A 72089-nucleotide genomic window follows, 5' to 3' on the forward strand; every position below is an offset into this window, starting at 1 on the left:
CAGGGTGGCTCAGTTCATTGAGTGACTGCCTTTGGCTTGGGTCATGATCTCAGAGTCCTGGGATGTAACTCCCCAGCAGGCTTTCTAGGCAGTGGGGTGTTTTCTTCTTCCTCTGCGCACCCTCCCAATTCTCTCTCTCTCTGTCTCAAATAAGAAAATAAACCAGTAATAAAATAATAATTGATGGTTGATGGTGATAAGTGATACAAAGAAATACAAGAAAGGTAAAAGCCATTGGGGAATGCTGGGATGAAAGTTAATTTTATTTTGTGTTGGGTGGTTATATCTCATTTATGAGATGTTATTTGCACAAAGACCCAGGAAGTGAAGGAGAGTGTTATACAAATATTAAAGGAAAAGATTGCTCTAGGCAGAGCAAGTAAGTATATAGACTTTGTGTGAACAACTTGTCTGTTACTTTTGAGGAAAAGCAAGGAGGCCAATGAGGAGTTCATAGTGGTGGAGAGAGGAAGAACGTATTGATGTATGACCTTCTAGTACATTGAAACGCCTTCAGTTTTTATTTAATATGAAAGGGGAAGATACCAAAAGTCTTTCAACAGCAGAATAATATCATATGACTTGATTTTTAGGTTAAATTGCTGTACCAAAATAAATTTGCAGGGAGAAAGGAGTGCAGTATGTGTGGAAGTGGGGTTATCAATCAAGTCAATAATTCAGGAACATATGATGGTGTTTTTAGCATGCTGGGTGGTAATAGAAGTGGTGAGGTATGGTTTTCATTGTGTATATATTTTGATGGTGAATATTCTGGTGAACAGGATGGGGTATGTGCAGGACAGACATCAACATTTATTTTACCTGCACAAACAGAAGGGTGGAGTCTTCATTCCCTGATATGGAGAGAACTCTGAGTTCAAATGTTCTTTCTCATTAAATGGCATAGTGATGATGAGGATTTAGTCAGACAGTGAAAGAGAGCAGTAAGCATAGTGTTAAGCGGTAAGACATTATAATACATTTGAACATCAAAAAACGTTGTGTTGGATCATCTGTTTATGTGAGTAAATAAATAAATAAAGCTTCCTTGGGTTCTGATAGAGGTAAAGAAGACTGTATATGATCCAAAGGGGCACGTGCCCCAAATGTTTATAGCAGTAATATCCACAATAGCCAAACTATGGAAAGAACCAGGATGTCCATCAACAAATGAATGATATTTGTATATATATATGTATATATATACATACATATATATATACAATGGAATACTATTCAGCCATCAAAAGAAATGAAATCTTGCCATTTGCGTTGACATGGATGGAACTGGAGGGTATTATGCTTAGCAAAATAAGTCAACCAGAGAAAGGCACTATCATATGATCTCCCTGATATGAGGAAATGGAGGTGCAATGTGGGGGGTTTGGGGAACAGGAAAAGAGTAAATGAAACAAGATGGGATCGGGAGGGAGACAAACCATAAGAGACTCTTAATCTCACAAAACAAACTGAGAGTTGCCGGGAGGGTGGGGAGGTTAGGGAGAGGGTGGTGGGGTTATGAACATTGGGGAGGGTATGTGCTGTGGTGAGTGCTGTGAAGTGTGTAAACCTGGTGATTCACAGACCTGTCCCCCTGGGGCTAATAATACATTATATGTTAATTAAGAAGAAGAAGAAGAAGAAGAAGAAGAAGAAGAAGAAGAAGAAGAAGAAGGAGACTACTATAAATCAAATGCTATGGTTTTCAGCATAGAGTGTGTAATCAGGCATATTTTATTAAAGTAACCAAGTAAAATGATGGTCGAAAATTGGAATAACAGAAAACATAAAAATCAGAGATTTTAAAAAGAGATATGGGACAGTGTAGAGAATATAGTCAATGATATTATAATAGTGTTATATGGTGACAGATGGTGGCTATATTTGTAGTGATCATAGAATAATGTATGGAGATATTGAAAACCTGAAACCAATGTAACACTGACTATCAACTACACTCAAATAAAAAAATAGTAAAAAGAAAACATTTTAATTTAAAAAGATAAAAAGAGGGACAAGAATTTGAAAAGTGAATTTCAAAAAGAGTAAAGATGAGGCTAAGACATACTCTGAACCTTGAGGAAAACACCATTTTGAAAATTCTTCCCATTTTGAGAAAACTCAAATGAATCAATACCATAAAAGAACCCATTTTAACTGAGAAATGTAATGAATGCTCAAGAAATAATTTTATGACAGGATAATTCTTCCCTATGAAACAGCATACAGAAACCCGGGGAAACACCTGGAAGCCAAATAAACTATACTGAAAATAAGAATTAGGAAAAAGATAAATGATGAAAGATAAGAAAGTTAGACCTGCGACAGAGACCTAGTGAAGAGAATTTTTAGCTTGTGGTTTAATGTTTTTGAGGATAATCTAGAGTTCATAACTGCCTTGAGGCAGGCTGGTTGTAGGCAGTTTAGGCAGACCCCTAAGAGAGGCCTACTTTGGGCAGGTGGTGTTGGAGGAGGCCATTGGGCTGGACAAAGACAAATCCAACCATTTGACTAAAGTGTCTGTGAAGATGTTGAAGTCAGATGCAGCAGAGAAAGACCTGTCAAACCTAATCTCAGAAATGGAGATGATGAAGATGATTGGACAGCACAAGGACACCATCAACCTGCTGGGTCCTGCACACAGGATGGTCCTTCGTACACTATCATGGAATATGCCTCCAAAGACAACATACAGGAGTACCTGCAGGCCCAGAGGCCTCCTGACCTGGAGTACTGTTACAATATCAGCCACAATGCAGCAGAGCAACTCTCCTCCAAGCACCCGGTATCCTGTGCCTACCAGGTAGCCTGAGGCATGGAGTACCTTGCCTCCAAGAAGTGCACACACCAAGACCTGGCCACCAGGGAAGTGCTGGTGACAAAGGACAACATGATGAAGATCTCAGACTTCAGCCTTGCCAGAGATATCACCACATCAGTTACTATAAAATGAGAACCAATAGTGGACTGCCTGTGAAGTGGATGGTCTCTAAGGCCATGTTTGACCATATCTACATCCACCAGAGTGACTTCTGGTCTTTTGGGGTGATCCTGTGCAAAATTTTCACTCTGGAAGCCTCCCATATCCTGGAGTGCCTGTGGAGGTGGTTTTTAAGCTGCTGAAGGAGTCATTTGATGGATAAGCCAATAAGTGCACCAGAGAGTTAGACACAATAATGAGGGGTGGCTGGCATGTGGTACCTTCAAGCTGCTGGTAGAAGACCTGGATCATACTGTGGCCTTGACCTCCAACTAGGAGTACCCGGACCTGTCCTTGGCCCTGGAACAATACTGTCTACGCTTTCCCAACACCCAAAGCTCCACCTGCTCCTCAGAGAAGAATTCCACCTTCTCTCATGTGCCGTTGCCCAGGAAGGCCTATCTGCCCTGACACCCAGCCCAGCTTGCCAATGGTGGACTCAAATGACTAGTATCCCTATTACTCCTGTCCAGATTCCATCATAAGCTGTAACCCTTACCCCCCACCCTCCCTGCAAGACTCACTGCCTTCTCCTTTGTCCCTTTCCTACTGGCAGGAGCCAGCTGCCTACCTGAGGCCTTCACTCCTTGAAGTTCACCTCTCTTCCCCTTCCTCTTCCTCCTCTTTACAACCTGCTCATGTAAGAAAGGAGCAGAGAGGCAGGTACTTGCTCGTGGCTACTTCCTTCCCTCCCATATGTTGGACCAAGACCCCTCCCTGTCATCTGGTACTGCCTGGACGTCGAGGGAGTTGGAGATGAGGCATGCCAGTGAAAGCTGTCGGAGCTTTCCTGTTTTGGTTTTGTCTGCTTAGCATAACATGTAAGACTGAGTTCTGGTGGCAGGGACCTAGTCCTTGGGGCTATAGCACTAGCGAGGGGAGGTCAACTGCTCTGGGCCTTGGCTAAGAGCAAGCCCTGCTCCAGAGATATGGTGCCAAGGGCTTATTAATTTTGATACTAATTTGCTTTGCTGACCAAATACCTGGTATCAAAAGATGGGAAGGCAAAGACTGGAAGCAGTGTTGTGACCATGGGGTCCAGCCCCAAACTATGAAGAAAACACAAAGTGTATAAATCTGAGTAAGTATATATTTACACACCTTTTTAAATAGGTTGTTATCAAAGATTTAATCAATGGGTAATATGCTCCTCGTGGCTGGGAAGCATCTGTTGCCATATATTAAAAACAAAGAAAAGAGGTGTCTGGGTGGCTTCCTCCAAGAAGTGTCCCTTCTTTTCAGGTCATGATCCCAGGGTCCTGGGATGGAGCCCCACATCAGGCTCTCTGCTCAGTGGGAAACCTGCTTCTCCTTTTCCCTCTGCCCTGCTTATAGTTCCTCTTCCTGTCTCTCTGTCTGTCAAATAAATAAAATATTTTAAAAAAAAAACAAGAAAGAAACAAAATGTTTTTAAAAGGTCTTTTTTTTTTTTTAATTTTCTAGGGGTGCCTGTATGACTTAGTTGTTTAAGCAGATGTTTGCCTTTGGCTGAGGTCATGATTCCAGTGTACAGGGATCCAGCCCTGCATGGGACTACTTGCACCCCAAGGAGCATGCTTCTTCCTCTCCCTTTGCACATGATTCCCCCTGTTTGTGTGCTTCTTCTCTCTCTCTCTCTCTCTCTCTTGCTGTCAATAAATAAAATAAAATCTTTTACTAAATAAATAAAAAAAATAAATAAATTTCTAAACCTACTTTCAGTTTGGTCCCTTAACAAAAATTGCTACTGCTTCATTAAAAAAAAAAAAAGATAATTTAGAAAAAAGCTTCCAGAGTTAAAAAGCTGTTTTGTTTCTTTGTCAGGATTCAATATAGAAGTGCTTTAAAAAGTAAAAGAAAAAATATGCTATATTAACTCTAATCACACTATAACTTTGGTGGTTATATCAAGATAATGAAAAGTGATTTTAAAGCAAATTTCATTATCTAACATAAAGATCAAGTCAAAATTACAGAAGAGTAAAAGGATGAATTCATCAGGGAGTATAATAATTCTTTTTTTTAAAGATTTTATTTATTTATTTGACAGAGAGAGATCACAAGTAGGCAGAGAGGCAGGCAGAGAGAGAGAGAGGAGGAAGCAGGCTCCAGCTGAGCAGAGAGCATGATGCGGGACTCGATCCCAGGACCCTGAGATTATGACCTGAGCCAAAGGCAGCGGCCTAACCCACTGAGCCACCCAGGTGCCCCGGGAGTATAATAATTCTTGACTTTTAATACGTAACAACAGATTTGGGGATATATAGGGAAAAACTAAGAACAAAAATCATAACTTCTACCTTGGACGACAAATGGAAAATAATTTCAACACCCTTATTTTAAGATTACATAGACAAATGGTCATCACATTGGTAAGATATGTAAGACTTGAACAAAATGATCAACTAACTAGATATGCTTGATATTACATTACAGTAACTGAACTAACTGAGGTCAGTCTTTGGTGAATCACAGAAACAGGTGGAGTTGTCAAACAAAGGAATCTTTGTTTACAACATACAAGGAGTTCACAGGGAATAAGTTCCAAAGCCTTGACTGTTTGAACAGGAGAGAGATTTTTATTTAGTATTTAAGATGAATACTCAGAAGGGAGAGTTTTATTATCCCGTGTATGGTTGGTCATAAGGTTGTGGATGCATGCACATCCACATATGTATTTGTGCAATATGTATTGCATGTTCACCTGAATGAAGCTTGTATTCCACCGAGGGCAGAAACGTCAACGTTAGAATAAAGCAGAGGTAACTGTTAGACAAGGGAAAGGAACTCTGCAGTCTTCAAGAGCAGATATAAACTAGATGGGGTCTTGGGCTCATTTTCTGGGACAAGGAATGCAAGGCCTTGATTACTTTTGAAATAGCACTAGGAGTTTTACCACTGATTTATTGTCTCAATAGCTTAGGCTATTTCCTGGTCTTGTGGTGACTGTTAGTTTTCCCATTGCCTTGTTCCCTCAAAATCCTTAAGGAGTGAGGTTTTTGCATTTCTTTTTAAGAACCTCCCAGGAAGTTTTGGAAGAAGTGTGCTTGGGCAAGTACACAGGTGGGGTATAGATCATTGAAAATAGCTGGGGACAAAAAATGACTTTTCTTATGTCAGGAAAACTATATCTCTTCTTTAATTTTCTAGGAACCTCTAACTCTTTCTGCTGATGTTACCAGCAGGCATCTGAGATATTACTGATTGTTCTCTTGAACCTAAGGTAAAGGAAATGTAGAAAGCAAAAGACAAAACTTTAAAATCTATCTTCCAACTCATCAATTCACTGCAGCCACCTCTCTGTCTTTCCCTTTCTCTTTTTCTTTATCTTTCTCTCTCACTTTCTCTCTCACATACGCACAACACACGAAAATCAACTTAAAACAATTTTTAATTTTCCCTATTCCATTTTAATATACTTGAGGCATGATCATTTTCTTACTAAATACAAGGAAAAAAATCTAGGGTTCCATCATTCTGTGTGATTAAAGTATTGAGGAATTTACTTCCAATAGCACTTATAAAAACATATTTTATTTAAGGAATATTATATAATCAGGTGCCTACATTTTTCTTATTCTCCAAATAGTGTTATTTGGCAATTAATATTTTGTCAATCAATATTCCCCTATACCTGAATGTGTGGGCAGTGAGAGATGAGTTAGAGGCAAGGATGGTGAACACTCCCAACAACTGCAGACTACATATATCTTAAGCCATGATTTTCTTTGCAAAGGTCAACATTGATAATGTTCTAGTCATACCTCCGTGTACCAGGAAAGAAGTAGCATATTTCTTGAAAGACACAGCTATCAAAGCTCCATTGAGAAACCGTAAAGATGGAGAAGGGATTTGCAAATTAAATATCTGAGAATGGACATCTACTCTGATTATTTAAAAATGAATAAAAATAAAAAACCTTACTAATAACCAAACAGAGTATCCAATTTTACATGTGAAGGAAATAATGGAAGAGACATGTCACCAAAAGTATATGGATGGCTTATAAGCACATGGCCAATTTCTCAACATTTAAACATTAAAGAAATAAAAAATAAATCATAATGAGCCATGCTTACATATCTATTAGAATGGCTAAAATTATAAAGGCTAATTGTACTTGGTCTGAGCTAGATTGAGAAGCAACAAAAAATCTAAACTGTTGTTGGCATATATCATGATACAACCACTTTGGAAAATAGTTTGAAAATTTTTTTAAATGCAAAATATGTTGCAGTTACACAAATAGCCATTTTATTCTAGGCATTTAACCAAGAAAAACAAACCCTATGTTCATACAAGGACTTGTATATGAATTTCATAGCAGCTTTATTTTTAAGAATTGAAAACAGTGGAAATGTTCATCAATGTCCATCAATAGAGCAAAGACAATTGGAGATTCTCAAAGTAATGATGCTGAGAAAAGAAAAGCCAGGCAATGAATTGTATATACTGTGTGATTCCATGACTACAAAAAATCTAGAAAATACAAATTTATATATAGTCACAGTCATCAAATATATGGTGTGATTTTAGTGCCTTCTTCTGTGCTCCCATAGCTTCCTACACTTGGATCTCCGAGCATTTCTTACACCATGTGAAAATATGAACTCTTTCTCTTTATTCTGTCTTACTAGAATAAGAATCCTTGAAATTTTATGGACATTTGAACTCTCAGTTATTAGCAGAAATTCTATCACACAGTAAGTTTCCAAATATAAAAGCCAGAGTTTTACAATGACTTCTAAGCTTTTACATGATCTAGCCACTCATTTAACCTCTGTGACCTCTTTTCCTGCTACTCTTCAGTCACTCACAGTGGCCTCCTTGCTATTCCTCAGATATGCCAGGCATGATCCAACCTTATGGCCTTCAAGATAGCCAATTCCTTTGTCTGGAGTGACCTTATTGCTGATAGTTCTGCGCAAATTCATCACCTTTCCATACCTTTGTTCAATTGTCAGCTTCATTGTAACTACCCTGATCTTTCTATTAAAAATTTTAACTCCCCATCCCCTGCCTAGCAACCTTGATTTTTCTCACCCTGATCGAATTTTTCTTTTTCCCCATTGTACTCTTCCTTTTTGAATGCACTATGACATTTTTATTAAGGTTTATAGCTTTGAATTGTCTCACCCATTAAAATAAAAGTTCTACAAAGCCAAGTATTTCATTTATCAGTGTAGTCTGATGTAATATCTGCCATATAAAAGTTCAGTACACAACTGGTAAATTTCAAAATAAATTAATGTTGAGAGTATACTGAATTTCATAAGTCATTTCAATATTTTTTTCCATAAAATAAACTACGTAAAACATACCTTAAATTTACTTTCAAAATATTTTATAGCATATAATGGACAATATACGTAAGCCTTAAAGAAACAATCGTATAATTAACCATTTCATACCTACTTAAAAACTGCATAATACCACACTCTTAGATCCTCTTTGAATGCTCTAAAATAACCCTTCAAAGGAAATACATTTTTAAAAATCACAGATTTTTTGGCAAATAATTTAATAAAATAAAAGTTTCATTCATCTATGTAGATCAAAATAAATGTTTTTAATAAGCATGAAATTATAACTCTGAAGTGTGCTAAAATGAAACCACCTGCTAAGGGTGAGAGAACAAAAATAAACATCCTTTTTCCAAATAAGAGGAATTTATTACCTTTGAATCAAAGCATGTGGATTTGTTTAACTGGCAATAAAGCAATATGGAGACACAAATCATAGAAAGTCATATTTTAGATTTCCAAAAGACTTCGAAGTGAAGAGTATACATTTTTAAATTGCTACATAATGCTACATAATGACAAGATGACAGGTTGTGACAAATAGCATTTTAAAAGCTCTACTCATAATGGAACGGAAGATGTCATTTCCCTATAATTTTATATATGTCTTTAATTTACTATATCTGGATACAACATATTACCAAACAGATGTTCATCAAAGACTAAATCATTTTTAATGGAACATAATAATTTGAACCTACATCTATTAATCATTTTTTTCGATCTAACATTTATAGTCTCGCTAAACATTTTATCAGTTGTTGACAAAATTCAAAATAAATAGGATAAAAAGTCGTGTTTGGGGGCGCCTGGGTGGCTCAGTGGGTTAAGCCGCTGCCTTCGACTCAGGTCATGATTTCAGGATCCTGGGATCGAGTCCCGCATCGGGCTCTCTGCTCAGCAGGGAGCCTGCTTCCTCCTCTCTCTCTGCCTGCCTCTGTGCCTACTTGTGATCTCTCTCTGTCAAATAAATAAATAAAATCTTTAAAAAAAAAGTCGTGTTTAGAAAAGTAGATTTCTTTTCAAAATTGCTATTAAATGAAAATATTTGCTGATATTTTTAAAACTTTAAATGTAATTTTATATATATCTGACCTATCAGATGATATAAAATTTTTGGAGAAAATATGACATATTTTATGATCTTGGTTGAAGGTATTAATAAAGAGCAACTGTTTGTATTATTTGTATTGTGATATCTTAGTAAATAAACATGAATAACTGGTATAAAATATGTTTTTTTAAAAATTTTATTTATTTACTTGACAGAGATCATAGGAAAGCAGAGAGGCAGCCAGAGAGAGAGGAATGGAAGCATGCTCCCAGCTGAGAAGAGAGCCCACTGTGGGACTCAATCCCAGGAACCTGGAATCATGACCTGAGCCGAAGGCAGAGATTTTAACCCACTGAGCCACCCAGGCGCCCTAAAATATGTTTTTTTTTTTTAATATAGAAGTATAGTTCTTGCCAAAATGTGGAACTAGCTGGAACTGAATGCCTCCTTCAAAGTCAGCTCTGGAGAAATTATGCCAGTGTAATATGGAACTATTTCAGATATTAACCAAAAAGAAAGAAATGATGATAAATTCCTTAAAAGACTCAAAGTTGCCCTTGACTGGTATGTTTCAAGCTCTATTCCTGGTTTGAAGACAGGTTTTAACAGGCCTGTCACTGTAGAAATCCGCTGGATGTTTAGAGGCTATCAGAACTGTACAAAAACCTTGAAGGGGTAAAGACTTGAAAATTCTTTAGAGAGATTAGATCCCTAAGGCATTATTCCTCCACACATTTTCCTCCAATCAATTAAGACTGATGGATGAGGGACACCTGAGTGGCTCTCTCATCACGTGGGTGGTGGGTTAAGCCTCTGCCTTCATCTCAAGTCATGGTCTCTGGGTCCTGGGATCCAGCCCCACATCGGGCTCTGCTCAAAAGGAAGCCTGCTTCCCTCCCTGCTTGCCTGCCTCTCTGCTTACTTGTGATCTCTCTCTCTCTCTCTCTCTTTCTCTCTCTCTGTGTCCAATAAATAAATAAAATCTTTAAAAAAAGGCTGATGGATGATAAATTACGAAAACTGCTCCCTCCAAATGATGCTTCTTCATAACGATTTAAGAATTTAAAATTGTAAGAATTTAAAATTGAAACTTGATCATAGGATTTATCTTATAGAATAACATCAAGTGAAGGCAGTTATTATTAGTTCTGAAGTATTTGTGATTCTGAATTCTTGGCCTCATTAGTAAATTTATTTTTAAATTCTCCCATGGAGTGGTGATTGGCCTTCAGTCTTTCATTGATATACATCATTGGGTCAAATGAGATGTGTGTGCCCAGAACTATATATAATCTTTTTTGTATTTCACTGGAGATGGCATTTCTGAGTTTTGTTCAATTGAATTTGAACAGATGTTTTAATAGTCACTTCTAGAGTTGGCCCTGGAGAATATCTTCCTTTTTTTCTTTTCCCGATTCACTGAAAAACCCTGACTAATTCACATTATCACAGTGATATCATAATTCAAGTTTTTCCAAACACTATAGCTGCAAAATAGAAGGAAGCTACTCAGAATGGAATACTATTGTGAATGATTGAGAAAGAAAACATTATTATAATTAAGCTACCAGGTTTCAATGTATTTTATTGTTGCTTAGAAAATCCTAGCATACCCAGACTTTACAGAGATTTGATGATCCTAAGAAGAGCTGAACTCATGGACCAAAATAACTATGCACATAAAAAGTACATTACTTACCTAAAAAATATGATGTGGTTAACTTTATATGGCAATCCAAGTGTTATTGGACTAGGAATTAAAAAAATAGCTTAGGGGCGCCTAGGTGGCGCAGTGGATTAAGCCACTGCCTTCAGCTCAGGTCATAATCTCAGGGTCCTGGGATCAAGTCCTGCATCAGGCTCTCTGCTCAGCAGGGAGTCTGCTTCCCTCTCTCTCTCTCTGCCTGCCCTCCGTCTACTTGTGATCTCTCTCTGTCAAATAAATAAATAAAGAAAATCTTAAAAAAAAAAAAGAATGACTGTACTTTTAAAAAATAGCTTAAAAGGAGCGCCTGGGTGGTTCAGTGGGTTAAGCCACTGCCTTCCGTTCAGGTCATGATCTCAGGGTCCTGGGATCAAGCCCCACATCGGGCTTTCTGCTCAGCAGGTAGCCTGCTTCCCTTCCTCTCTCTCTGTCCACCTCTCTGCCTACTTGTGATCTCTCACTGTCAAATAAATAAATAAAATATTTTTAACAATAGCTTAAAAGTATATGATAAAATAATGATATACATATACAAGGAAAAGAAAGATACTATACTGTGAATATAAATTAAGTGAAAATTGTTGAAATAAAGAATACAATAAATGGGGACTAAGATGAATATAGCTGTAAAATAAATAAATGAGTTGGGAAAAACAAACAAACAAATTAATGACTTCTGCCCAAATACAGCAGAAGAGAAAAAAAAATAAAGAAAATATTTAAATAAGTACTGAGATAAATTTTGGAGAATTAAAGAAAGATAAAAGATACCAGACTTAAAATGATGCCAAACATGAGATATCAGAAACAAAACAAAACAAAAACTACACACACTAAAAACCACTCGTATACATTATGGTGAGTTTTAAGAATATCAAAAACAGAGAAGAGCATAAATGATGCCCAAGTGAAGAACAGATCACCTAAAATGTACAAGAATAATACTGACAGCACAATTCTCAATAGTAATAGCATATAAAGAGACAGCTGGGAGTTTTTATAGATGGAAAAGATATTTGAAACTAGGTATTATACATCAATCCAAATTATTGATTAAATTTGAGAGCACAGTAAAAATACAATGAGGCATGTTAGGTCTTAGAACATTTATCACACAGAGACACACATTTTGGAAAACTTCCTTGGAAGACAGCTCAATTTAGATCGAGAAAACAGAATTATGTACTCAAAGGCACATTTTGAAGGAAGGATTGAATATAGTCTGCACTGCAAATATTCTTTAATCGTATGTTCTGAATTTCCTAAATTTAAGAAGTATTTGTTCAAATATTTACCTTTAAATAAATCCTAGGAGACTTTTTCTTGGATTCTGGAAAATCAGTCCATTTGGATACAAATCTTTTTGTCACTGATGGAAATTTTGATAGCCCTTAACTGTGGAATGCCTAATGTATTGTTACAGCAATTGTGATTTGCCAATACATGGGTGATGTGTGTGTGTTGTGTGTGTTTATTTTTATTTTTGATGGTTTAACTCTTCTATGAGATTTTTAAGTAGACATGAGTTTAATAAATTATGATTTGTTGAAATTTATCTGAGATTATATATAATAAAATGAAATTTGTGTGAACTAAAGAAGTGCATCTCCATTTTTTTTATTTTATTTTAATTTAATTTTTTATTTTTTATAAACATATATATTTATCCCCAGGGGTACAGGTCTGTGAATCACCAGGTTTACACACTTCACAGCACTCACCAAAGCACATACCCTCCCCAATGTCCATAATCCCACCCCCTTCTCCCAAACCCCCTCCCCCCAGCAACCCTCAGTTTGTTTTGTGAGATTAAGAGTCACTTATGGTTTGTCTCCCTCCCAATCCCATCTTGCTTCATTTATTCTTCTCCTACCCACTTAAGCCTCCATGTTGCATCACCACTTCCTCATATCAGGGAGATCATATGATAGTTGTCTTTCTCTGCTTGACTTATTTCGCTAAGCATGATACGCTCTAGTTCCATCCATGTTGTTGCAAATGGCAAGATTTCATTTCTTTTGATGGCTGCATAGTATTCCATTGTGTATATATACCACATCTTCTTGATCCATTCATCTGTTGATGGACATCTAGGTTCTTTCCATACTTTGGCTATTGTGGACATCGCTGCTATAAACATTCGGGTGCATGTGCCCCTTTGGATCACTACATTTGTATCTTTAGGGTAAATACCCAATAGTGCAATTGCTGGGTCATAGGGCAGTTCTATTTTCAACATTTTGAGGAACCTCCATGCTGTTTTCCAGAGTGGCTGTTGGTGGGAATCCATTTTTTTTGTTTTAAGAGTAGACTGGTCTTTAAAAATTGTCCAAAGAAGTACACTATATTCATTATTAAATTTGATAATATACAATAAAGTATTTATGGTCATATTGGACCATATCAAATTCTACTATTAATTCATATTAATAATTACCATAAGAGGAAAAAGGGATATTTTTCAAAATAAAAATTAGCGTATTTTTCAGAATATGATATAGTGTTATTCACTGAACTGAGGGAACAAATGTCAAAGACTAACACAGTTTACAGAATGTTTTAACATAAATTGAAATTTAAATCTGACCAAATTTCACAGTTTTAAGTAAAATGATAGCACTTTATATCCTTGAAAAGTGGTAAGTGACCCAAAACATGGCTTAGAAAAACAAATTTAACACTACACTAGTCTGAGATGGTTAAGTTATGGTACAACTTGCCATTGTGTATCATCAAATGGTATATTTTTTTATTTGGGGCTTGTCATTATATTTTATTTTAGCCATTCTGGTAAGTGTGTAGTGATATCTCAGTGTCATTTTAATTGCATTTCCTTGATGTCTAATTATGTCAAAATATATTACTTTGATGTTTAATGCTCTGAGCTTTCTCAGTTCAAGACCATGAAGCCACTTAGGAAAAATACAGTTGCAGAGGCACTCATAGACCAACTCTTATTTCGAAATAAGAAGAAACATTACTACCCATTCCAACAAAAAATAGATTTGTTATGGAGCAGGGATTTTATAAATTACCTGACACAACTTATATAGTCAGATGAAATGGGACAGGCGGCTTCTTGCAGCTATATACAACATCATTTTAATTTCAATTTTCAGTATAATTTTTCCAAGTTATACACAGAATATATATTTAATGTAAATTGTGAACATTTTAAACTCTGTATATGGAAATTAGTCAATTTTAAGTTTATAACAATCAAAATTAACGGAAGTTTATTTTAAATTAGTTAGCTTTCTCTGCATTGCAAGACAGAATAATCATGAATTGGTAAGAAAAAAGTAATCTCTGTAAAATTACCGGGGGTGCATTATAAAGTGTTCGGTAACTGATCAAACTCACAATTTGGATTGAATGGCAAGTGATTTTTAAAATCTGGAACTCATTGTCAATTTTTTTTTCTTCATTGTGTCTTAATAAATTACTGTGTTCATTTGCATGGAAATGAAGAAAAATGCATGACATTTTATCTCAACACTAACACCTTTAACTGGCAACTCTGAATGTACTTTACAGCAGTGTAACAAAGTAAAGATCAATGATGTTTCATGAAATATCTGTTATAATTCTCAAGGAGATAGGGAGTTTGTGCAAAAATGCAAATCACTTTGCGACTAAACACATTGTTTATTTCAGCTAATTTTAAGAAAATATGCTGAGAATCTCTCAAAAAAGGAAGCAATGACTTAGGTTTGCCTTCAAAATCCTTATCTAATCCTGAACCAACAGCACATAGTTCAAAGAGCAACTAATTTGAGTAGCTCCAATTTACACATTTCCTAACAATGCTTAATTTAGTGGAATTTCTGTCCAATTATGTTAATTTGATGTAATGAAAGACAAAAGTTCAAAAAGATCATCCTTAATTTATATAGATGCCAAACTCTGCATTTTCTGAATGACGCCCAGGAACGTATTTTCAAAAACAAACAAACAATGCCAGAACCACTATTAGGTCATCTCTAGGCAGAAAGTGACTCAGAGCTTACATTACTCTCTCCCTGAAAGTATACTGTAGGCACTGAAACTACTACCCTGAGTCTGTGCTACCAAATTCCTTAAGTTAGAAAGTTTTAAAACCTGTCTGTGTGGGAGTATTTCATTTACAGATAGAGATTTGGTTGCTTATACATTTTCATACTTGATTTTTAGGGTGAAATAACTATGTTTTAAAATTCATGGTGGTTTTGAATACTGTTGGATACTTGAGCTAAAATGGTATATCCATTCCTCCTAGGAAACAGAAATTATAGAAAGGTAGTGCTTTTCAAATCTGACATCTTTGAGTCATTGCAGTTTCATATAAATGCAATAGGAAAAGTGTCATTCATGTTTATGATATTTTCTATAAATAAATTAGAATGTACTGGAGGCCTGATATAAAGTGGGATGCCTAAACTTCAGTAAGATCTTGTTTTCAATTCAAAATAAATTTTATTTTTTATTTTTTTATAATGTCCCTCAATTTCAGATAAGCATCCCCATAAGGTCCACTCCGTTTTTTTTTAAGATTTTATTTATTTTATTTGACAGATAGAGATCACAAATAGGCAGAGAGGCAGGCAGAGAGAGAGGGAAGAGGAAGCAGGCTCCCTGCTAGGCAGAGAGCTCGATGCGGGGCTCGATCCCAGGACCCTGGGATCATGACCTGAGCCAAAGGCAGAGGCTTTAACCCACTGAGCCACCCAGGCGCCCCCAAAATAAATTTTAAATTGAATTATGCACCTCTAAGTTCAGAGACAATAAACATCAACCAACACAATTAATAAGTTCTATTTCTTGAAATTTCGGGAACATTGATAGTCTCATCTCCTGGAAGAACAACAGCTAAAATTTTTGTCATGGATTCCTGCTAAAATATCACTTTCTCAAAGAAAATTAATGTTATGAATTTTCATTGATTGTTATTGATCATGAAGAATATAACAACCATGATAAAAAGAGTAGGAAAAACATGATATCTCATCTGTAAGAGCATGTGGAAAGTAGGAAATGCTAATAAAAATAACTACCATTATTTCCTAAGTTAACATAATATAACAGAACAAAAATATTTCAAAACAATGTTTTCTTTTTTTTTAAGATTTTATTTATTTATTTGACAGAGAGAGAGATCACAAGTAGGCAGAGAGGCAGGCAGAGAGAGAGGAAGAAGCAGGCACCCTGCTGAGCAGAGAACCCAATGTGGGACTCGATCCCAGGACTCTGAGATTATGACCTGAGCCGAAGGCAGCGGCTTAACCCACTGAGCCACCCAGGCGCCCCCATAACAATATTTTCTAGGCTCATTCTGATAACTCTTTTCTAAATTCAAATTTAAAGGTTGAGGCATGTGATATATATTACACAAAAAACATCCCAAGGCATTCGTTAAAAAAAAAAAACTCTTAATAAAGAACAAATCCAAAGGAATTTCTTTTCTAATTTAATTAACAAATTATGAATCGACTTACCTATTTCATCACAGCGTATCAGGCACCAATAATATTTTTTAAGCGTCACACCTGATGCAATAGTTACCATCTTTCAGACATACTGATCATGAACAAGTAAATAAACAAGAGCACCGTAGCTTAAGATCTACCTGCATAAATATAGGCTACTTCAGACAATCTCTTCACCACAACATAGCAATGAATAGAAATCATAAATGCTCTGTATGGACATACAGATGAGATAGAAGGGGATGGATGTTAATATATGCAGATCTTTATTAATTACATTGTAAACCATAATATGGAAAAACAGAATACAATTTTAGAAATACCCAGGTCACCATCATTGTTTTATTTTTATATGTGTAGATAAGGAGTTTAATAAACAATCCATGACTATTCAACTCCTTATATTTTGAAAATTTTAGCAAAATAACAAACCTAGCATCTAGAAAATTGTACCTATCTACAACATACAGCTTTGCCAGCATGGTAGAGGAAAACAAAACAAAATAAGTAAGAAAAGTTTAACATTTCACAAGAGATTTGCTTTTATTTTTTTATTTTTTAATTTTTATTTTTCATTTATTATTTACTTCTATTTTCTACTTTATTTTAATGAAAATGTCATGACCATAACATAAGAGCAGAATTAAACCAACATGAGAAATTATTTTTTCATAAGTTAAAATAAACTAGCTTGGTGATTAATTCAAAATTATATTACAAACTTCAGTGTTCTTGTAGTAAGTATCACTGCATAAGCAAATGAGTCAGGAGTCATAAACTAATGATGATTCTAAATGTTATTTAGAGAGACATTCTGTTCTTAATATATTTCAAATATTCTACACAAGGCAAAGTGGATCCAAGTAATCTGTAGGCAAAATAAGATTTTAGAGAAGTATATATTTCCAACAGTATTTATAAAATATTACCTTTATGTAAGGCATCATCCTGGACTTTGTGGAAAACACACAAAGGAGTAAGAAGTGGCCCTTCAAGAAACATATACAATATCAAGGTTTAACATGAAGCAGCATGTCCTCTCTAAGTAAAAAAAACATTGTACCAACTGACTTTACTGAAACTTTATATTTATTGCTCTCATTTTAGGTCATAGTGTCCTTCTGCATGCAGGCTGCTATAACGGACATGATATAGACTTAATAGCTTATAAAGAACAGGAATTTATTTCTCACAGTTCTAGAACGGAGAAGTTCAAGATTAAGGAATGGGCAGATCCAGGGAGAGCCCACTTCCTCATAGATGGCTATCTTCTCACTGTAAACGTACATGATGAATGAAGCAAGAGAACTCTCTGGGGTCTCCTTTAAAAGGACTGTAATCCCACTTATGACCTAATCACTTCCCAAAGGCCCCTATGTTTTAATACTAGCACTTACAGAGTTAGATTTCATAATATGATTTTGGAAGACATAAACATTCACACCATAGTATATATAAACAAAAAAAGACACAAAAACAACAAACAAAAAATTATTTTAACTACCTATTATTTTAAACTACATAAACTTTTAATTTGTTTCTATATAATATTAAATAACACATTTGAGTGATTCACTTATATCCAATGCATCTGAGTGCAATTAAATTTGCTTACCCAGCATATCCAGAAGCATATTTCTTCAGACTATCCCATTCCCCACCTTACAGGATTTACCACAATTAGAAGACAGGGGATAGAGGATAGATAGATAGATGTATACATAAACACACTTGTACATACACATATGCATATTTTTTCCTGTGAATGATACTCATGCAAATAAAATTTAAGCTCAAGGAAACCTGTCTTGTGTGTTACTTAATATCCAGTTTTTAGTCAACATCCAAAAACAAATAATCCAATAAAAACATGGATAGAAGACATGAACAAGTGTTTCCCCAAAGAACACATTCAAATGTTCAGTAGATACATGAAAAGATGGCCATCATCATGTATCATCAGGAAATTGCAAAGCAAACCTAGAAAGAGATACCACCTCACACCTGTCAGAATGGCTAAAATCAACACTACAAGAAACAAAAGGTGTTGGAGAGGATGTGAAAAAGTAACACTTGTGGGGGCTGCCTGGGTGGCTCAGTGGGTTAAGCCTCTGCCTTCAGCTCAGGTCATGATCTCAGGGTCCTGGGATCAAGTCCCACATCGGGCTCTCTGCCAGGCATGGAGCCTGCTCCCTCCTCTCTCTCTCTCTACTTGTGATCTCTCTCTGTCAAATGAATAAATTCTTAAAAAAAAAAAAAGAAAAACTAACAATTGTGAACTGTTGGTGGTGATGCAAACTGATACAGCCATATTTGAAAACAGTATGGAATTTTCATAAAATTTAAAAATAGAAGTCCTTTGTGATCCAACAAACCTGTTGGTGTGTATTTACCCAATGAATATAAGAAAACTTATTCATAGGGATGCTAGCACCCCTATGTTTATAGCAGCATTATTTATAAAGCTAAGATATGGAAAGCGCCCAAGTATCCATCAATTGATGAATAAAGAATAAGTGGTATCTATATACAATGGAATATTATTCTGCCATAAAAAAGACTGAAATCTTGCCATTTGCAATAACATGGTTGGAACTAGACAGTATAATGCTAAAAGTGAAATAAGTCAGTCAGAGAAAGACAAATACCTTTACTCATATATGGAATAAAAGAAACAAAACAAACAAGCAAAGGGGAAATAATAAGACATAGAAAGAGAAACAAAGCAAGAAACAGACATTTCATTACAGAGAACAAACTGATGGTTACTTGACGGTATCTGAAAGGAGTGATGGATTAAATAAGTGATGGGGGTTAATTAGAGCACTTGTCATGATGAGCACTGAGTGCTATATGTTATATTGTACACATGAAACTAATACAACCATATATGTTAACTAACTGGATTTCAAATGAAAATTTTTTAAAATCCCAGTTTTTAGCTCACATTCTGGCTTACAAAAGGGATTTAGTCAGGAATTTGGAGATTAGTTAATGAACAAATAAGGGGTGAACAGGCAGTTGTTAGATAAAATTACTATCCTTTCTGGCATGATCTTATACCTTTTATCTAGAATTATTTTCAGCACTTTAGACTCTTCCTATTTTATTTTGAGTCATTAAACAAAAATTTCCTCAAAGGACCTTAGACTCCATCAAATTTGAGCAACAGTGTGAGAGAGGAAATGGTGTCCAGGAGGAAAAAAAAAGATGAAACTACTTTTGCTTACTAGTGAATGCATAGTTCTTCCACAGAAGAAGCTCTAAATGGTCATGGCTCCAGCTTTATATGTGTTCAGTCATATGTTCAGAAGTAGGTAACACTATCAAAAAATATAAAACATCTGAGATTATTTTCCCTTATTTAAAAGCTGGTGTATGAGTCTGCCGTAGTTTATTGGGTGTTGATAGAAGACGCAGACTCATGGTTCAGAAGTAATATAGTTTATTATTCACAGCAATAGAGGTAGCCAGAATATTAACAGTATTTGTGTGTGTGTGTGTGTGTGTGTAGGGATGGGAGTTATATATCAGTTCTGAGCCTCAGTTCCCACAAGAAGAATCAAAACAGAGGCAGAAAATATTTGCAAACACAACAGGTTAAGTTAAAAAAAAAAAAAGATTCTATTTCTGTCTTCCAAGTCTATTCAATACAACCATCTTCAAAGGATGGCCTAGAACAAATAATAAATGCAGAAATGTAAGCAACCAATTGAAAAGTGTCTCCCAAGAAACACACTTTGAGAGTCTTCATTTGACAAAAATACTATAGGATATTAAATGGATCAGGTGCATTGAATACTGGAAGGTTAAAATTACAAGGGACCAAATATTTTTAAACAGTTATGGCATCCCGTAGAGTTCAAATAGGTTTTATAAGATTGAGGAAAGAAGCCATCAAAACCTGGGCCCAGGGGCACCTGGGTAGCTCAGTGGGTTAAGCCTCTGCCTTCGGCTCAGGCCATGATCTCAGAGCCCTGGGATCGAGCTCTGCATCAGGCTCTCTGTTCAGCAGGGAGCCTGCTTCCCACCCCCCCCCCGCTATTTGCCTACTTGTGGTCTCTGTCTGTCAAATAAATAAATAAAATCTTAAAACAAAACAAAACAAAACAAATACCCTGGGCCCAATTTTCCCAAAAGTATGATGCTGATTCTAGTCTCTATGATGTTATCCCTTGAAGACAATGTCTCTAATTGAGTTGAATTAGTTTACTAAAGAGCATACCCCCATTTGTTGTAGGAGATGAACAATATGCAAGAGGCAAAATGCCACATGGAAGCCACCTGGTCTTCAGTGGAACATAGAATCAGTTCCTTTGGGATGAATTTGTTCCACATTTGACTTCCCACTTAAGGGAAAATAAGAGTGCCTTCTAATAGATTTTAAATAGGAAATGACAACGGAAGCTTATACAAGATTATAAAATGGGAAATTTCATTTAGATAAGCAATCATTTCAAAGTCATCTTCTTAATATTACAGACTCTTCACATAATCATAATTTTATTTTGGTATTATATGGTAATTTCAAATATAGTAAATATAAAGAATTTACCTCTGTAATTATAGCGAGTCTGGTCGTAGTTTAATGGCAACAAAACTTCAATTTAGAAGTATGGTCTACCAATTATTAATACATTTGGAAATGGTGTGTCATCTTCACTCCACTTGTCTCACTAAAACAGTGAGCCAAAAAAAAGTAGGTCCAAGCTATTTACTATGGTCAAAATGGGTTGCTTTTGCACTTGGTAAAGAAGCAGTCATATTTTGGAAGAAGAAACTGAGGCTATTAATATTTTCAACTTATTTTCAGAAAAGGAAAGAGGGCGCCTGGGTGGCTCAGTGGGTTAAGCCGCTGCCTTCGGCTCAGGTCATGATCTCAGGATCCTGGGATCGAGTCCCATATCGGGCTCTCTGCTCAGGAGGGGGCCTGCTTCCCTTCCTCTCTATCTGCCTGCCTCTGTCTACTTGTGTTCTCTGTCTGTCAAATAAATATATAAGATTTAAAAAAAAAAAAAGAAAAGGAAAGAAAGGATAATCTAACCTAAAGCCTAAATTTTACACAAGGTGGCAGGAGAATGATCTTTTCCCAGATAAAGGGTTTTTCAACTTAGCCATGTTAGGAGGAAGAAGAGATGAGACATTGTGGACTTGACTAACGTTTGTACACTGTTCAAAAAGTTTTCAAAATAATGTGTATTATTTTTCTTCTTTTAGTTGAGACAAAAAAAAAAACAAACAAACCAAAAAAAAAAACACTAAATGAGCTTACTCTTAAAAGGAGGTAAACAAGAAACTAGCAAATATTGAGTGTTAGGTATTGTCCCCCTCCTTTTTTTTTTATGGTATGTTAGTTACCATACAATACATCATTAGTTTTTGAAGTAGTGTTCCATGATTCATTGTTTGTGTAAAACACCCAGTGCCCCATGCAATATGTGCCCTCCTTAATACCCATCACCAGGCTCACCCATCCCCACATCCTTCTCATCTTTAAAACCCTCAGTTTGTTTCTTGGAGTCCATAGTTTTTCATGTTTCATTTCCCCCACCAATCCCCCCACTTTATTTTTCCTTTCCTTCTCCTAATGTCCTCCATGCTATTCCTTAGGTTCCACAAATAAGTGAAACCATATGATGATTGACTTTCTCTGCTTGACTTATTTCACTTAACATAATCTCTTCCAGTCCCATCCATGTTGATGCAAAAGTTGGGTATTCATCCTTTCTGATGGCTGAGTGATATTCCATTGTATCCTTGGATCACATCTTCTTTATCCGTTTGTCTGTTGTAGGGGATCTTGGCTCTTTCAACAGAATGGCTATAGTGGACATTGCTGCTATGAACACTGGGGTGCATATGGCCCTTCTTTCCAGTAAAATAGAGCTAGCCTATGACCCAGCGATTGCACTACTGAGTATTGACCTCAAAGATACAGATGTAGTGAAAAGAATTAGATATTGTTAAAGCACAAATGCAGGGGATAGAAGTTATGGTACAGAAGAGGGAAGGGCAACCATATGGCAGAGTAGAATAAAGTAGCTCAGGAAGAAATTAGTCATATCCAGATATTGTAAGGCATGTGGGGTTGGCAGGGAGAGCATGAGAAATCATGAGAGAAGAGAGAGAAAATGGACCAGGCAGGAGAGGTTTATAACATTTTAACATCTAAGGTAAGCATATGCAAAGCAGAATAGGGAAAGAAATAAAAGTTTTTATAAGACTCAATACATGAGGAATAACGTGGAGGACACTGGGAGATGGAGAGAAGTGTGCTGGGGGAAATCGGAGGGAGAGACAAACCATGAGAGACTGTGGACTCTGAGAAACAAACTGAGGGTTTTGAAGAGGAGGGTGGCAGGTGGTTGGGTGAGCCCAGTGGTGGGTATTAAGGAGGGAATTTATTACATGAAGCACTGGGTGTGGTGCATAAACAATGAATTTTGGATCCCTGAAAATAAACTAAAAGAAAAAAAAGACTGACTACAGACATGGACCTCAGTGTAACACAGATATGGAACTCACTGTAATACCAGCCACTTCCCACCGACACACACAGACTATGATAATAATAAATAATAATGCAATTAAGAAAATTTCCTGCCAAATAATTTTTCCTCTTTTTTATTTTTATGATTATTATTTTTATTTTATTTTTAAAGTTTTTATTTAAATTGTAGTTAGTTAAAATAAGGTTAATATTAGTTTCAGGTGTACAATATAGTGATCAACACTGCCATACAATGGCTTAAATAAAAAAATGAAAAAAAATTTTTTTAAAGATTTTATTTTTAAATGAAACCTCTACACCCAAGGTGGATTTCAAACGTACAACCCCAAGATAAAGATTTACATTTACTGACTGTTCCAGCCAGGCACCCCAACAAATAAAAATTTTATAAAATTGTTTAGTTTGTGGGAGTCTCATCTGCTTAGTCAGTTAAGTGTCTGCCTTTGGCTCAGATCAGGATCTCTAGAGTCCTGGGATCGAGCCCCATATTGCTCATGCTCTCTCTCTCTTTCTCTGGCTTTTGCTTTTAAATAAATAAATAAAATATTTTTTAAAAAATTGTTGAGTTTGTTTAACTAGTTTTAATCTAGTAGACAGAGATGAAGATAAAGTATGATGTCATGGCACGGAAAAATACAACTTACACGTTTTTAAAAAAAATGTGCAATGCAAGTTACCTCACTTCTTTTATCACCACACTGGGACTTTCCCTACTGAGTTGTTGTAATGTAAGGACCTATTTTATATTTTTATATTTTAGCAAGAGGCTTTCATTGAGGTTAACCCTTAAACTGTCCTTGTTCCCCTTCCCCCAGGGGATTCACTTAAAAACAAGTCCTGGAAATCAGCTCCAGGTAACAAAGCCCATATACAAGGGTGGGTCAGGCCAGGTGGAGACATCAATCAGCGGGAGGGGGGCGGTGTTTGCATATTGTCTCCCTAGATACTAAGGAGTATGCCCCACTCCTCCGCCCTTTGGGAAACTTTTTTGCACCAATCCTAATCAAGGTGTAATAGGCTGGGTCAAATGTCTATACTAGGGTAAATTGAACCGCAATTGGTCATCTAGCCTCACTGTGGAGTTTCCTGTGTGTGTTAAAATCTCATTGGTCACCTGTGCGTGCCCAGGCCTGACTGCATGGCCTTTGCCCTTAAAAGCTAGACTGTGAAACAGCAAAGGGTTGCCTTCTCTCATAAGAGGTGTGGCCCCGAACGTTCGGTTAGATTCTTGATGCTTGGCATGAAATAAAGCTTTGCTTGACCTTTGCTTTACATCAGTCTCGCTCCTTTAATCATAGACCCATTATTGGCGCATAACAGTATTAATCTTAAAGTTATAAGTCCACAATGCATCCATCACCCATTCTACCCCTTAACATTCCCCTTTGGACAGACCCATGATCTAGAACAAGCCTTATTTTATAGTGCCTTGTAGGAGATTTTTGCTGCTGCCTAAATTGCCTACTTTCCTCTCACCATTACCACGGAAATTGGGTCCACTGAAACAAAGGGGTAGTGTAAGAAATTAAGACTTCCATAAATCTCTTTAAATAATAAAGTATAAGATAGTGATACATTTTTTTCTGCCACATAACCAATTCTTGCAAGAATAAGGTCATATAAAAGAATTTACAACACATGCTAGCTTTATCCTACTGGACCCAGACCATTTGTATGTTTCTCTGTCTCTCAGAAATGTAGTTATTTACATGACTGAAACCTAAAAATTGTTTGATATGACTACTAATATCACCTACATTATTTTAAAGCCTGTTTAAGGCTTCTGTAATACATAGGCTTTGTAAACACTTATTAAGCATCTTGTATATATCAAACACTTTAAAATCTCTGCTTTAAAAAAAAAAAAACAAACTCTACCTCAATGGAACTTTGAGTCTGAAAAAGATACAGGCAATATACAAGGCAACAGATAGAATGATTACATATTTGATTATATACTCTGAGGATGTCACCTTAAATTGATATGAAAATGATCAGAAGGATCTGGATTTCTTGTCAAAATTTTTTGCCTTAAAAAGAAATTGATATTTAGGGAAAGTTGTTTCTGAAAGAGGTCCTGTGTCAACCAAAAATGTTAAACCATGATCTCGCTAAATTTTCCAGTTGTGATCATTGCTTTGTTTAGCTGTCTTCTATTAAGACTGAATTTAGTAATTCAGTCTCAGATTTCAGTAAGTCTTTTTTTTAAAGATTTTATTTATTTATTAGAGAGAGAGAGAGGGAGGGGCAGAGGGAGAGGAAGAACCAGACTCCTTGCTGAGCAGGCAGCTGATGCAGGACTGGATCCTAGTACCCTGGCATCATGACCTAAGCTGAAGGAAGACACTTAACCAACTGAGCCACCCAGGCACTCTAGACTGTAAACTTCTTAAAGGTAAAAAAGTTTATTCTTCTAGTAGTTCCACAGACATTTCTAACATCCATAAGAAAGCATGTACTGATGTAAAATGCCAGCAAATCAAATTATTTAAAAAAGAAAGAAAGAAAGAAAAGATATATCTGGATAAAGAGAAAAACAGAAAATCTAATAATACATTGAATTATTAGAGCAAAGAGTGGAGGAAGAGAAAATAAATATGAAATAGAGATTTCCACTAAAAGAAAAAAATTGAATAAGGCAGGAGATTTAGAAAATTATTATGACAGACTTGAGAAAAAAATAAAATAGGAATTTTTAGAAAATAGCAATGAATGAAAAGGTCAATTGTTCCTACCTCTATAATATTAGCTGTTTGTTGTTGTTGTTGTTGCTAATTTACCTATTTAAGCTAATAAACAAAGAAAGGTTTCATTTAGGGATAAGGTTTCTCTCTCTATATATATATTTTTTCCATTTAGGGATAAGGTATATATATATATACATATATATATGTGTATATATATATATGTATATATATTTTAATTTTAATTGTTAGAAAATGTGTCACAGAAAGTGTTTAAACTTTAAGATACAGATGCAACATGTAATGAACTGCATTGTTTGAACGTCTAATTTGTAAGTGCTGTTAGAGGAAACTTGGTGGAAATGTTCTTATGTGATTGTGTTTCTGGAACTAAGTATATTTATTAATAAGGAATAGTTTAAAATTATGAAATGACCAGGAGTGGACAATTTTCCTAATCCTATCAGCTCTTTGCAGCTCTTTTATTAGCCCCCTTCAGGAATATCAGCTTTTTTATCTAATTAAATTTTATATTAATGTGCTTTTGACTTTTGGCCTTTCTCTTCCTTCTGCTCTTTTTTTCCTCTAAATTACATGTTTCTGTTTAACAGCTACTATCAATTCTTTGATATGAATTCTCAACATCAATTTACTAACTCCAGAGATGAAGGAGCATCAATATTTAGAAGCGAAGAATACAAAGCCTTGGGCATCTGGATGGCTCAGTCACTTAAGCATCTGCCTTCGACTCAGGTGGTGATCCCAAGGTCGTGGGATGGAACCCCAGGTTGAACTTTCTACTCAGCTGGGAGCCTACTTCTCCCTCTCCTTCTGCCTACAGCTCCCTTTGCTTGCGTTCTCCCTCTCTTTGTCAACTAAATAAAATAAAATAAAATAAAATAAAATAATGTAGGGAAGCCTGGGTGGCTCAGTTGGTTAAGCAGCTGCCTTCGGCTCAGGTCATGATCCCAGCGTCCTGGGTTTGAGTCCCACATCGGGCTCCTTGCTCCGCAGGGAGCTTGCTTCTCCCTCTGACTCTGCCTTCCACTCTGTCTGCCTATGCTCGCTCTCGCTCGCTCTCTCTCTGACAAATAAATAAATAAAATCTTTAAAAAAAAAAAAAATAAAATAAAATAAAATAATGTAAATAATACATTTATTTATTAAAATGCAATTATTACACAATACATAATGTATTGCATAATTATAATAATGATTAAATAATTTATTAAATATTTATATTAAATATATCAATTTAATTAAATAAATATTTTTAGAATTTAAAATATTTCAAATTTAGATTATTAAATATTAAATCATTAATTTAATAAATAAATATCTAAACATAATTAAATAAATTAATTTATTTATTAAAATGAATAAAATAATGTTGTCATTATCTGAGCATGTATTTTTAAATAGTCTAAAAAAAACCATCTAATAAAGTCTAAATACATTGAGTTCAGATATTTATAGAAGTTAACCTAGACTCTCAACCCACAGTTTCAAAACTTTTGTTTTTATCTACTACTCAAAATACGATTGTAATGTATTTATTTGTAACTTTGACATAGCAAGGAAACTTGGAGGAAAAGGAGACATTTGCTTTTAATATTTGAAAATTATTTTGTTGATTTAAAAAAAATAAAAACCCTAACACGTGAGCATTTCTTCTTAAATAACACTGTGAAGTTTCTGAGTCGCATTCTATTAAAAGTGCTGATAAAATGGCCTCAGTTACTCATTTAAATTATCAGCTGAATGGGTAACAAATGAAGTAGAGAGCTTTTTAATTATTTATGAATGTATTGCTTGTGGATGGAGTGCCACATAGAGTTACCTCTCTTTTTGGCTTTCTTTTGTGAGCAGTAGTGGAATCTATGAATGAGATTAAACATAAGGACATTCACAGAAATTCTTAATGAACTTCTGGGGAAGGGCAATAAGTGCAAGGAAAAACTGCAGCAAGACTAATTACAAATTTCAAGTGGTCATCGCTTAATTATACAAGCTTTTAAGTTCAAGTAATATATCTTTTTTATGAGCCTATCATATTGTATTAATTACCACAAACTGCACTCTTGAACACTTATCTTTTCACATATTTCTTATTCTTAGTACTTAAAATTACCCTTATGATTGATAAGTAAATGGATTTTACTGACAATGCATTTATTTAAATAAATAATGCTGTTTATATATATAAAAACAATTAAATATGTGTATGTGTTCAATGAATTTTTTTTCAAATTAACATCTTAATTCTACCACATTAGTTACAAATAGATATAGACTTTATAGATTCATCAAATATTTTATTCTCAAATTTATATGTCCTTTGTGAAGTAAATGAAACTGTATATATTAAATATAATGCTATCACATGTAACAGTTACTAGTGCATCCCAGGACATACATAGGTCAGGTCCTACTCAAGGCATCACGGATAACTGGATTTAACTTTCTATCCTAGGAGTCTTCTGTATATTTCTGTGGCTTTTATACTACAATCAGGAGGAAGAATTCTTTTGCTAAAAGCTTCCAAATGACTATTCGAGTAGATTATTTGGAGACTAGTGATATAATATTATAGTTTAATATGTGAAGCATGATAAAATAAAATGCTATTGCCATATTTAATTTGTTCAGTAAAGCATTCATTTAGTTATCAAGCATTCATTTTCTTTTTTTAAAGATTTTATTTATTTATTTGACAGACAGAGATCACAAGTAGACAGAGAGGCAGGCAGAGAGAAAGGAAGGGAAGCAGAGTCCCTGCTGAGCAGAGAGCCTGATGTGGGGCTCTATCCCAGGACTCTGGGATCATGACCTGAGCAGAAGGCAGAGGCTTTAACACACTGAGCCACCCAAGAGCCCCAAGCATTCATTTTCTTTATACAGAAGAGATAGAACAATATTATATAGTAGAAAATACAGTAAATAATCTAGAAACCTTGATCATTTTGTTTTGGCAATTTTAGAACATAAAATTAGCTAAAGCTCAAGTGCAAGTTATATTTGTATCATAGGAGGAAAAGTTAATTAAAAGTTTGTTTATTACCATAGTTTAACACTTCAACAAAATGATAACGAGTCCAAAATCAATGAATATATGAAGTATACAATAAAAACAATAATCTTGAGTGTATGTGACTCACTGTAGGTATTGATAGGCTAGAAATCAAAGGGAAAGTATCTATAGGGTTTGTTCAGTTCCATGCTCATCAGATTAATAGGCTTTCTCATATTGCTTCCTTCACCACATTAATTTGTCTAATGAAGTTTTCAAGAGTTAAAGACAGTGATAGGTTCATGGCTGGAGAGAAGGTACAGAATCTCAGATAGTTCACCAGTGCTTATTATTTAAGAGAAAGACAGCATGGGAGGTGAGGGGTATATCATGCATCCTGTTTTCACTCCCTTTGTGGAGCACCTACCCTGGAGGTCATGTAATAATAACCAATGACCAAAAAACAATAAAAAAGCCCAAACATCCATGTGGAAGTGCCATCCCTGCCTGGAGATGAGTAGACTGCTCAAACAGATCCTGGGCAGGCATCTCAGCCCAGGCCTGTGCTGGGGAAGCTGGTTCCTGGCTTTGGGCGCAATCTGGAAGCCAGCAAACTGACGGGAGAGTGCAGCCAGGGTTAACAGCACTGATGATCTTTTTGCAGCCAGGCCGCGGGTGGACACCCGCTCAAGGAGCCAGGCTAGGAAGCTGCCCAGCGCCAGCACTGGCAAAGCTTGCAGCCCCCGGGGCTTCCCCCGGGCCCCAGCCAGGGCGGGGCCTCAGGAGGGAGGGGGCGGGGGCGGGGCAGAGAAGGGGCTTTGCTAATTGCCGAAGCTGGAAGTGAGCTCACAGAGGATGTGGCTGAGAGTCTGGGAGGAGGTGGAGGGGCTGGCGGAGGACAGGCGGGCAGCGCCGGGGTGCTGTGCTGCGGCCCAGTCCGGTGCAGGACCCACTGGACTCGCCGCCCCGTACGCTCCCGTGTGAGGCTCCGCTGTCCCGCTCCTGCTGCCTGCTGCCCCTCCCCGCCCCAAGGCTTCTCCGGACCACCCTCTGCACAGGGGTAAAGTGACACCGCGCCGCGCCCTCACCTAGAGCAGAAAGCGCGGACCCGACCTGGGGGCGGAGAGGGGGGTTGTGGAGGCCCAGCCTCCCGCGAATCCCAGGGCACCGGGACCACCCCAGACGCTGCACCAAACCCGGGTCCTCATGGGGTCGGGCTGGGGACAGCGCCTTGCGAGGTGCCCCCGCCAGCTGGCACGCTAGCCGCCATCTTTCCGCAGCCCCATGCGCCCAAGCTGAGGACCCCCTTCCCTCCCCCCGACGTGGCCCCGCTGCTTTTGTTCTGGCCTTGGGATCCCAGGTGGAAACTAGTCCCTCAGACCTCCCTGGCAGCAAGGAGGGCAGGGAGGGATTCTTGGTTTTCTGCCCTGGCTCCTCCTCTCTCCCCATTCACAAGCCTTCTGGCTTCCCTTTCCTCTCCTCATTGTCAGTTTTCTGAAATGGTTTTCTTCTGCATGTTGACCCAAAGAGCTATTTCATGAATGAATATACATGAAACTGAGTTGGAGCCCACCTGTGAGAGCCCACCTGTAGAGGCCTTCATTAGAATGGTCTCTGGTTCTAGCCTCAGTTCAGAATACTGCATGTACCTGAGGACCAAGGCCAGATGTTTCTTTCATTTCTGACTTGAATTTGAAATCCTCCTCAGACTTCAGTTTCCAGGATTTCTCCAGTCCTTGCTCTCCCACTGTCTTGGTGGGGATCCGCCATGAGTGTTGAACACAGGAATGAATGAATGATATATACCCCAGACTGCTGCGGCTTTGTCTTCTTTTGCTGAGGTTGGAAAGGCTTGGGAGAGACCCCCTGTATGCAGATAGAGAGCTGCATGCAATTGCTTAGATAAACGTGTTCCCCACTTAATTGCTTGGGCATTGAACATTCCGCCCTTAACCTGTGGCTTGAGCAGTTAGGAGGAGACAATCTGGAGGTGAATCAGAAGATGGATGAATCCACATGATGGTGGTCTGGGTTTGGGAGATTTTCCTGGAGATTCAAAGGAAAGATCTAAATTCTTCCAGTGGGGAGTAGTAAACATTTTATCGATGGGAGATGGAAAATAAATGGTCTGGTTAAACTTTCCCGCCCCCTCAAAACCCATTATTTGAAAACACAAAAAGCGAAGTGAAGGGAGAAATCCTCCCACTCCCATACCCACTCACCTCCATAGCCATCTCCTCTTCCAAGAACCTAACAGACAAGGTGCCAAGAAGTGTTAGGTACCAGCAGTGGTCTCAGATCTCATTCAAGAATCATGGTGAAAGGCTTTCAAATAGATTGTGGGGGAACAGGGATCCAATTAGGGGGGACCAGTTTAAGGTTTGCCTGGTCCCCTAAAAATTAATGGCACTAGAGAAGATGAGCTTTGGGAACTATAGCTTAATGGATACAATGTGTTAAAAGCTTCAGTGAGTCATGGTGGGAAGAAGCCATGAGGGCAGCAAACACAGTCTTAGATGATGTTATTAATAGCACTACAGGCTCTAGATTTCCTGTGGTGGTGTTCTTGGCAAGACCAGCCCGGCCAAAGTGGATACTCTCAACCTGGAACAGAGGGTCTTGGAGATGCCAGCATGTGAGGTATGATGAGAGGGTAAAATGATAGGAGGTGTCCTTTGGAAGGACTGACTCCTTGACTTTAAAAGGGAGAACCCAAATCTGTAGGTGAAATCTTTTTGGCTACAAAGAGGGCCAAGGCCTCCTAAGGTCAAGGTCTCCTCGTCACTTGCAAAGATGTCGAAGAACATATTCAGACTTTTCAAAGATGTCCTCATTTCATTGGTTCCCACTCTGGAATTCTATCAATAAGGTGAGAGTTCCTCTAGTTGAAAAAGAGATCTAAAAAGACTTCCCTTTCTCATGTAATTTCTGTAACCTCCAGGACACACCCACCTCCCCCTTCCAGCTCTGTAATGAAGCCACAGCTGGTGCCAATTTGTGGAACTCCTTAAAGGCTATTCTCCCTTATATACCCCCGGATCAAGTTCCCATGCTCCCTCACCTGATTTCCTGCACTCACCTCCCACCTGGTGTGTTCACACCTGCAAGTGCCTTTTACCAACCCCTTTGCCAAAAGGCAGCCAGAGTGACCTTTCAAAACCTATCAGTTCCTGGCATTTGTCTCCATAGAAATCTGCACTGATCTTCTAACAAATTCTCAGTCCTCCAAAGGCACCCATAATCCTCCCATCAGTCTCTTCATACCCCTCCAACTGACTGATGCCTGTTCTGCCCCATCTCTCTGCCCTTCAACCACACTGCCTACTTCTTCCTGTGGAGACCTCTCATGGCACCTGCCTCCAAGCACAGGTGATTCCCATTGATGGGAAGACCCTCTTCTCTCCCCCATCTCCCCACTCCTGTTACTCCCACTTATTCGTGAGCTCACAAGCCCCATGGTACACACTCTCCATGCAGCCTGCTCTCTCTTTTCTAGCACTGGCCTCCGTTTCTAGCTGTGGTTGTGTCATGGATGTCCCTCCCCAGCCAGCCTCCATGCTCTCCTTCCCTTTAGCTCCAACACCTGACACAGTGCCTGGCACGTAGTAAGCCCTGGCTAGCTTCTAAGAGCCTCACTGAGGGACTGAAAGCATTTTAAAAATTTCACCACATAGGCTCCAAACTGTAGGCAGAAAAAGCTTTGCCTGGATTGACATTTTAGAGACGTATTCGTCAAGTTGGATGTGTTCACTGACTTTACCTTGTAAAATTAAAAAAAAAAAAAAAAAAAGGACCTCTGTATCGCTTCGCATCTAACGAAGGCGCATGTATACTATTAGACCACGTTATGAGCTTAATGGAAGGAGACAAGATGTTTTCGCTAAGAAAATGTATAAGACTGTTGAGGTCAAGTGGGAGGAAACTGTCCGTTTGTTGGAGCATTGCTATCTTACTCTATCACAGCCACTCATAAAAATCTGACACGGGGTGAGTCAGAATTGTCTGTCGGAGATGAGTTAGATCTGGCTCATGTTCCTACAGACATGAAAGCCAGAAACGAAAAAGGAGGCTTTAAAAGCGTGGGTTGAGGAGGCGGTGTGGTTCACTGGGATGAGCTAAGTGCCCAGGGCCACCAGCAGACATGCGGGCCTGTGTCCTTCCTTTGTTCTGGGGTCCCTCTTGCACCATGTGGTGAGGCTGGTGGCTGGGAGCAGCTCAGGACAGGATCCGGTGGCATCTTACTTCTCCCACCCTCCTGTGGGCTCCAGTGGGCTCCAGTAGGTCCCAAGGGACAGCCTGACTTCCTTGAAAAGCCCAGTAGCACTGCTACTGCTTCAGGTGTGGGCGCGTCGCGGTGTCACTTTACCTGTGAGCAGAGGGTCCTCCAGAGAAGCCATGGGGCAGGGAGGGGCAGCAGGCGGTGGGAACGAGAACGGGACACCACGGCCTCTGGGGCTAAGCAGGAGCGTGGGAGCACAGGGGCAGCGAGTATGGTGGGTCCTGCAGTCCCCAATGGGCTGTAGCACAGCACCCTGGCGCTGTGCGCCCCTCCTTTCCGCCTGGACAATTAGCAAAGCCCCTTCTCCTGGCCGCCCCCGCCCCGCCCCCGCCCCCCTCCCTCCTGAGTCCTCTGAGAGCTCACTTCCAGCTTTGGAAATTAGCAAAGACCCTTCTCTGCGCCGGCCCCGCCCCCTCACTCCTGAGGCCTGAGCCCTGGCTGGGGTGCAGGGCTATGCCCTAGCATGCTGCCCCATTGCCAGCGCCTGCGCTGGGCAGACTCCTAGCCTGGCTCCCTGAGCGGGTGTCCACGGGCAGCCTGGCTGCGAAAAGATCATCAGTCCTAAACGCCAGCTGCACTCTTGGGTCAGTTTGCTGGCTTCCAGATTGCGCCCAAAGCCAGGAACCAGCTTCCCCAGCACAGGCCTGGGCTGAGATGCCTGCCTGGGATCTGTGTGAGCAGTCTCCTGGACTCCAGGCAGGGATGGCACTTCGACCTGGATGTTTGGGTTTTTGGTTTGTTTTTTTGGTCATTGGTTATTACATGACCTCCAGGGTAGGTGCTCCACAAAGGGAGAGAAAACAGGACGCCTGATATATACGCATATGGCCATTCTAGAAAAATAGCTTGGGGTTCTCTCGGAAACGCGGCATTGGTCCTTGCACTATGGTTTAATAGAAAAGGGATTATGCACCAAGTTACTTAAATGAGCATAGGTTGAAATCGTTTACTGAGAGTAAATATTTTAAATGGTTATATTTTAACTAAATCTATCATCAATCATAAATCTATTACACGAAGGTTACAGGCAATTTAAAAGCAAGAGCACTCTCTTCAGGGTTTTAAATAATCCCTGTCTGTCTTGGCACATGAGAATGCAAAGATAGGAAATGGTTTGTAAAAGATCATATAATAGCTTTTACTAATTCTATTTATTTGACAGACAGAGATCACAAGTAGGCAGAGAGGCAGGCAGAGAGAAAGATGGGGAAGCAGGCTCCCCGCCAAGCAGAGAGCCTGATGAAGGGCTCGATCTCAGGACCCTGAGATCATGACCTGATCCCAAGGCAGAGGCTTAACAAACTGAGCCACCCAGGCGCCCCCAGATGAAATACATTTCTGACTTAGAAACTTCAGATAGAATTTTTTTGTCCATGATGACAACTGAAGAAAATGTGTCATCCCTAAACCTAACCTTAACCCCTACCAACGCTGAAACCTAAGCTGACCTTAAAGCCCAAACTAGAACCCTGAATCCCAAACCTGGAATGGAACCCAAAGCCTGTACCTGAGCCCTGGATCCAAGCCCTGAACCACGAACCCAAACCCTAAACCAGACCTCCAAGTCATGAAACCTGAACCCAAATCTCAGCATGAAGTCAAACCCCAAATTTGACCTTGAACTTTATCCCATAAGCCCTGAGTCTTAAAGCCTAAATCATAAACTTAAAGCCCTAAACTATAACTCTGTTCCCTTGTCCTTCACTCTAAATCCTCACCCTAACACTAAACCCAAAGCCTGATTAGAACTCTGACTAAAACCTGAACCTTAACCCAAATTCAAACCCTTCACCACACTTTGCTTATGCACTTGCCATTGATGGATATTTGCAGTTTCTACCTCTTGATTCTTGTGAACATTGTTTCGGTTGGGGGCTAGGGTTAGGGTCTTGGATTAGGGTAGGGTCCAGTCTTGAGACCAAGTTGAGGTCAGAGTGTGGGTCTGCATCAGGGCCATGTTCAGTGACACTGTTTGGGTCAAGGACTGTTGTAATTCCACATTGTTTCCAATTCATTGTTCCTTAGCTATTTGGGGGGAAGTTGGGGGGTATTGGGCTCCATGCAGCTTGAATTTCCGGAATGAAATGGCATCAGCTGGACCCCAGGAGGGAGCAGGACCTTCCACTGAAGGGTGATCTTCCACAGTCCTGCACTGCCTTCCACCGCCGGCAGAGGGCGCCAGACCCCAGCTCCCGCCCTGAGCCCAGGCTGCCTGCACAGCCACAGCTGGGATTGGAGCCCCGCCTCTTCAGAACACACTGTGGAGACTTCTGGAGAATGTGGGGCGCCTCCCACCCTGACAGGACAAGCTGAGGAGGGTGTGGCTCTGCATCCACACTGACCGGACCCGTTGTGGAGGACGCGCCCACACTGCCAGCAGTCCAACCTCCTAAGGACCAGACGCTGGAGGAGGTGAGGAGAAGTCCCTGAGTGGACTGTCAAAGGGTTCGTGGTCTCAGGACCCCACAGAGAAAGGGCGCCCTGTGTAGACACTGGGGCTTCCGTCGTTTTGTGTGAGGAGACGTGGCCTCCTGCTGTGCTGTGCGAGGGGCTGTGGGGTCCCCCCTTTCTGGGCTCGGGTGCTCCTTGGTCCTTGTCTGTGTTTGTGTGCTCGCGGATTCGGTTCCTTGGGCTCCTCAGATGGTCTGCAGTCAGGGAGCGTCTGCCTTCTTCGGTGCTTGTGCTCTCCCCACCTCAGCCCTGCGGGGTCCTTCCCGTGTCCACACCCACTCCAGGCTTGCGCCGAGTCCGGAAATTCGGGAGCCAGAGTGAGGACTCTGTAGACGGTTTTGGGGAGAGTAGGTATTTTCCCAGTGTGGGTACTTCCCTGAGCACAGTGCCTCCCCATCTCCGTGTGTACCCCTCCCTGTCTGTCGTCATTGTTGCAGGGCTGTCACTTTCTTGGTTCAGGGGCCTCCCGGGTATCTTGCTGTCTTGGATGCAGGTGTAAATGAGATCGTTCTCCGAAGTCTCTTTCTGATGGTTCCTTCTGAGCACCTAGGAGTGCCACTAATTTGTGCATATTGATTTTGTTCCTTGCAAGTTCTTGAATTTATTAGTTCGATTGGCCTTAAACTCAATCTGCCAGTTATTTGACCAGCAGCATGGGTTTAATTGGGAAGAGCAGAGAATGGCAGTCTGGGCTGAGCAAGCTAAGGTCCCATCACAGGCAAGTGCGAGAAACAAAGGAGAGGAACATTATTTCATGGAGGAGGAAGAAGTTGGGAAGCGTGCTTGAAGGAAAGTCCCTTGGAGAAAGGCAGGGTGATGGAGAATTCTCACCAGCTGCGCTGCAAAGCTCCTACAAAAAGTCAGGAGATGAACCTCCAGCTTCCCCTGTGGGGCCTAAAATTGGTGAGTCTCTCCTGTGGGGGATTGCAATGTGGGGTCTGTAATGGGCACTGAGCACCAGGCGCCCCCTTCCAGCCTCCCCTTCTGGCATCCCCAGTCCACTTTACTGGGGCTTCCCTTCCTTCTTTTGCACAGTTCTAACCAGCTTGTGGTGGAACGTTGTGGAAAAACTGAAATTCCAAATCCACTGCTTCTACTGCACCTGAGATACAGGGGCCCATGATTTAATCCTCCCACGAGTCTCTTGCTAGCCCCACCTGTCCGTCACTCATTTTGAGAGTTGATATTACCAAAGTACTGTAATTCTAAACATTTCTGAATTAGCTGTATTATTTCTTTTTAGGGATGAAGTTAACTTCCAATTATATGAATTTAATATTTTGGTCATTGTTTTCTAATTTTATTGCCTTATTCTTGGAAAATATAGCCTGATATTTAACTCTAGGAATTTATTGGCATATAATTCTGGCCTAAATAATGGCCTGTTTGTGTAAATGTTCAACTTATGCTTATATACTTACTGACGACTCTTGTTTTGGGGTCAGGATGGCTACATTTATTAATAGATCAGGACTATTAGATTCTCTAAATTTTGATGTCTCTTAATTTAATCTAATTAAATTATCAGTTAATGAAAGAAGTTAAATTTTTTATGTACTACTGCATCTAAACTTATCAAAGTCTTTTGCTATAATTAGACAAGTATGTCATCCTGTTTTTATACCAAGTCTTACAGTAAAAAAAATCATACTATCTGAAATATTATTTATTTTTATTATTATTTATTTTTTTTAAAAGATTGTATTTATTGGGGTACCTGAGTTAAGTGTCTACCTATAGCTCAGGTCATAATACCCGGGTCCTGGGATAGAGCCCCGCAGGGGGTTCCCTGCTCAGTGGCGTGCTTCTCCCTCTCCCTCTGTTATTCCCTCTGCTGTGTGCATGTTTTTCTTTTCTCACTCTCTCTCAAATAAATAAGTAAAATTTAAAGATTATCTCTCTCAAATAAATAAGTCAAATTTTTTTTCTCAATGGGAGGGAGAAGCAGACTCTCCACTGAGCAGGGAGCCTGATGCAGGGCTCAATACCAGGACCCTGGGATCATCACCTGAGCTGAAGGCAGACACTTGAACCGACTAAGTCACCCAGGCACTCCAGCTGTTTATTTATTTATTTATTTTTATTATGCATATGTTTTATCTCTCTTTTCTACAAGTCTTTTTTTTTGATCTTTTTACTTTTTTCATAAAACTGAATTATTTCAAGATGACTTGGTCATCCTCTTTTCCCCAACCTCAAAGGTCATAGAGTATATTTTAACTGTTAAAATAATATTAGTATTTAAGTGCTGCCTACACAAATTAAGGCAAATTATCTGTGGTCTGTATTCCTGAAAATATTTTTTTTATTATGCCTTCCTATGCCAATGACATTTTATAAGGATCTAAATGTTTCCATTTGCGATTTTTTTTCAAGATAATAATGCTATTACTTCATTCTTTTTTATATCTGATGTTATTTAAAAAATTTCGGTCAGTCTGATTCTTGTTTCTTTATTAATGAATTATTTTTTTTCTCTCTAACACTTGTGATTTTTTTTGTGTGTCTTTGGTATGTATGCCCTAGTTTGGGATTCATAGAGTCAACTATAGTTATGAATATTTTCTTTCTTTTCTTGTATGTAAGTTTTAATCCAGTGTCTTGACTATTTTATGCTTGAGAAATAGATGTACATTAATATTCAAATATTTCTTTCCTTTTTCTTCTTTCATTTAAAAAAAGTCATTTATTTTATTTTATTTAAAAATATTTATTTATTTATTTGGAGTAGAGAGAGAGGGTCATGAAGAGTGGCTGACTATATACTTTCAATTTGGGAGGAGGTTAGGGATAGCACAAGCCTCCAAGGTATTTTATAAACAAGGTTTCCAGGACCTTGAGGGGGCTAGCTATTGTTAGGGAAAGGTCATTTATTACTATTTAGTAAAAACTCAGGGAAGAGACTCTTCTGATGTATATCAGTGGGTATCTGCTTGGGAGATGATTGCCAATGTATATCTTGAGGGCAGGGGTGGGGAGTAGAGATAAAGAAGTTTCCAAAGTAATTTTTACATGTGAAAGTAGATTTTCAGTATCCTGGGTGGTGGACTAAGAATGCTTTTTGCCCTGAGTGGATGTGTCCACATGGAAGCAGCTGAGTCCCCAGAGGAGCTTCAAGGACTTGTCAACAGGCTATGAGTAGTAAGGAAATCTAATTTCTTCTCTAGCTTTTGTTCCACACACATCACCTACATCTTACACCTCTTTTATATTGATAATTTTAATGCTTTGCTGGTATCCAGATGACTATATCCTTAAGTGACTTCTTATCTCTATTGAATCCATTACGTATTCTATCCATTGTATTCTTAATTCAACTAGATTACATATATTTAATCTATTAGTACCACTAGGTTCTTATTCTTGTTTTTATTTCAAAATCTTTCCTTATTTCCTTACATTATTTATTGGGTATATTTTAAATCCCTGAAATACTCACTTATTATATATAAGCTGTCAACCGTATTCTTATTTTGAGGTAGCTATAACTTTTTGGGCTTTAGGACATCATACCAACAATGCCAAATGATTTTCAGACAACAGCAGGATCTCCAAGAATTCAACTAAATTCTGACACTATCTACCTGAACATAGTGTAAGATTTCATCAGTTAAGGGATCAGTCCTCCAAGACTATCTCCAACCCCACCTCAGATGCCAGTCTCACTGTAGGCCCCAGGTTATTACCTGTGCTTGTGACTGAGCAACTACAGGTTGGAGGTCCCAGTGGCCTACTTCTTACGTTCTTTTAATTTGCTACGGGGACTCACAAAACTCAGAAAAATGCTTACTTTATGTTTGCCAGCTTATTAAAAGATATAATAGAAGATTTAAATCAATAGATAGATAAAGAAGTGCACAGGGCAAGGTATGGAGAATGGGCACAGAGCTTCTATTACCTTCTGTAAGACTGCCACTCTTCCTGCCTTTTCATACATTTAACAAACTAAAAGCTTTCTGAACCCAGTCCTTTCAGGTTTTCTGTGGAGGCTTCATGACATAGTCATGACTGACTAAATCATTGTCATTTGCTGATCTTATCTCCAAATCCTCTTCCCTCCCCAGATAATCCTGTATTGGGAGGAAGGGGAGGCACGTTGGGCAAAAAGTTGTGAAGGCTTTCACCAAGTGGTTGGTTCTTCAGGCAAACAGCCCTTGCCTTGAGTGAGGTCTGAAGGTCACTTCATTAACATAACAAAACACACCTCTCTCACCCTTATCACAGGAAATCCCAAGAGTTTTAGGAGCTGTGAGTCAGTATCCAAGGCTGAAAACCAAATATTCAGATGACCAAAATATATTTCTTGTAAACCACTATATTACACTACATGCTTAAGCAATTAATTATGTGATCTTTTAAACTAATATTTTTCTAAGAGTATAAACTGTTCTGGCAGTAATCTGGATTGGGGAGTGATGTATTGCCAAATTTCTGTCGTTTTAGTCCAGGAAGTCAAAGAGAAAGAACAGGAGAGCACCTTAGGGCAGGAAGTTCAAAGTAAGAATGTTGACTACTACTCCCTTTTCTTGATTTTTTTTTAAACAAGCAAATCTTCTCTTCAGAGTTGCAGTTTAAAGCCAAGAACATGCGGAATTGGGAGAAAAAATAGTTAAATTTGGAGACTTGCAGAGGTAGAATCAGAGTAGTGAAAGCCATTACAGCAACTGAACTAACTGAGGTCAGTCTTTGGTGAATCACAGAAACAGGTGGAGTTGTCAAACAAAGGAATCTTTGTTTACAACATACAAGGAGATCACAGGGAATAAGTTCCAAAGCCTTGACTGTTTGAACAGGAGAGAGATTTTTATTTAGTATTTAAGATGAATACTCAGAAGGGAGAGTTTCATTATCCCGTGTATGGTTGGTCATAAGGTTGTGGATGCATGCACATCCACATATGTATTTGTGCAATATGTATTGCATGTTCACCTGAATGAAGCTTGTATTCCACCGAGGGCAGAAACGTCAACGTTAGAATAAAGCAGAGGTAACTGTTGGACAAGGGAAAGGGACTCTGCAGGCTTCAAGAGCAGATATAAACTAGATGGGGTCTTGGGCTCATTTTCTGGGACAAGGAATGAAAGGCCTTGATTGCTTTTGAAATAGCACTAGGAGTTTTACCACTGATTTATTGTCTCAATAGCTTAGGCTATTTCCTGGTCTGGTGGTGACTGTTAGTTTTCCCATTGCCTTGTTCCCTCAAAATCCTTAAGGAGTGAGGTTTTTGCATTTCTTTTTAAGAACCTCCCAGGAAGTTTTGGAAGAAGTGTGCTTGGGAGAGTACACAGGTGGGGTATAGATCATTGAAAATAGCTGGGGACAAAAAATGATTTTCTTATGTCAGGAAAACTATATGTCATCTTAAATTTTCTGGGAACCTCTAATTCTTTCTGCTGATGTTACCAGCAGGCTTCTGAGATATTACTGATTGTTCTCTTGAACCTAAGGAAAAAGAAATATAGAAAGCAAAAGACAAAACTTTAAAATCTCTCCTCCAACTCATCAATTCACTGCAGCCACCTCTCTGTCTTTCCCTTTCTCTTTCTCTTTATCTTTCTCTCTCATTTTCTCTCTCATATACGCACAACACACGCAAATCATCTTAAAACAATTTTTAATTTTCCCTATTCCATTTTAATATACTTGAGGCATGATCATTTTCTTACTAAGTACAAGAAAAAAAAATCTAGGATTCCATCATTCTGTGTGATTCAAGTATTGAGGAATTTACTTCTAATAGCACTTATAAAAACATATTTTATTTATGTAATATTATATAATCAGGTGCCTGCATTTTTCTTATTCTCCAACTAGTGTTATTTGGCAATTAATATTTTGTCAATCAATATTCCCCCATATCTGAATGTGTGGGCAGTGAGAGATGAGTTAGAGGCAAGGATGTTGAACACTCCCAACAACTGCAGACTACATATATCTTAAGCCATGATTTTCTTTGCAAAGGTCAACATTGATAATGTTGTAGTCATACCTCCGTGTACCAGGAAAGAAGTAGCATATTTCTTGAAAGACACAGCTATCAAAGCTCCATTGAGAAACTGTAAAGATGGACAAGCGATTTCCAAATTACATATCTGATAATGGATATCTACTCTGATAATTAAAAAATGAATAAAAATAAAAAACCTTACTAATAACCAAACAGAGTATCCAATTTTACATGTGAAGGAAATAATGGAAGAGACATGTCACCAAAAGTATATGGATGGCTTAGAGGCACATGACAAATTTCTCAAAATTTAGACATTAAAGAAATACAAATTAAAATCATAATGAGACATGCTTACGTATCTATTAGAATGGCTAAAATTATAAAGGCTAATTGTACTTGGTCTGAGCTAGATTGAGAAGCAACAAAAAATCTAAACTGTTGTTGGCATATATCATGATACAACCACTTTGGAAAATAGTTTGAAAATTTTTTTAAATGCAAAATATGTTGCAGTTACACAAATAGCCATTTTACTTCTAGGCATTTAACTTTATCAGTGCACTTTGCATCCACCACCAATTGGCTGTTTTGTCACAAACTGATTAAAGCAGAACTGTCAGGTGAGGAACTTCAAAGCCAAAGCATTAAGTGCTTTGAAAAATCAGCACCTGGGAGGATTTGTCTCAGCATCTGTGATTAGAAGGCAGCAAAAAGAGACTTTGGGGACACAGTTCACCCCTTCATGAAGCAGCCATTCAGAACTTTCTCTGAAGGGCTAATGCCTAATCTTCCAAAGACCAGCAAGAACAAGCTTATGGTCTGTTAAAATCAGATTTTTAAAAGATTTTTATTTATTTATTTGAGAGAGAGAGAGAGAGTGAGAGAGAGAGCATGAGAGGGGAGAAGGTCAGAGGGAGAAGCGGACTCCCCATGAAGCTGGGAGCCTGATGCAGTCCTTGATCCTGGGACTCCAGAATCAAAATCAGTTTGATTGACTCAATACAGTCAGGGAGGACAGTCCTCAGGAGTCACAGAATGCTGGTTGCCATGAGGGAGGAGTCTTTTACAAAGTCTGGGCTCTCATAGAAGGAGTCTGAAGCACGTGTATGGAAAGCAGAGGTCAGTTCTGGATTAGAAGCTCTTTCTGAGGGGAAATGAGTAGAAGCAGGGATTAACCAGGACTTGGGCTCTGCTTTATTCAGTTCAAGTTGCTGCAACAAATGATGACGGACTGGGTGGCTGAAACAGCAAAACATGTACTATTCCTTGCAGTTCTAGAGACTGAGAAGTCCAAAAGCAAGATCCTGGGAGATCTGATATCTAGCAAGAGACTGCTTCATTATCTATAAATGCCCATATTTCTGTTGTAGACTTGCATGGATGACAGCTGGCAGAACAATCTCTCAGGTCGTTTCTCAGAAGTGCTTTTATCTCATTCACATGTGTTCCAATCTCATGACCTCACCACCTCTCAAAGCCCATACCTCCTGATGGCACTCCTTGAGGGTCAGGGCTTCAACATCTGAATTGGGACAAGACACAAACATTCAGTCCATTAGCAAGTGTTGTCATGAGGACAGCGTAGCTTATCAACTGGGTATCCCCAGGAATCCATGGGACTAGCAAAGCAGAATCTGGGGGTGTCACTGGTAGGAAAGCAGGAGTTCCCCAAGAGACAGTCCTCATAGCATTTTACAGAGACAGCAGGACCCTTGAGAAACAATAGTTTCCGTGACCCATACACCAGCCTTTATCTATGCCTGTCCTCCCTGCTGGATTCACAGCAAGCCTACTTCTTTCTTTTCCAGTACAAATGGATTTCCACTCTCTGAATCCTGATGATTTTTTGCTCTTTTGCAGTTAGTAGGTTGTCCCTCAGGATTCTGCATGTCTGGATTTGCAATCGTGGAAACTGCCAAAGGTCTAGGGACCAGCATGGCAGAACCCGGCCTCTACCACTATTGCCCAAGGTAGGGACTCTGGTCCCTTGAGCGTCCTGTGCTGCTGTCAAAGGTTTGTGTGCACTGGCTTATTGTTTTTTTTTGTTTGTTTGTTTTGTTTTTTTTTAAAGATTTTATTTATTTACTTGACAGAGAGAAACCACAAGCAGGCAGAGAGGCAGGCAGAGAGAGAGAGAGGAGGAAGCAGGCTCCCCGCTGAGCAGAGAGCCCGATGTGGGACTCAATCCCAGGACCCCGGGATCACGACCCGAGCCGAAGGCAGCGGCCCAACCACTGAGCCACCCAGGCACCCCTGTTTTTTTTTTTTTTAATGTAATTGCTTATACGTGTGTTTCATCATGCTCAAGTGGCCTTTCTGTGAAAAAGTGGCCAAGCTACACCTAGAAGTCACTGAAGAAAGTTCTAAGAACTCCTGGTTAGTATGAGGCTAGAGAGAGAGAGAAAGAGAGAAAAGAAATCTGCCTCTCTGCATTTTGCAAGTCCCTGGGCAAAATCTGTTGGCTGTGCACTCCTCACATGAAGATTCCAGGCAGGGAGACCCTCCTGAGCCTCATCTCCCTGAGTTCCTCTTCCAGGAGCAATCCCTAGTTTGAGACCAGGGTTAGCGAAAATAGAGCAGCAAAGCAGGGTCCAGAAGGAAGGACTGCCACAGACCATGGAGCACCAGGGGGACAGGCTGGTACCTCCTCACGGTTGGGGTACAAATGGGCTCAGCTCAGCAGGTATAGGGGTGCCCTTGGCCCCTCTGGTGGGCTTTGCAGTGCCCCAATCTCAGGAAGAAAAAAGGCTGGCTCAGGTGACTTATTTTTGACTGGGAAGGAGCTGACAGCAATGGAAATAAACATTAGGGAATGATGTTGGAAAGTTGGAGGGTTTGTCCTTTATATCTCAGCTTTCTCTCCTATCTTCCCTTGCTCTGTAGTGTGTTATCAAAGAAGTTTTTGGCATGATATTCCTGTTCACTTATTAACTCTTGAGCTGTGTCTTTTCTGCTGTTCAGCTCATCTGGTGAATTCTTTTACTGTAAAAAGTATCTTGCCCTTGCAAGGGCAATGGCAAGACCTGAGAAATCCCAGAGATTTCAGCTTGCCACCCAGAAGGAAACCAGGCTATTTGGAATGCTGGAAAGGGTTCAGAGTAGGGGAAATCGTCTTGGACATCTGAGACCACCCCCACATTCAGCGGTCCACTGGACACAAACCCAGACCTTGATACTGATCCTGAACCATGCTCTCAACTCAGACCCCTGTGATCCTTGCCACAGTGCTTTCAGATCAGTGCAGCCATGCCCATAGGCACAAACTCTTAAGCCTAGATTCTGTCCTGAGAGGTCTGTCCTCGACGGCCTGGCTCCAAAGCCTCAGAGATTGGGGACAGCGAGGAACACCATAGGACTCACCTGCCACCCTGAAAGGAACCATGCCATTTGGAACTCCAGAAAGGATTCAGAGGAACTGAAATCTGCATTCCTACCTCTGGACACCCCCATATTCAGCAGGCCACTGGATGCAAACCTGGAGCTTGACACTCACCCTGAACAAATCCCTCGACTGCCCCCTCCCCCAGAAAGATGGACAGAGTGCTGGCAGATCGGGCCTGCCATGTGGTGGGCCCTAACCATAACCTTTGGTTTGGTTCGGTGCTCAGGATTCTGACCCCAAAGGCCTTGCAGTAGGTGCCCTACAATTTGGGGACACATGGGCAATCCCTTCCCAACTTCTTCCTTTTCCATGAAATAATGTTCCTCTCCTTTGTTTCTCGCACTTGCCTGTGATGGGACCTTAGCTTGCTCAGCCCAGACTGCCATTCTCTGCTCTTCCCAATTAAATCCATGCTGCTTGTCAAATAACTGGCAGATTGAGTTTAAGGCCAATCGAACTAATAAATTCAAGAACTTGCAAGGAACAAAATCAATATGCACAAATTAGTGGCACTCCTTGGTGCTCAGAAAAAACCATCAAAAAGAGACTGCGGAGAACGATCTCATTTACACCTGCATCCAAGACAGCAAGATACCCGGGAGGCCCCTGAACCAAGAAGGTGACAGACCTGTCCTCTGACAGCCCTGCAACAATGACGACAGACAGGGATGGGTACACACAGAGATGGGGAGGCACTGTGCTCAGGGTAGAACCCACACTGGGAAAATACCTACTCTCCCCAAAACCGTCTACAGAGTCCTCACTCTGGCTCTCGAATTTCCGGACTCGGCGCAAGCCTGGAGTGGGTGTGGACACGGGAAGGACCCCGCAGGGCTGAGGTGGGGAGAGCACAAGCACCGAAGAAGGCAGACACTCCCTGACTGCAGACCATCTGAGGAGCCCCAGGAACCGAATTTGCGAGTACACAAACACAGACGAGGACCGAGGAGCACCTGAGCCCAGAAAGGGGGGACCCCACAGCCCCGGGCACAGCACAGCAGGAGGCCACGTCTCCTCACACAAAACGACGGAAGCCCCAGTGTCTACACAGGGCGCCCTTCCTCTGTGGGGTCCTGAGACCATGAACCCCTTGACAGTCCACTCAGCCGGCTTCTCCTCAGCTCCTCCTGCATCTGGTCCTTAGGAGGTTGGACTGCTGCCAGTGTGGGCGCGTCCTCCACAACGGGTCCAGTCAGTGTGGATGCAGAGCCACACCCTCCTCAGCTTGTCCTGTCAGGGTGGGAGGCGCCCCACATTCTCCAGAAGTCTCCACAGTGGGTCCTGAAGAGGTGGGGCTCCAATCCCAGCTGTGGCTGTGCAGGCAGCCTGGGCTCAGGGCGGGAGCTGGGTTCTGGCGCCCTCTGCAGGCAGTGGAAGGCAGTGCAGGACTGTGGGAGCTCACCCTTCAGTGGAAGGCCCTGCTCCCTCCTGGGGTCCAGCTGATGCCATTTCATTCCGGAAATTCAAGCTGCATGGAGCCCAATACCCCCCAACTTCCCCCCAAATAGCTAAGGAACAATGAATTGGAAACAATGTGGAATTACAACAGTCCTTGACCCAAACAGTGTCACTGAACATGGCCCTGATGCAGACCCACACTCTGACCTCAACTTGGTCTCAAGACTGGACCCTACCCTAATCCAAGTCCCTAACCCTAGCCCTCAACCCAAACAATGTTCACAAGAATCAAAAGGTAGAAACTGCAAATATCCATCAATGGCAAGTGCATAAGCAAAGTGTGGTGAAGGGTTTGAATTTGGGTTCAGGTTCAGGTTTTAGTCAGAGTTCTAGATCAGGCTTTGGGTTTAGTGTTACGGTGAGGATTTGGAGTGAAGGACAAGGGAACAGAGTTATAGTTTAGGGATTTAAGTTTATGATTTAGGCTTTAAGACTCAGGGCTGGGCGCCTGGGTGGCTCAGTGGGTTAAGCCGCTGCCTTCGGCTCAGGTCATGATCTCAGGGTGCTGGGATCGAGTCCCACATCGGGCTCTCTGCTCATCAGGGAGCCTGCTTCCCTCTCTCTCTCTCTGCCTGCCTCTCCATCTACTTGTGATTTCTCTCTGTCAAATAAATAAATAAAGTCTTTAAAAAAAAAAAAGACTCAGGGCTTATGGGATAAAGTTCAAGGTCAAATTTGGGGTTTGACTTCATGCTGAGATTTGGGTTCAGGTTTCATGACTTGGAGGTCAGGTTTAGGGTTTTGGTTCGTGGTTCAGGGCTTGGATCCAGGGCTCAGGTACAGGCTTTGGGTTCCATTCCAGGTTTGGGATTCAGGGTTCTAAGGTCAGCTTAGGTTTCAGCGTTGGTAGGGTTTAAGGTTAGGTTTAGGGATGACACATTTTCTTCAGTTGTCATCATGGACAAAATAATTCTATCTGAAGTTTCTAAGTCAGAAATGTATTTCATCTGGGGGCGTCTGGGTGGCTCAGTGTGTTAAGCCTCTGCCTTGGGATCAGGTCATGATCTCAGGGTCCTGGGATCAAGCCCTTCATCAGACTCTCTGCTTGACGGGGAGCCTGCTTCCCCATCTTTCTCTCTGCCTGCCTCTCTGCCTACTTGTGATTTCTCTCTGTCAAATAAATAAATAAAATCTTTAAAATAAACGACTCAGGGCTTATGGGATAAAGTTCAAGGTCAAATTTGGGGTTTGACTTCATGCTGAGATTTGGGTTCAGGTTTCATGACTTGGAGGTCAGGTTTAGGGTTTCGGTTCGTGGTTCAGGGCTTGGATCCATGGCTCAGGTACAGGCTTTGGGTTCCATTCCAGGTTTGGGATTCAGTGTTCTAAGGTCAGCTTAGGTTTCAGCGTTGGTAGGGTTTAAGGTTAGTTTTAGGGATGACACATTTTCTTCACTTGTCATCATGGACAAAAAAATTCTATCTGAAGTTTCTAAGTCAGAAATGTATTTCATCTGGGGGCGTCTGGGTGGCTCAGTGTGTTAAGCCTCTGCCTTGGGATCAGGTCATGATCTCAGGGTCCTGGGATCAAGCCCTTCATCAGACTCTCTGCTTGACGGGGAGCCTGCTTCCCCATCTTTCTCTCTGCCTGCCTCTCTGCCTACTTGTGATCTCTGTCTGTCAAATAAATAGAATTAGTAAAAGCTATTATATGATCTTTTACAAACCATTTCCTATCTTTGCATTCTCATGTGCCAAGACAGACAGGGATTATTTAAAACCCTGAAGAGAGTGCTCTTGCTTTTAAATTGCCTGTAACCTTAGTGTAATAGATTTATGATTGATGATAGATTTAGTTAAAATATAACTATTTAAAATATTTACTCTCAGTAAACTATTTCAACCTATGCTCATTTAAGTAACTTGGTGCATAATCCCTTTTCTATTAAACCATAGTGCAAGGACCAATGCAGCGTTTCCAGGAGAACCCCAAGCTATTTTTCTAGAATGGCTGTATGCTTATATATGGCGTCCTGTTTTCACTCCCTTTGTGGAGCACCTACCCTGGAGGTCATGTAATAACCAATGACCAAAAAAAACATAAACAAAAAACCCAAACATCCAGGTCGAAGTGCCATCCCTGCCTGGAGTGGAGGAGACTGCTAAGACAGATCCCAGGCAGGCATCTCAGCCCAGGTCTGTGCTGGGGAAGCTGGTTCCTGGCTTTGGGCGCAATCTGGAAGCCAGCAAACTGACCCAAGAGTGCAGCCGGCGTTTAAGACTGATGATCTATTCGCAGCCAGGGTGCACGTGGACACCCGCTCAGGGAGCCAGGCTAGGAGACTGCCCAGCGCCTGCCCTGGCAATGCAGTAGCATGCCAGGGCTTAGCCCCGCACCCCAGCCAGGGCTCAGGTTTCAGGAATGAGGGGGCGGGGCCGGAGCAGAGAAGGGTCTTTGCTAATTTCCAAAGCTGGAAGTGAGCTCTCAGAGGACTCAGGAGGGAGGGGGGCGGGGGCGGGTCGGGGGCGGCCTGGAGTAGGGGCTTTGCTAATTGCCCAGGCGGGAAGGAGGGGCGCACAGCGCCAGGGTGCTGTGCTGCAGCCCATTGGGGACTGGCAGGACACACCATACTCCCTGCCCCTGCGCTCCCATGCTGCAGCCTAGCCCTGGACGCCGCGGTGTCCTGTTCCAGTTCTGGCTGCCTGCTGCCCCTCCCCGCCCCATGGCTTCTCTGGAGGACCCTCTGCTCACAGGTAAAGTGGGTCATATAAGAGAATTTACAACACATGCTAGCATTATCCTACTGGACCCAGACCATTTGTATGTTTCTCTGTCTCTCAGAAATGTAGTTATTTACATGACTGAAACCTAAAAATTGTTTGATATGACTACTAATATCACCTACATTATTTTAAAGCCTGTTTAAGGCTTCTGTAATACATAGGCTTTGTAAACACTTATTAAGCATCTTGTATATATCAAATACTTTAAAATCTCTGCTTTAAAAAAAAAAAACAAACTCTACCTCAATGGAACTTTGAGTCTGAAAAAGATACAGGCAATATACAAGGCAACAGATAGAATGATTACATATTTGATTATATACTCTGAGGATGTCACCTTAAATTGATATGAAAATGATCAGAAGGATCTGGATTTCTTGTCAAAATTTTTTGCCTTAAAAAGAAATTGATATTTAGGGAAAGTTGTTTCTGAAAGAGGTCCTGTGTCAACCAAAAATGTTAAACCATGATCTCGCTAAATTTTCCAGTTGTGATCATTGCTTTGTTTAGCTGTCTTCTATTAAGACTGAATTTAGTAATTCAGTCTCAGATTTCAGTAAGTCTTTTTTTTAAAGATTTTATTTATTTATTAGAGAGAGAGAGAGGGAGGGGCAGAGGGAGAGGAAGAACCAGACTCCTTGCTGAGCAGGCAGCTGATGCAGGACTGGATCCTAGTACCCTGGCATCATGACCTAAGCTGAAGGAAGACACTTAACCAACTGAGCCACCCAGGCACTCTAGACTGTAAACTTCTTAAAGGTAAAAAAGTTTATTCTTCTAGTAGTTCCACAGACATTTCTAACATCCATAAGAAAGCATGTACTGATGTAAAATGCCAGCAAATCAAATTATTTAAAAAAGAAAGAAAGAAAGAAAAGATATATCTGGATAAAGAGAAAAACAGAAAATCTAATAATACATTGAATTATTAGAGCAAAGAGTGGAGGAAGAGAAAATAAATATGAAATAGAGATTTCCACTAAAAGAAAAAAATTGAATAAGGCAGGAGATTTAGAAAATTATTATGACAGACTTGAGAAAAAAATAAAATAGGAATTTTTAGAAAATAGCAATGAATGAAAAGGTCAATTGTTCCTACCTCTATAATATTAGCTGTTTGTTGTTGTTGTTGTTGCTAATTTACCTATTTAAGCTAATAAACAAAGAAAGGTTTCATTTAGGGATAAGGTTTCTCTCTCTCTATATATATTTTTTCCATTTAGGGATAAGGTATATATATATATATACATATATATATATGTATATATATATATATATATATTTTAATTTTAATTGTTAGAAAATGTGTCACAGAAAGTGTTTAAACTTTAAGATACAGATGCAACATGTAATGAACTGCATTGTTTGAACGTCTAATTTGTAAGTGCCGTTAGAGGAAACTTGGTGGAAATGTTCTTATGTGATTGTGTTTCTGGAACTAAGTATATTTATTAATAAGGAATAGTTTAAAATTATGAAATGACCAGGAGTGGACAATTTTCCTAATCCTATCAGCTCTTTGCAGCTCTTTTATTAGCCCCCTTCAGGAATATCAGCTTTTTTATCTAATTAAATTTTATATTAATGTGCTTTTGACTTTTGGCCTTTCTCTTCCTTCTGCTCTTTTTTTCCCCTAAATTACATGTTTCTGTTTAACAGCTACTATCAATTCTTTGATATGAATTCTCAACATCAATTTACTAACTCCAGAGATGAAGGAGCATCAATATTTAGAAGCGAAGAATACAAAGCCTTGGGCATCTGGATGGCTCAGTCACTTAAGCATCTGCCTTCGACTCAGGTGGTGATCCCAAGGTCGTGGGATGGAACCCCAGGTTGAACTTTCTACTCAGCTGGGAGCCTACTTCTCCCTCTCCTTCTGCCTGCAGCTCCCTTTGCTTACGTTCTCCCTCTCTTTGTCAACTAAATAAAATAAAATAAAATAAAATAAAATAAAATAAAATAAAATAATGTAGGGACGCCTGGGTGGCTCAGTTGGTTAAGCAGCTGCCTTCGGCTCAGGTCATGATCCCAGCGTCCTGGGATCGAGTCCCACATCGGGCTACTTGCTCCGCAGGGAGCTTGCTTCTCCCTCTGACTCTGCCTTCCACTCTGTCTGCCTATGCTCGCTCTCGCTTGCTCTCTCTCTGACAAATAAATAAATAAAATCTTTAAAAAAAAAAAATAAATAAAATAAAATAAAATAATGTAAATAATACATTTATTTATTAAAATGCAATTATTACACAATACATAATGTATTGCATAATTATAATAATGATTAAATAATTTATTAAATATTTATATTAAATATCAATTTAATTAAATAAATATTTTTAGAATTTAAAATATTTCAAATTTAGATTATTAAATATTAAATCATTAATTTAATAAATAAATATCTAAACATAATTAAATAAATTAATTTATTTATTAAAATGAATAAAATAATGTTGTCATTATCTGAGCATGTATTTTTAAATAGTCTAAAAAAAACCATCTAATAAAGTCTAAATACATTGAGTTCAGATATTTATAGAAGTTAACCTAGACTCTCAACCCACAGTTTCAAAACTTTTGTTTTTATCTACTACTCAAAATACGATTGTAATGTATTTATTTGTAACTTTGACATAGCAAGGAAACTTGGAGGAAAAGGAGACATTTGCTTTTAATATTTGAAAATTATTTTGTTGATTTAAAAAAAATAAAAACCTTAACACGTGAGCATTTCTTCTTAAATAACACTGTGAAGTTTCTGAGTCGCATTCTATTAAAAGTGCTGATAAAATGGCCTCAGTTACTCATTTAAATTATCAGCTGAATGGGTAACAAATGAAGTAGAGAGCTTTTTAATTATTTATGAATGTATTGCTTGTGGATGGAGTGCCACATAGAGTTACCTCTCTTTTTGGCTTTGTTTTGTGAGCAGTAGTGGAATCTATGAATGAGATTAAACATAAGGACATTCACAGAAATTCTTAATGAACTTCTGGGGAAGGGCAATAAGTGCAAGGAAAAACTGCAGCAAGACTAATTACAAATTTCAAGTGGTCATCGCTTAATTATACAAGCTTTTAAGTTCAAGTAATATATCTTTTTTATGAGCCTATCATATTGTATTAATTACCACAAACTGCACTCTTGAACACTTATCTTTTCACATATTTCTTATTCTTAGTACTTAAAATTACCCTTATGATTGATAAGTAAATGGATTTTACTGACAATGCATTTATTTAAATAAATAATGCTGTTTATATATATAAAAACAATTAAATATGTGTATGTGTTCAATGAATTTTTTTTCAAATTAACATCTTAATTCTACCACATTAGTTACAAATAGATATAGACTTTATAGATTCATCAAATATTTTATTCTCAAATTTATATGTCCTTTGTGAAGTAAATGAAACTGTATATATTAAATATAATGCTATCACATGTAACAGTTACTAGTGCATCCCAGGACATACATAGGTCAGGTCCTACTCAAGGGATCACGGATAACTGGATTTAACTTTCTATCCTAGGAGTCTTCTGTATATTTCTGTGGCTTTATACTACGATCAGGAGGAAGAATTCTTTTACTAAAAGCTTCCAAATGACTATGCGAGTAGATTATTTGGAGACTAGTGATATAATATTATTGTTTAATATGTGAAGCATGATAAAATAAAATGCTATTGCCATATTTAATTTGTTCAGTAAAGCATTCATTTAGTTATCAAGCATTCATTTTCTTTTTTTAAAGATTTTATTTATTTATTTATTTGACAGACAGAGATCACAAGTAGACAGAGAGGCAGGCAGAGAGAAAGGAAGGGAAGCAGGGTTCCTGCTGAGCAGAGAGCCTGATGTGGGGCTCTATCCCAGGACTCTGGGATCATGACCTGAGCAGAAGGCAGAGGCTTTAACACACTGAGCCACCCAAGAGCCCCAAGCATTCATTTTCTTTATACAGAAGAGATAGAACAATATTATATAGTAGAAAATACAGTAAATAATCTAGAAACCTTGATCATTTTGTTTTGGCAATTTTAGAACATAACATTAGCTAAAGCTCAAGTGCAAGTTATATTTGTATCATAGGAGGAAAAGTTAATTAAAAGTTTGTTTATTACCATAGTTTAACACTTCAACAAAATGATAACGAGTCCAAAATCAATGAATATATGAAGTATACAATAAAAACAATAATCTTGAGTGTATGTGACTCACTGTAGGTATTGATAGGCTAGAAATCAAAGGGAAAGTATCTATAGGGTTTGTTCAGTTCCATGCTCATCAGATTAATAGGCTTTCTCATATTGCTTCCTTCACCACATTAATTTGTCTAATGAAGTTTTCAAGAGTTAAAGACAGTGATAGGTTCATGGCTGGAGAGAAGGTACAGAATCTCAGATAGTTCAGCAGTGCTTATTATTTAAGAGAAAGACAGCATGGGAGGTGAGGGGTATATCATGCATCCTGTTTTCACTCCCTTTGTGGAGCACCTACCCTGGAGGTCATGTAATAATAACCAATGACCAAAAAACAATAAAAAACCCCAAACATCCATGTGGAAGTGCCATCCCTGCCTGGAGATGAGTAGACTGCTCAAACAGATCCCGGGCAGGCATCTCAGCCCAGGCCTGTGCTGGGGAAGCTGGTTCCTGGCTTTGGGCGCAATCTGGAGCCAGCAAACTGACGGGAGAGTGCAGCCAGGGTTAACAGGACTGATGATCTTTTTGCAGCCAGGCCGCGGGTGGACACCCGCTCAAGGAGCCAGGCTAGGAGGCTGCCCAGCGCCAGCGCTGGCAACGCTTGCAGCCCCCAGGGCTTCCCCCGCGCCCCAGCCAGGGCGGGGCCTCAGGAGGGAGGGGGGCGTGGGCGGGGCAGAGAAGGGGCTTTGCTAATTGCCAAAGCAAAAAGTGAGCTGGCGGAGGACTCAGGAGGGAGGGGGGCGGGGGCGGGTCGAGGGCGGCGGGGAGAAGGCGCTTTGCTAATTGCCTAAGCTGGAAGTGAGCTCACAGAGGATGTGGCTGAGAGTCTGGGAGGAGGTGGAGGGGCTGGCGGAGGACGGGCGGGCAGCGCCGAGGTGCTGTGCTGCGGCCCAGTCGGGCCTGCAGGACCCACCGGACTCGCGCCCGTGCGCTCCCGTGTGAGGCCTCGCTGTCCCGCTCCTGCTGCCTGCTGCCCCTCCCCGCCCCAAGGCTTCTCCGGACCACCCTCTGCACACAGGTAAAGTGACACCACGCCACGCCCTCACCTGGAGCAGAAAGCGCGGACCCGACCTGGGGGCGGAGAGGGGGGTTGTGGAGGCCCAGCCTCCCGCGAACCCCAGGGCACCGGGACCACCCCGGACGCTGCGCCAAACCCGGGTCCTCATGGGGTCGGGCTGGGGACAGCGCCTTGCGAGGTGCCCCCCCGCCAGCAGGCACGCTAGCCCCCATCTTTCCGCAGCCCCATGCGCCCGTGCTGAAGACCCCCTTCCCTCCCCCGCCGTGGCCCCGCTGCTTTTGTTCTGGACTTTGGATCCCAGGTGGAAACTAGTCCCTCAGACCTCCCTGGCAGCAAGGAGGGCAGGGAGGGATTCTTGGTTTTCTGCCCTGGCTCCTCCTCTCTCCCCATTCACATGCCTTCTGGCTTCCCTTTCCTCTCCTCATTGTCAGTTTTCTGAAATGGTTTTCTTCTGCATGTTGACCCAAAGAGCTATTTCATGAATGAATATACACGAAACTGAGTTGGAGCCCACCTGAGAGAGCCCACCTGTAGAGGCCTTTCATTAGAATGGTCTCTGGTTCTAGCCTCAGTTCAGAATACTGCATGTACCTGAGGACCAAGTCCAGATGTTTCTTTCATCTCTGACTTGAATTTGAAATCCTCCTCAGACTTCAGCTTCCAGGATTTCTCCAGTCCTTGCTCTCCCACTGTCTTGGTGGGGATCCGCCATGAGTGTTGAATACAGGAATGAATGAATGATATATACCCCAGACTGCTGCGGCTTTGTCTTCTTTTGCTGAGGTTGGAAAGGCTTGGGAGAGACCCCCTGTATGCAGATAGAGAGCTGCATGCAATTGCTTAGATGAACGTGTTCCCCACTTAATTGCTTGGGCATTGAACATTTCGCCCTTGACCTGTGGCTTGAGCAGTTAGGAGGAGACAATCTGGAGGTGAATCAGAAGATGGCTGAATCCACATGGTGGTGGTCTGGGTTTGGGAGATTTTCCTGGAGATTCAAAGGAAAGATCTAAATTCTTCCAGTGGGGAGTGGTAAACATTTTATCGATGGGAGATGGAAAATAAATGGTCTGGTTAAACTTTCCCGCCCCCTCAAAACCCATTATTTGAAAACACAAAAAGCGAAGTGAAGGGAGAAATCCTCCCACTCCCATCCCCACTCACCTCCATAGCCATCTCCTCTTCCAAGAACCTAACAGACAAGGTGCCAAGAAGTGTTAGGTACCAGCAGTGGTCTCAGATCTCATTCAAGAATCATGGTGAAAGGCTTTCAAATAGATTGTGGGGGAACAGGGATCCAATTAGGGGGGACAAGTTTAAGGTTTGCCTGGTCCCCTAAAAATTAATGGCACTAGAGAAGATGAGCTTTGGGAACTATAGCTTAATGGATACAATGTGTTAAAAGCTTCAGTGAGTCATGGTGGGAAGAAGCCATGAGGGCAGCAAACACAGTCTTAGATGATGTTATTAATAGCACTACAGGCTCTAGATTTCCTGTGGTGGTGTTCTTGGCAAGACCAGCCCGGCCAAAGTGGATACTCTCAACCTGGAACAGAGGGTCTTGGAGATGCCAGCATGTGAGGTATGATGAGAGGGTAAAATGATAGGAGGTGTCCTTTGGAAGGACTGACTCCTTGACTTTAAAAGGGAGAACCCAAATCTGTAGGTGAAATCTTTTTGGCTACAAAGAGGGCCAAGGCCTCCTAAGGTCAAGGTCTCCTCGTCACTTGCAAAGATGTCGAAGAACATATTCAGACTTTTCAAAGATGTCCTCATATCATTGGTTCCCACTCTGGAATTCTATCAATAAGGTGAGAGTTCCTCTAGTTGAAAAAGAGATCTAAAAAGACTTCCCTTTCTCATGTAATTTCTGTAACCTCCAGGACACACCCACCTCCCCCTTCCAGCTCTGTAATGAAGCCACAGCTGGTGCCAATTTGTGGAACTCCTTAAAGGCTATTCTCCCTTATATACCCCCGGATCAAGTTCCCATGCTCCCTCACCTGATTTCCTGCACTCACCTCCCACCTGGTGTGTTCACACCTGCAAGTGCCTTTTACCAACCCCTTTGCCAAAAGGCAGCCAGAGTGACCTTTCAAAACCTATCAGTTCCTGGCATTTGTCTCCATAGAAATCTGCACTGATCTTCTAACAAATTCTCAGTCCTCCAAAGGCACCCATAATCCTCCCATCAGTCTCTTCATACCCCTCCAACTGACTGATGCCTGTTCTGCCCCATCTCTCTGCCCTTCAACCACACTGCCTACTTCTTCCTGTGGAGACCTCTCATGGCACCTGCCTCCAAGCACAGGTGATTCCCATTGATGGGAAGACCCTCTTCTCTCCCCCATCTCCCCACTCCTGTTACTCCCACTTATTCGTGAGCTCACAAGCCCCATGGTACACACTCTCCATGCAGCCTGCTCTCTCTTTTCTAGCACTGGCCTCCGTTTCTAGCTGTGGTTGTGTCATGGATGTCCCTCCCCAGCCAGCCTCCATGCTCTCCTTCCCTTTAGCTCCAACACCTGACACAGTGCCTGGCACGTAGTAAGCCCTGGCTAGCTTCTAAGAGCCTCACTGAGGGACTGAAAGCATTTTAAAAATTTCACCACATAGGCTCCAAACTGTAGGCAGAAAAAGCTTTGCCTGGATTGACATTTTAGAGACGTATTCGTCAAGTTGGATGTGTTCACTGACTTTACCTTGTAAAATTTAAAAAAAAAAAAAAAAAGGACCTCTGTATCGCTTCGCATCTAACGAAGGCGCATGTATACTATTAGACCACGTTATGAGCTTAATGGAAGGAGACAAGATGTTTTCGCTAAGAAAATGTATAAGACTGTTGAGGTCAAGTGGGAGGAAACTGTCCGTTTGTTGGAGCATTGCTATCTTACTCTATCACAGCCACTCATAAAAATCTGACACGGGGTGAGTCAGAATTGTCTGTCGGAGATGAGTTAGATCTGGCTCATGTTCCTACAGACATGAAAGCCAGAAACGAAAAAGGAGGCTTTAAAAGCGTGGGTTGAGGAGGCGGTGTGGTTCACTGGGATGAGCTAAGTGCCCAGGGCCACCAGCAGACATGCGGGCCTGTGTCCTTCCTTTGTTCTGGGGTCCCTCTTGCACCATGTGGTGAGGCTGGTGGCTGGGAGCAGCTCAGGACAGGATCCGGTGGCATCTTACTTCTCCCACCCTCCTGTGGGCTCCAGTGGGCTCCAGTAGGTCCCAAGGGACAGCCTGACTTCCTTGAAAAGCCCAGTAGCACTGCTACTGCTTCAGGTGTGGGCGCGTCGCGGTGTCACTTTACCTGTGAGCAGAGGGTCCTCCAGAGAAGCCATGGGGCAGGGAGGGGCAGCAGGCGGTGGGAACGAGAACGGGACACCACGGCCTCTGGGGCTAAGCAGGAGCGTGGGAGCACAGGGGCAGCGAGTATGGTGGGTCCTGCAGTCCCCAATGGGCTGTAGCACAGCACCCTGGCGCTGTGCGCCCCTCCTTTCCGCCTGGACAATTAGCAAAGCCCCTTCTCCTGGCCGCCCCCGCCCCGCCCCCGCCCCCCTCCCTCCTGAGTCCTCTGAGAGCTCACTTCCAGCTTTGGAAATTAGCAAAGACCCTTCTCTGCGCCGGCCCCGCCCCCTCACTCCTGAGGCCTGAGCCCTGGCTGGGGTGCAGGGCTATGCCCTAGCATGCTGCCCCATTGCCAGCGCCTGCGCTGGGCAGACTCCTAGCCTGGCTCCCTGAGCGGGTGTCCACGGGCAGCCTGGCTGCGAAAAGATCATCAGTCCTAAACGCCAGCTGCACTCTTGGGTCAGTTTGCTGGCTTCCAGATTGCGCCCAAAGCCAGGAACCAGCTTCCCCAGCACAGGCCTGGGCTGAGATGCCTGCCTGGGATCTGTGTGAGCAGTCTCCTGGACTCCAGGCAGGGATGGCACTTCGACCTGGATGTTTGGGTTTTTGGTTTGTTTTTTTGGTCATTGGTTATTACATGACCTCCAGGGTAGGTGCTCCACAAAGGGAGAGAAAACAGGACGCCTGATATATACGCATATGGCCATTCTAGAAAAATAGCTTGGGGTTCTCTCGGAAACGCGGCATTGGTCCTTGCACTATGGTTTAATAGAAAAGGGATTATGCACCAAGTTACTTAAATGAGCATAGGTTGAAATCGTTTACTGAGAGTAAATATTTTAAATGGTTATATTTTAACTAAATCTATCATCAATCATAAATCTATTACACGAAGGTTACAGGCAATTTAAAAGCAAGAGCACTCTCTTCAGGGTTTTAAATAATCCCTGTCTGTCTTGGCACATGAGAATGCAAAGATAGGAAATGGTTTGTAAAAGATCATATAATAGCTTTTACTAATTCTATTTATTTGACAGACAGAGATCACAAGTAGGCAGAGAGGCAGGCAGAGAGAAAGATGGGGAAGCAGGCTCCCCGCCAAGCAGAGAGCCTGATGAAGGGCTCGATCCCAGGACCCTGAGATCATGACCTGATCCCAAGGCAGAGGCTTAACACACGGAGCCACCCAGGCGCCCTCAGATGAAATACATTTCTGACTTAGAAACTTCAGATAGAATTTTTTTGTCCATGATGACAAGTGAAGAAAATCTGTCATCCCTAAACCTAATCTTAACCCCTACCAACGCTGAAACCTAAGCTGACCTTAAAGCCCAAACTAGAACCCTGAATCCCAAACCTGGAATGGAACCCAAAGCCTGTACCTGAGCCCTGGATCCAAGCCCTGAACCACGAACCCAAACCCTAAACCAGACCTCCAAGTCATGAAACCTGAACCCAAATCTCAGCATGAAGTCAAACCCCAAATTTGACCTTGAACTTTATCCCATAAGCCCTGAGTCTTAAAGCCTAAATCATAAACTTAAAGCCCTAAACTATAACTCTGTTCCCTTGTCCTTCACTCTAAATCCTCACCCTAACACTAAACCCAAAGCCTGATTAGAACTCTGACTAAAACCTGAACCTGAACCCAAATTCAAACCCTTCACCACACTTTGCTTATGCACTTGCCATTGATGGATATTTGCAGTTTCTACCTCTTGATTCTTGTGAACATTGTTTGGGTTGGGGGCTAGGGTTAGGGTCTTGGATTAGGGTAGGGTCCAGTCTTGAGACCAAGTTGAGGTCAGAGTGTGGGTCTGCATCAGGGCCATGTTCAGTGACACTGTTTGGGTCAAGGACTGTTGTAATTCCACATTGTTTCCAATTCATTGTTCCTTAGCTATTTGGGGGGAAGTTGGGGGGTATTGGGCTCCATGCAGCTTGAATTTCCGGAATGAAATGGCGTCAGCTGGACCCCAGGAGGGAGCAGGACCTTCCACTGAAGGGTGATCTTCCACAGTCCTGCACTGCCTTCCACCGCCTGCAGAGGGCGCCAGACCCCAGCTCCCGTCCTGAGCCCAGGCTGCCTGCACAGCCACAGCTGGGATTGGAGCCCCACCTCTTCAGAACGCACTGTGGAGACTTCTGGAGAATGTGGGGCGCCTCCCACCCTGACAGGACAAGCTGAGGAGGGTGTGGCTCTGCATCCACACTGACCGGACCCGTTGTGGAGGACGCGACCACACTGCCAGCAGTCCAACCTCCTAAGGACCAGACGCTGGAGGAGGTGAGGAGAAGTCCCTGAGTGGACTGTCAAGGGGTTCGTGGTCTCAGGACCCCACAGAGAAAGGGCGCCCTGTGTAGACACTGGGGCTTCCGTCGTTTTGTGTGAGGAGACGTGGCCTCCTGCTGTGCTGTGCGCGGGGCTGTGGGGTCCCCCCTTTCTGGGCTCGGGTGCTCCTTGGTCCTCGTCTGTGTTTGTGTGCTGGTGGATTCCGTTCCTGGGGCTCCTCAGATGGTCTGCAGTCAGGGAGCGTCTGCCTTCTTCGGTGCTTGTGCTCTCCCCACCTCAGCCCTGCGGGGTCCTTCCTGTGTCCACACCCACTCCAGGCTTGCGCCGAGTCCGGAAATTCGGGAGCCAGAGTGAGGACTCTGTAGCCGGTTTTGGGGAGAGTAGGTATTTTCCCAGTGTGGGTACTTCCCTGAGCACAGTGCCTCCCCATCTCCGTGTGTACCCCTCCCTGTCTGTCGTCATTGTTGCAGGGCTGTCACTTTCTTGGTTCAGGGGCCTCCCGGGTATCTTGCTGTCTTGGATGCAGGTGTAAATGAGATCGTTCTCCGAAGTCTCTTTCTGATGGTTCCTTCTGAGCACCTAGGAGTGCCACTAATTTGTGCATATTGATTTTGTTCCTTGCAAGGTCTTGAATTTATTAGTTCGATTGGCCTTAAACTCAATCTGCCAGTTATTTGACCAGCAGCATGGGTTTAATTGGGAAGAGCAGAGAATGGCAGTCTGGGCTGAGCAAGCTAAGGTCCCATCACAGGCAAGTGCGAGAAACAAAGGAGAGGAACATTATTTCATGGAGGAGGAAGAAGTTGGGAAGCGTGCTTGAAGGAAAGTCCCTTGGAGAAAGGCAGGGTGATGGAGAATTCTCACCAGCTGCGCTGCAAAGCTCCTACAAAAAGTCAGGAGATGAACCTCCAGCTTCCCCTGTGGGGCCTAAAATTGGTGAGTCTCTCCTGTGGGGGATTGCAATGTGGGGTCTGTAATGGGCACTGAGCACCAGGCGCCCCCTTCCAGCCTCCCCTTCTGGCATCCCCAGTCCACTTTACTGGGGCTTCCCTTCCTGCTTTTGCACAGTTCTAACCAGCTTGTGGTGGAACGTTGTGGAAAAACTGAAATTCCAAATCCACTGCTTCTACTGCACCTGAGATACAGGGGCCCATGATTTAATCCTCCCACGAGTCTCTTGCTAGCCCCACCTGTCCGTCACTCATTTTGAGAGTTGATATTACCAAAGTACTGTAATTCTAAAAATTTCTGAATTAGCTGTATTATTTCTTTTTAGGGATGAAGTTAACTTCCAATTATATGAATTTAATATTTTGGTCATTGTTTTCTAATTTTATTGCCTTATTCTTGGAAAATATAGCCTGATATTTAACTTTAGGAATTTATTGGCATATACTTCTGGCCTAAATAATGGCCTGTTTGTGTAAATGTTCAACTTATGCTTATATACTTACTGACGACTCTTGTTTTGGGGTCAGGATGGCTACATTTATTAATAGATCAGGACTATTAGATTCTCTAAATTTTGATGTCTCTTAATTTAATCTAATTAAATTATCAGTTAATGAAAGAAGTTAAATTTTTTATGTACTACTGCATCTAAACTTATCAAAGTCTTTTGCAATAATTAGACAAGTATGTCATCCTGTTTTTATACCAAGTCTTACAGTAAAAAAAATCATACTATCTGAAATATTATTTATTTTTATTATTATTTATTTTTTTTTAAAAGATTGTATTTATTGGGGTACCTGAGTTAAGTGTCTACCTATAGCTCAGGTCATAATACCCGGGTCCTGGGATAGAGCCCCGCAGGGGGTTCCCTGCTCAGTGGCGTGCTTCTCCCTCTCCCTCTGTTATTCCCTCTGCTGTGTGCATGTTTTTCTTTTCTCACTCTCTCTCAAATAAATAAGTAAAATTTAAAGATTATCTCTCTCAAATAAATAAGTCAAATTTTTTTTCTCAATGGGAGGGAGAAGCAGACTCTCCACTGAGCAGGGAGCCTGATGCAGGGCTCAATACCAGGACCCTGGGATCATCACCTGAGCTGAAGGCAGACACTTGAACCGACTAAGTCACCCAGGCACTCCAGCTGTTTATTTATTTATTTATTTTTATTATGCATATGTTTTATCTCTCTTTTCTACAAGTCTTTTTTTTGATCTTTTTACTTTTTTCATAAAACTGAATTATTTCAAGATGACTTGGTCATCCTCTTTTCCCCAACCTCAAAGGTCATAGAGTATATTTTAACTATTAAAATAATATTAGTATTTAAGTGCTGCCTACACAAATTAAGGCAAATTATCTGTGGTCTGTATTCCTGAAAATATTTTTTTTTATTATGCCTTCCTATGCCAATGACATTTTATAAGGATCTAAATGTTTCCATTTGCGATTTTTTTTTCAAGATAATAAAGCTATTACTTCATTCTTTTTTATATCTGATGTTATTTAAAAAATTTCTGTCAGTCTGATTCTTGTTTCTTTATTAATGAATTATTTTTTTCTCTCTAACACTTGTGATTTTTTTTGTGTGTCTTTGGTATGTATGCCCTAGTTTGGGATTCATAGAGTCAACTATAGTTATGAATATTTTCTTTCTTTTCTTGTATGTAAGTTTTAATCCAGTGTCTTGACTATTTTATGCTTGAGAAATAGATGTACATTAATATTCAAATATTTCTTTCCTTTTTCTTCTTTCATTTAAAAAAAGTCATTTATTTTATTTTATTTAAAAATATTTATTTATTTATTTGGAGTAGAGAGAGAGGGTCATGAAGAGTGGCTGACTATATACTTTCAATTTGGGAGGAGGTTAGGGATAGCACAAGCCTCCAAGGTATTTTATAAACAAGGTTTCCAGGACCTTGAGGGGGCTAGCTATTGTTAGGGAAAGGTCATTTCTTACTATTTAGTAAAAACTCAGGGAAGAGACTCTTCTGATGTATATCAGTGGGTATCTGCTTGGGAGATGATTGCCAATGCATATCTTGAGGGCAGGGGTGGGGAGTAGAGATAAAGAAGTTTCCAAAGTAATTTTTACATGTGAAAGTAGATTTTCAGTATCCTGGGGGGTGGACTAAGAATGCTTTTTGCCCTGAGTGGATGTGTCCACATGGAAGCAGCTGAGTCCCCAGAGGAGCTTCAAGGACTTGTCAACAGGCTATGAGTAGTAAGGAAATCTAATTTCTTCTCTAGCTTTTGTTCCACACACATCACCTACATCTTACACCTCTTTTATATTGATAATTTTAATGCTTTGCTGGTATCCAGATGACTATATCCTTAAGTGACTTCTTATCTCTATTGAATCCATTACGTATTCTATCCATTGTATTCTTAATTCAACTAGATTACATATATTTAATCTATTAGTACCACTAGGTTCTTATTCTTGTTTTTATTTCAAAATCTTTCCTTATTTCCTTACATTATTTATTGGGTATATTTTAAATCCCTGAAATACTCACTTATTATATATAAGCTGTCAACCGTATTCTTATTTTGAGGTAGCTATATCTTTTTGGGCTTTAGGACATCATACCAACAATGCCAAATAATTTTCAGACAACAGCAGGATCTCCAAGAATTCAACTAAATTCTGACACTATCTACCTGAACATAGTGTAAGATTTCATCAGTTAATAGATCAGTCCTCCAAGACTATCTCCAACCCCACCTCAGATGCCAGTCTCACTGTAGGCCCCAGGTTATTACCTGTGCTTGTGACTGAGCAACTACAGGTTGGAGGTCCCAGTGGCCTACTTCTTACGTTCTTTTAATTTGCTACAGGGACTCACAAAACTCAGAAAAATACTTACTTTATGTTTGCCAGCTTATTAAAAGATATAATAGAAGATTTAAATCAATAGATAGATAAAGAAGTGCACAGGGCAAGGTATGGAGAATGGGCACAGAGCTTCTATTACCTTCTGTAAGACTGCCACTCTTCCTGCCTTTTCATACATTTAACAAACTAAAAGCTTTCTGAACCCAGTCCTTTCAGGTTTTCTGTGGAGGCTTCATGACATAGTCATGACTGACTAAATCATTGTCATTTGCTGATCTTATCTCCAGATCCTCTTCCCTCCCCAGATAATCCTGTATTGGGAGGAAGGGGAGGCACGTTGGGCAAAAAGTTGTGAAGGCTTTCACCAAGTGGTTGGTCCTTCAGGCAAACAGCCCTTGCCTTGAGTGAGGTCTGAAGGTCACTTCATTAACATAACAAAACACACCTCTCTCACCCTTATCACAGGAAATCCCAAGAGTTTTAGGAGCTGTGAGTCAGTAGCCATGGCTGAAAACCAAATATTCAGATGACCAAAATATATTTCTTGTAAACCACTATATTACACTACATGCTTAAGCAATTAATTATGTGATCTTTTAAACTAATATTTTTCTAAGAGTATAAACTGTTCTGGCAGTAATCTGGATTGGGGAGTGATGTATTGCCAAATTTCTGTCGTTTTAGTCCAGGAAGTCAAAGAGAAAGAACAGGAGAGCCCCTTAGGGCAGGAAGTTCAAAGTAAGAATGTTGACTACTACTCCCTTTTCTTGATTTTTTTTTAAACAAGCAAATCTTCTCTTCAGAGTTGCAGTTTAAAGCCAAGAACATGCGGAATTGGGAGAAAAAATAGTTAAATTTGGAGACTTGCAGAGGTAGAATCAGAGTAGTGAAAGCCATTACAGCAACTGAACTAACTGAGGTCAGTCTTTGGTGAATCACAGAAACAGGTGGAGTTGTCAAACAAAGGAATCTTTGTTTACAACATACAAGGAGATCACAGGGAATAAGTTCCAAAGCCTTGACTGTTTGAACAGGAGAGAGATTTTTATTTAGTATTTAAGATGAATACTCAGAAGGGAGAGTTTTATTATCCCGTGTATGGTTGGTCATAAGGTTGTGGATGCATGCACATCCACATATGTATTTGTGCAATATGTATTGCATGTTCACCTGAATGAAGCTTGTATTCCACCGAGGGCAGAAACGTCAACGTTAGAATAAAGCAGAGGTAACTGTTGGACAAGGGAAAGGGACTCTGCAGGCTTCAAGAGCAGATATAAACTAGATGGGGTCTTGGGCTCATTTTCTGGGACAAGGAATGAAAGGCCTTGATTGCTTTTGAAATAGCACTAGGAGTTTTACCACTGATTTATTGTCTCAATAGCTTAGGCTATTTCCTGGTCTGGTGGTGACTGTTAGTTTTCCCATTGCCTTGTTCCCTCAAAATCCTTAAGGAGTGAGGTTTTTGCATTTCTTTCTAAGAACCTCCCAGGAAGTTTTGGAAGAAGTGTGCTTGGGAGAGTACACAGGTGGGGTACAGATCATTGAAAATAGCTGGGGACAAAAAATGATTTTCTTATGTCAGGAAAACTATATGTCATCTTAAATTTTCTGGGAACCTCTAATTCTTTCTGCTGATGTTACCAGCAGGCTTCTGAGATATTACTGATTGTTCTCTTGAACCTAAGGAAAAAGAAATATAGAAAGCAAAAGACAAAACTTTAAAATCTCTCCTCCAACTCATCAATTCACTGCAGCCACCTCTCTGTCTTTCCCTTTCTCTTTCTCTTTATCTTTCTCTCTCATTTTCTCTCTCATATACGCACAACACACGCAAATCATCTTAAAACAATTTTTAATTTTCCCTATTCCATTTTAATATACTTGAGGCATGATCATTTTCTTACTAAATACAAGAAAAAAAAATCTAGGATTCCATCATTCTGTGTGATTTAAGTATTGAGGAATTTACTTCTAATAGCACTTATAAAAACATATTTTATTTATGTAATATTATATAATCAGGTGCCTGCATTTTTCTTATTCTCCAACTAGTGTTATTTGGCAATTAATATTTTGTCAATCAATATTTCCCCATATCTGAATGTGTGGGCAGTGAGAGATGAGTTAGAGGCAAGGATGGTGAACACTCCCAACAACTGCAGACTACATATATCTTAAGCCATGATTTTCTTTGCAAAGGTCAACATTGATAATGTTGTAGTCATACCTCCGTGTACCAGGAAAGAAGTAGCATATTTCTTGAAAGACACAGCTATCAAAGCTCCATTGAGAAACTGTAAAGATGGACAAGCGATTTCCAAATTACATATCTGATAATGGATATCTACTCTGATAATTAAAAAATGAATAAAAATAAAAAACCTTACTAATAACCAAACAGAGTATCCAATTTTACATGTGAAGGAAATAATGGAAGAAACATGTCACCAAAAGTATATGGATGGCTTAGAGGCACATGACAAATTTCTCAAAATTTAGACATTAAAGAAATACAAATTAAAATCATAATGAGACATGCTTACGTATCTATTAGAATGGCTAAAATTATAAAGGCTAATTGTACTTGGTCTGAGCTAGATTGAGAAGCAACAAAAAATCTAAACTGTTGTTGGCATATATCATGATACAACCACTTTGGAAAATAGTTTGAAAATTTTTTTAAATGCAAAATATGGGGCGCCTGGGTGGCTCAGTGGGTTAAGCCGCTGCCTTCGGCTCAGGTCATGATCTCAGGGTCCTGGGATCGAGTCCCGCATCGGGCTCTCTGCTCAGCAGGGAGCCTGCTTCCGTCTCTCTCTCTCTCTCTGCCTGCCTCTCCAACTACTTGTGATTTCTCTCTGTCAAATAAATAAATAAAATCTTAAAAAAAAAAAAAAAAATGCAAAATATGTTGCAGTTACACAAATAGCCATTTTACTTCTAGGCATTTAACTTTATCAGTGCACTTTGCATCCACCACCAATTGGCTGTTTTGTCACAAACTGATTAAAGCAGAACTGTCAGGTGAGGAACTTCAAAGCCAAAGCATTAAGCGCTTTGAAAAACCAGCACCTGGGAGGATTTGTCTCAGCATCTGTGATTAGAAGGCAGCAAAAAGAGACTTTGGGGACACAGTTCACCCCTTCATGAAGCAGCCATTCAGAACTTTCTCCGAAGGGCTAATGCCTAATCTTCCAAAGACCAGCAAGAACAAGCTTATGGTCTGTTAAAATCAGATTTTTAAAAGATTTTTATTTATTTATTTGAGAGAGAGAGAGAGAGTGAGAGAGAGAGCATGAGAGGGGAGAAGGTCAGAGGGAGAAGCGGACTCCCCATGAAGCTGGGAGCCTGTCCTTGATCCTGGGACTCCAGAATCAAAATCATTTTGATTGACTCAATGCAGTCAGGGAGGACAGTCCTCAGGAGTCACAGAATGCTGGTTGCCATGAGGGAGGAGTCTTTTACAAAGTCTGGGCTCTCACAGAAGGAGTCTGAAGCACGTGTATGGAAAGCAGAGGTCAGTTCTGGATTAGAAGCTCTTTCTGAGGGGAAATGAGTAGAAGCAGGGATTAACCAGGACTTGGGCTCTGCTTTATTCAGTTCAAGTTGCTGCAACAAATGATGACAGACTGGGTGGCTGAAACAGCAAAACATGTACTATTCCTTGCAGTTCTAGAGACTGAGAAGTCCAAAAGCAAGATCCTGGGAGATCTGATATCTAGCAAGAGACTGCTTCATTATCTATAAATGCCCATATTTCTGTTGTAGACTTGCATGGATGACAGCTGGCAGAACAATCTCTCAGGTCGTTTCTCAGAAGTGCTTTTATCTCATTCACAAGTGTTCCAATCTCATGACCTCACCACCTCTCAAAGCCCATACCTCCTGATGGCACTCCTTGAGGGTCAGGGCTTCAACATCTGAATTGGGACAAGACACAAACATTCAGTCCATTAGCAAGTGTTGTCATGAGGACAGCGTAGCTTATCAACTGGGTATCCCCAGGAATCCATGGGACTAGCAAAGCAGAATCTGGGGGTGTCACTGGTAGGAAAGCAGGAGGTCCCCAAGAGACAGTCCTCATAGCATTTTACAGAGACAGCAGAACCCTTGAGAAACAATAGTTTCCGTGACCCATACACCAGCCTTTATCTATGCCTGTCCTCCCTGCTGGATTCACAGCAAGCCTACTTCTTTCTTTTCCAGTACAAATGGATTTCCACTCTCTGAATCCTGATGATTTTTTGCTCTTTTGCAGTTAGTAGGTTGTCCCTCAGGATTCTGCATGTCTGGATTTGCAATCGTGGAAACTGCCAAAGGTCTAGGGACCTGCATGGCAGAACCCGGCCTCTACCACTATTGCCCAAGGTAGGGACTTTGGTCCCTTGAGCGTCCTGTGCTGCTGTCAAAGGTTTGTGTGCACTGGCTTATTGTTTTTTTTTGTTTGTTTGTTTTGTTTTTTTTTAAAGATTTTATTTATTTACTTGACAGAGAGAAACCACAAGTAGGCAGAGAGGCAGGCAGAGAGAGAGAGAGGAGGAAGCAGGCTCCCCGCTGAGCAGAGAGCCCGACGTGGGACTCGATCCCAGGACCCCGGGATCACGACCCGAGCCGAAGGCAGCGGCCTAACCACTGAGCCACCCAGGCGCCCCTGTTTTTTTTTTTTAATGTAATTGCTTATACATGTGTTTCATCATGCTCAAGTGGCCTTTCTGTGAAAAAGTGGCCAAGCTACACCTCGAAGTCACTGAAGAAAGTTCTAAGAACTCCTGGTTAGTATGAGGCTAGAGAGAGAGAGAAAGAGAGAAAAGAAATCTGCCTCTCTGCATTTTGCAAGTCCCTGGGCAAAATCTGTTGGCTGTGCACTCCTCACACGAAGATTCCAGGCAGGGAGACCCTCCTGAGCCTCATCTCCCTGAGTTCCTCTTCCAGGAGCAATCCCTAGTTTGAGACCAGGGTTAGCGAAAATAGAGCAGCAAAGCAGGGTCCAGAAGGAAGGACTGCCACAGACCATGGAGCACCAGGGGGACAGGCTGGTACCTCCTCACGCTTGGGGTACAAATGGGCTCAGCTCAGCAGGTATAGGGGTGCCCTTGGCCCCTCTGGTGGGCTTTGCAGTGCCCCAATCTCAGGAAGAAAAAAGGCTGGCTCAGGTGACTTATTTTTAACTGGGAAGGAGCTGACAGCAATGGAAATAAACAAGTAGGGAATGATGTTGGAAAGTTGGAGGGTTTGTCCTTTATATCTCAGCTTTCTCTCCTATCTTCCCTTGCTCTGTAGTGTGTTATCAAAGAAGTTTTTGGCATGATATTCCTGTTCACTGATTAACTCTTGAGCTGTGTCTTTTCTGCTGTTCAGCTCATCTGGTGAATTCTTTTACTGTAAAAAGTATCTTGCCCTTGCAAGGGCAATGGCAAGACCTGAGAAATCCCAGAGATTTCAGCTTGCCACCCAGAAGGAAACCAGGCTATTTGGAATGCTGGAAAGGGTTCAGAGTAGGGGAAATCGTCTTGGACATCTGAGACCACCCCCACATTCAGCGGTCCACTGGACACAAACCCAGACCTTGAAACTGATCCTGAACCATGCTCTCAACTCAGACCCCTGTGATCCTCACCACAGTGCTTTCAGATCAGTGCAGCCATGCCCATAGGCACAAACTCTTAAGCCTAGATTCTGTCCTGAGAGGTCTGTCCCCGACGGCCTGGCTCCAAAGCCTCAGAGATTGGGGACAGCGAGGAACACCATAGGACTCACCCTGCCACCCTGAAAGGAACCATGCCATTTGGAACTCCAGAAAGGATTCAGAGGAACTGAAATCTGCATTCCTACCTCTGGACACCCCCATATTCAGCAGGCCACTGGATGCAAACCTGGAGCTTGACACTCACCCTGAACAAATCCCTCGACTGCCCCCTCCCCCAGAAAGATGGACAGAGTGCTGGCAGATCGGGCCTGCCATGTGGTGGGCCCTAACCATAACCTTTGGTTTGGTTTGGTTCTCAGGATTCTGACCCCAAAGGCCTTGCAGTAGGTGCCCTACAATTTGGGGACATATGGGCAATCCCAGAGGACTCAGCCTGCTGCCCAGAAGGAAACTGTGCCATTTGGAACTCCGGAAAGGATTCAGAGGAGCAGAAATCTGCATGCCTATCTGAGGACACACCCACACAGAGCTGACTCCTGGACACAAAGCCAGAGCCAGACACTCACCCTCACCTCCACTGTCAACTCAGCCACCGAGACAGCTCTCCATGGGGTCTTCAGATCAGTCCTGCCATGTCCCTGGTTCCTAACACTAACCCTTGGATGGGTTCTGTAATGATGTCCTCATTTCAGGTTATGTGGTGGTTCTGCAGGACATTGTCCTGGTGTGGGATCAAACACACTGAAGCATCCCGTGTGAAGTGGCAAACGTGGTAAAGAAATGACGGCTGGGGAATCTGAGTGTGGAGACAGCACGTATTTGTGCTGCTATAACAAGCTGACTGCACTTTGAAATCACCACAGAGGAAATGAATCTTCCAAACATCCATGTTAGCACGACGACACGGAAGCAGAGAGAACATCAGACTTTGGGATGGAGTCCAAGCCCTCCCAGATCCAGGTCACCCAACATGGAGAGGACACATGTTAGCAAGAGACTCGTGGGAGAATTAAATCATGGGCCCCTGTATCTCAGGTGCAGTAGAAGCAGTGGATTTGGAATTTCAGTTTTTCCACAACGTTCCACCACAAGCTGGTTAGAACTGTGCAAAAGCAGGAAGGGAAGCCCCAGTAAAGTGGACTGGGGATGCCAGAAGGGGAGGCTGGAAGGGGGCGCCTGCTGCTCAGTGCCCATTACAGACTCCACATTGCAATCCCCCACAGGAGAGACTCACCAATTCCAGGCCCCACACGGGAAGCTGGAGGTTCATCTCCTGACTTTTTGTAGGAGCTTTGCAGCTCAGCTGGTGAGAATTCTCCATCACCCTGCCTTTCTCCAAGGGACTTTCCTTCAAGCACCCTTCCCAACTTCTTCCTCCTCCATGAAATAATGTTCCTCTCCTTTGTTTCTCGCACTTGCCTGTGATGGGACCTTAGCTTGCTCAGCCCAGACTGCCATTCTCTGCTCTTCCCAATTAAATCCATGCTGCTTGTCAAATAACTGGCAGATTGAGTTTAAGGCCAATCGAACTAATAAATTCAAGAACTTGCAAGGAACAAAATCAATATGCACAAATTAGTGGCACTCCTTGGTGCTCAGAAAAAACCATCAAAAAGAGACTGCGGAGAACGATCTCATTTACACCTGCATCCAAGACAGCAAGATACCCGGGAGGCCCCTGAACCAAGAAGGTGACAGACCTGTCCTCTGACAGCCCTGCAACAATGACGACAGACAGGGATGGGTACACACAGAGATGGGGAGGCACTGTGCTCAGGGTAGAACCCACACTGGGAAAATACCTACTCTCCCCAAAACCGTCTACAGAGTCCTCACTCTGGCTCTCGAATTTCCGGACTCGGCGCAAGCCTGGAGTGGGTGTGGACACGGGAAGGACCCCGCAGGGCTGAGGTGGGGAGAGCACAAGCACCGAAGAAGGCAGACACTCCCTGACTGCAGACCATCTGAGGAGCCCCAGGAACCGAATTTGCGAGTACACAAACACAGACGAGGACCGAGGAGCACCTGAGCCCAGAAAGGGGGGACCCCACAGCCCCGGGCACAGCACAGCAGGAGGCCACGTCTCCTCACACAAAACGACGGAAGCCCCAGTGTCTACACAGGGCGCCCTTCCTCTGTGGGGTCCTGAGACCACGAACCCCTTGACAGTCCACTCAGCCGGCTTCTCCTCAGCTCCTCCAGCATCTGGTCCTTAGGAGGTTGGACTGCTGCCAGTGTGGGCGCGTCCTCCACAGTGTGGGCGCGTCCTCCACAGTGTGGGTCCAGTCAGTGTGGATGCAGAGCCACACCCTCCTCAGCTTGTCCTGTCAGGGTGGGAGGCGCCCCACATTCTCCAGAAGTCTCCACAGTGGGTCCTGAAGAGGTGGGGCTCCAATCCCAGCTGTGGCTGTGCAGGCAGCCTGGGCTCAGGGCGGGAGCTGGGTTCTGGCGCCCTCTGCAGGCAGTGGAAGGCAGTGCAGGACTGTGGGAGCTCACCCTTCAGTGGAAGGTCCTGCTCCCTCCTGGGGTCCAGCTGATGCCATTTCATTCCGGAAATTCAAGCTGCATGGAGCCCAATACCCCCCAACTTCCCCCCAAATAGCTAAGGAACAATGAATTGGAAACAATGTGGAATTACAACAGTCCTTGACCCAAACAGTGTCACTGAACATGGCCCTGATGCAGACCCACACTCTGACCTCAACTTGGTCTCAAGACTGGACCCTACCCTAATCCAAGTCCCTAACCCTAGCCCTCAACCCAAACAATGTTCACAAGAATCAAAAGGTAGAAACTGCAAATATCCATCAATGGCAAGTGCATAAGCAAAGTGTGGTGAAGGGTTTGA

At 41.2% G+C, this 72089-nt stretch overlaps 1 long non-coding RNA gene across 1 annotated transcript; it reads right to left on the reverse strand.

The window, feature by feature from the left end:
- Positions 1–4588: 4588 nt before the first annotated feature.
- On the reverse strand, positions 4589–33090 carry LOC309870380. Its single transcript, XR_014314544.1, has 3 exons — positions 33058–33090; positions 17416–17475; positions 4589–4608 (listed from the first exon to the last, which is right to left on the reverse strand). It is a non-coding gene; the product is annotated as an uncharacterized lncRNA (long non-coding RNA).
- Between the last annotated feature and the right edge of the window lie 38999 nt (positions 33091–72089).

The sequence above is a fragment of the Mustela nivalis genome (genome assembly GCF_964662115.1).
Source record: "Mustela nivalis genome assembly, chromosome: 7".
NCBI lineage: Eukaryota > Metazoa > Chordata > Mammalia > Carnivora > Mustelidae > Mustela > Mustela nivalis.